Source organism: Platalea leucorodia, assembly GCF_965183815.1.
Source record: "Platalea leucorodia genome assembly, chromosome: 7".
Taxonomy (NCBI): domain Eukaryota; kingdom Metazoa; phylum Chordata; class Aves; order Pelecaniformes; family Threskiornithidae; genus Platalea; species Platalea leucorodia.
Genome location: NC_138829.1, coordinates 64,653,232 through 64,725,320, shown reverse-complemented (window position 1 = coordinate 64,725,320; position 72,089 = coordinate 64,653,232). Strand labels below are relative to the sequence as shown.

General features: G+C 47.0%; 1 protein-coding gene across 4 annotated transcripts; it reads right to left on the bottom strand.

Moving 5' to 3' along the window:
- Positions 1-20,673: 20,673 nt before the first annotated feature.
- Positions 20,674-57,353, bottom strand: WT1 (WT1 transcription factor; the record flags this gene model as incomplete). Of its 4 annotated transcripts, none has more annotated exons than XM_082316792.1 (9): positions 20,674-20,699; positions 25,550-25,642; positions 27,338-27,427; positions 35,326-35,476; positions 36,844-36,946; positions 46,295-46,372; positions 52,232-52,334; positions 52,589-52,711; positions 56,963-57,353. In XM_082316792.1, 9 exons carry the CDS (start codon positions 57,351-57,353, stop codon positions 20,674-20,676), a joined length of 1,158 nt encoding a protein of 385 aa, XP_082172918.1. The 4 variants fall into 4 exon arrangements, with proteins under 4 accessions (XP_082172918.1, XP_082172915.1, XP_082172916.1 ...); XM_082316789.1 differs by lacking the exon at positions 20,674-20,699 and adding an exon at positions 22,031-22,152; XM_082316790.1 differs by lacking the exon at positions 20,674-20,699 and adding an exon at positions 22,031-22,152 and having other exon boundaries at positions 25,559-25,642.
- Positions 57,354-72,089: the final 14,736 nt, after the last annotated feature.

The following is a 72,089-nucleotide window of genomic DNA, read 5'->3' as shown; positions in this document are numbered from 1 at the left end:
ACCTTTGAGCGTGCATTTTAAGGAAAAGGGCGGTCTTCTTAGGCCTTGCATTTGACCTCCTTACATCAGGAAAATGCTATAATCTGAAGGACTGCCCTTTTATTTGAAAGGATTTGTTCTAAATATATGCATCATCAGTATGATGGACTGATAGATAAACAAAATGAGTGTGTTCCAAACCATTCATAATACACTTTTATTACACAGTACCCTGTACATTATACTGCAACACTGGCCACTTGATGAATCCAGCTCATACAATGTTGCTGACAGCCCTGATGTGCCTACAAAGAAAAAAGACACTTGTTTTATCTAGTCTAGATGGTAAGAAGGCAGAGAGTCTCCATGCTATCACTCGATCCAAGACTAGTTTAGCCAACAGCACGAAGCAGATCTGTAGTACATGGTTGTCTGAGGTTTTCTTCTCTGTTAACTATGTTGTATCACAGTGAAGGATTTGTACAATCTAATGAGAAAGCAGAGAGTGTATCAGAGCAAACCTGGCTTTCATGGAAGTATTAGCCCTGGGCAGGTTATTAAAAGGGCCTCTGGAGTGTAGTCATAAAAAGAGGGACGAATTTCAAAGGTAACTCAGCACAACAGATAGCCGAGCAGGAACAACTTCATGTAACTGCCAAGAGGAATATGGCTGACGCTCAAAAATTCAAAAAAAGCAGAAACACGATAAGAATAGAAAGGATGTTCATTTTCAAGCAGAAGATAAGATATGGATTAAAGTTCATTCTCAGAATAGTGCAGAGAAAGATTTTACAGCTACACTAACCCCAAACCAGAAGATTCCTTACTGAGTTACTTAAGTAACAGGGTAAACTGAACCACAGTGCTTACTGCACACAACGTGTGCTGCTGTGGGATGTAAATCCTGGCACAGTTACACTGCTGAGGATTCTGGCAGCCTTTATTCTGGAGTTGTGGTAGAATTCAATTTTTATATTCTTTACATTTCCATCTCTGATTTTATCTACATGGACCTTAAATTTATTCATTCCTTTATGTTCTTTACCTCTATCATTCAGTATTTAGCTCTCCCTCAAGAAAAGCAAATAACCACAAAAAGGGTGGTAACCATGTAACTAATCTCTTATATACAAATGATGTTAACTTTCTCTCCTTTTTTCATTATATACATATAATTTCCACTCATCTACATTTTGGCCTAGTCAATATTAGTTGATAGGTTGGAGAAGGAGAGCTTGGGAAAGGAGAAGGGCTGGACAATACAGGGGTCAGCTCAAGGAAAGGATCCCTCACTTTCTGATCAGCAGGGCACACCCTGCAAAATTAACTGGAGAAGCAGCAAACAAGTGGTTTGACAAGACGTGTATCACCAGCAAAACAAGGCAAGGAAAAAGGACGGGGGGACAATATTAGTTAGGAAGGGACAGGAAAAGCTGTACGTGTTTTTTTTAAGTTAAGGAAAGAAAGCTGAAGTAGAATAAAAACTTACTAGAGAAATTTGTGAAACTATACTGTTTTTTATAGACCTGGCAATGGAGCAGTCTGCAAGTATACATTTGGCCTTCAAAAGTGATCTAGGACACTCGTAAAGTGTATAGTGTGAGTATATTGAGTCCATTATTCAAAACAGGAATGAATATGAATGATCTTTAGCTGTGAGGAAGCCAGTGCTGCAATTACAACTTGACAGAAGTATTGCAGGTTCACATACTAAGTCTCAGTTTCACCTCCATTTTAGCTTCCTTCATGTCCTTGGGCAAATCACTTAATCATGGCAGGTCTCTTTCTTCTGTAACACAAATCTGTTGGTAATATTTCCCTTTGTCCGTTCTTTGTCCAAGCAGACAACTAAACAAGGACAGCCGTTTGCATAAAAATGCCACAGTAATAAAAATATTGATTTCTGAGTTTTTTCGGACTCCAAATTACTGGTTTACTAAGGAGAAATATCGAGGTTTGAAAGACTTGATGACATTTTCTGAAATGTTATTAATTATTACCTATGGATATAAACCAGAATTCACCAGAAGTTCGTTAGTCACCTTTTCAGGCTATGAAGATGTATTTGGTTACTAATATGTGGAAAGGAACAGCAGACTTTTCCAGTGCCCCTCTTGTCCTACTGTTCCTTTCATATTTTTCTCCCACTGTCAGCTTCACTTCTTTTTCCATGTTGCCTCTTATAGTTTGAATAACTTCCCATCTGCCACATGCCAAATCTCCTTTAGATCCTTTCTTAAAACCTACTTCCTTCACATAGCCTACTTATGCTGATATTTTCACCAAGACATCTCCATTCATTCCCCATCTGAACTATTGTCCCATAAATCATATTTGTCTTGCTTAGATTGTCAGCACTAAACATAAAGCATGTCCCGGACATTCTAGCAGTCATTCCTAGTCTACTGCCACATGAATGATAGCGGGGTCTTGTATCAATTTCTGTACATTTCCCAGCAGGACAGAGGAGAAAAAATAATTCAAAGAACTCAAGGCTTGTCTGTATTACACAGCTGGGAACAAACATTGCTTCCTCCTGTGAACTACAACTCACAACATTATTAGTTAACCAAAGGTTAAATGTAAGTAACAAATGTTTGTTCCTATTACACCCGACAGTTCCTTATACATATACAGACATCTCAGTAGATATTTAAACGTGCTTTGCTTCTTGGTTCTGGAAATGAATGTTTCAAATGACACAGTAACTGAACCTGAATAGAAAGCATAACTATTAGTCCTTAAGAGTCAATAACAAGATATGAATTGCTTAATATTTGATGAGAAAGATCTGTGAACAGTTTTGAAAATGAATTTTGTCAGGTCATATTTAGTCAACAGCTCTCTATTTCAATTGTGAAGATTAATGTTTTTTCCATGAAACTAATGCCAAAACTTTGACTCACTGGAAATAAAACATTAGTTTAAAGAGCTACTCATTATCATTTGTTTTACAGTAAAAAATAAATTTCATGAATTAAGATATAAACCATTTTGTCACATAACAGTATGTTGGAGAAGACACGGAAGGTGACCTGTGTACAAATAGTTCATCCATCGTTGACAAGTTCCCAACTACCGTACCACTTGCACACTTCACATGGAAAGAGAGAAGTTTCACTTGCTCAGACCGTTGACTTAGGTTAGCTTTCCTCTGTAAAGTAGAAATTATAATGCATACCTTACAGGAGTATGGTGATGACTGACTGTCATTTTCATTACCCGTAGTGTGTGGAACCCTGCCCTGCATGTTAACGCCCACTGGCCTAATATCAGCACCAGCCTGGATGCACACTCAGTGAGATCTTCCGGGACATGACACCTTTATGCATGTGAGTAGAGATTTCTCGTATGCATAGAAGTTCTCAGAATAAATCCCGACACAGGGCAAAGAGGCTGTACAGGTTGTAACTACAAAGTAATGAGCATTTCTTGCAAGTACCTGTGTACCTTCAGCATGTATTGCTGCTTATGTGGAAGACACTGACAGTAGATCCCAAGGTCCCCTTCTTGCCTGCAAAGACTTTATTCCCACAAGAAAGCAGCAAAACTTGGGAGGTTCCAAGCACTTCTGGGAAATGATGAATAGAAATGGACGGTGTCTGGCATCTGCAGGGTAAATTCATGTTTGTTTGAAATCAGATTAAAATCTTACTTTAGCACTGAAAATCTATATTAAATATCTAAATGAGACAAGAAAAAGAAAAGATAGGAATGATTTTTTTTTTTTTTTTTAATATGTAGTGATATTAACTGTCAGTGCTGGAGTATCAAAAAATCATACCAGGAATTCTTGCAAATTTTGAAAATCCCTAACTTCAAATTCTCCTTTATTTCCCAGAAAATGCCATGGACAGCAGTTGTTATCCTGTCATACATTCAGTAGGATATATCTCATTTTATACTGCATTTAAGGTTTTAGTATTTTTTGTTGTTGTTTTTGACACAGTGTTTTGGTCAATTTTGCTCTCAGACCAGATTATTTTTTTAGGTGTTTTTTCTCTACAAAATATTTGGACTGATTTTTAACCTACTGAGATCTGGAACTGCTATTCTTGCCTTTAGGGAAGCTCTAAAATGACAAAGCTGGGAAAGCACTGGCAGATAGTGCCTTTGCAAGTGGGGACAGGCAGTCCCCATTAAACCCCTGTGGGTTTAATGCTCCTTGCTGTCTCTAAAATACCGATACTTTGATATGTGTCCCATTTCCTGGATTCACTACACTGTGAATTTTGGGATCTTTGCAGACCGTTAAGTTTTCACTTCTGAATATACATCCTAAATATTTAGAAATAATTTATTTTCTGAAGAAACTGCCAGTGAAAATGTTGTTAAAGTAAAGGTAGTTCAGAGCACATGTAAATAACCTAAAAAGTATTTCCTCTGTAAAAGCTGATTTCTTCAAATTTCCTAATACTGGTCATGATTTTGGGAACCTTGATTTTGGTTCTACAACATGAAATGATTTGAAAAGGTTGTGATTTTTCAGAGGACAGATGAGTAGTTTCAGAAAACAATATATATTCCTTTTAGAAAACAATACATCTTCAATGTGCCCCCACTTGGCTACTTAAAAATGGAAGCATTCAAAGTTTCTAGTTCCCACGGATAAGCTGGGCATACATAAACCACTGTGGATTCTTATGCTGACTGCCTCTTTTTGCATGTCCAAAAGTGCTCAGTTTGCAAATAGGAACCTCATCTTTCTCTACTCAAGATCATTTGGATCTTGGTATTTACAAGAGAGACTTTTCATGCTTTTCACATTATCGCAGATGAAAATTGTTCAGGTACATCTGTGACAGGTCACCACCTTCATTTCAGCCTCTCTGGTTCTAATTCAGGAATGCACTTCAGCAAATCCATCATTTCTAAGCAGTGTGTAGACTACACACATATTCAACAGTTTTCTGAATGGGAATGTTTTCTTCTAGATCGTACAGCTGGAACCTACTCATTGTCACGCAGCACAAGAACGAATTATATCCAGTCTTCCCAGGGTTAACTGTTCTAGGAATAAAAAAACAAAACAAACCAAAGCAAACCCCAAAGGAAATACATTGTTTAGAAATAAAGTTACTAGATACAACTGAAGGAACAGATTCCTTGAACAAGAAATTTTACATTGCCATTTTTGAAAATCAGACTGGACTTGAACAGTTGAGTAAAAAACAGTAGTTACCTGAATGCAGACATTAAAAAACTGGGAGTTAAGAATGAATTTTAAAGAGACTGCCTCAAGGAGACAGTAAGATTTTGTTAAATTACATTTGATGTTCTAATAGCCGGAGCAGTAGTGAGTGACAGTGTTAGGAAACCAGCAACTGCTGGACACAGTGTATGAGGGAGAGATCTAGTGCCTGGCCCATAGAGAGGGCAGTTACGATCAAGGAAGATACTGTTTACATTTCAGAAGCCTGCGTATTTTTACAAAAATAACCATCATCATCGTTTGATGTCAGCTCCACAGCATACGCAGTGATTCACCTCCAGCAAAGGTTTTTAGGATCCATACTTCCGTCACTTTAAAGAGTGCCAATATTCAAACTTCGGGAATGTCAAAGTATTGTGTGTGTGCAAGGGACATTTTACTGAGCATATTATTCATTTCTTAATTCAATAAAATCTCCTTTGTTGAAGCTACTCAACATTGCGACAGGATTTCCAGTCTACCAGTAGAATTCAGAGCTGTTATCCCAGCAGTCTGTTCTGGCTTGCTACATGACGTAGAAAATATTTCTTGTAACTGATTAGCAATAGGTTGTTTTTATAAGTGTGTTTCTGTATACATGCCCTCCTCCAATATCCCTTCCCTATTCCCAGGACAGGGACACCAACTCAGTAGTCACAGACTACTATATTACATCAGAGAGCCTCATTAAATCACTGTAGACACAATTATCTTTTGTATCCATCAAACCATGAAAGGTTACCTGAGTTACTAAAAAATTCCAGGCGTGTCTTCCTAATAAACAACAGTATAGTGATTAATTGCTAAAAGAATCTGGTGCTTTAGGAGTAGCTTTTATTTGGAAAGTTTAACATACTCATTCACCAGACAACTGAACTCTCCACTTCTCACTTTCTCAGGTCACCTGCAAGTACTAAAGATTTATGTGAGCAAGAAATATCGTTACTTTTTAACATGGCGATGTTTTTTTAAGCAACATATCTCAGATAGAGATTTAGCCCCATGATGCACACAAAGAAAGAGACTTTGCCTTGAGAGGATTTGGTATGAACTGGGTCACAAAGGCAATTAAAAGTCGTAAACCAGATGTATTATGTCTGTTCTATCCTTTTCATTTGTGTCAACGGGTGAAATCGTAGCATGGTACGCCCTGGTTCATTTTGTCATTCTAAAGCTAGAAATGATGTAAACAAAAAAGCAGCTCTCATTTTTTTAGTACTGTGAAAAAGAGTCATTTTATACCACTTAAATCAATGATAAATTCAAAGCTGAAAATGCATGTGTATTTATAAAGATTCCGATTCTATAAAGCACATTCCGTAATCTGGATTCGCTTTAGTTGTGCTTAATTTGTTTTCTTCTATATCCTGTAGTATCTATACATAGGATGAAACATATGTAAATAAATCACACCATTAACACTGTGTTTTCATTCACCTGTGGAATCCTTCATAAGAATCACTGCTTCATTTAAAGCACATACTTTAACTTTCACGTGACTGAGCTGGGCTGAATATGCTTTCTGCTTCCACGGAAGATCAGTTTAAACACAGTGAAATAAGTAAATCATGTATGTGGTTGCTCAGTAAGGAGTTACTCAAGTTAATTATATTTCTGTTGTTTTTGGCAAATAACTAATGCTACAATATTTACTTTAATAAGCTGAAGTAAGCTCTGAGCCTCTTTAAAATCACACTCTGCAGAGTGCAAAAACTGTAAACACTGCAGAATGAGGATTCCACTTGAAAATAGATTCATTACTTATTTGCCAAACTTCCTGCAAATGGGGGAGGATTTGCTGTTCTCAGTAAGGTATCTTTATAGGTAACTGCTGGGAAAACAGTTGCAATAACTTGGTGGCACTGAGCAGCTGGTGCTGTGGCATCATTCCTAAATAAACACCATCTTTGAGAACCCGCCCATTGGGGGACAGTAAAAGCCTCTTTGGCGTCTTTGCTACCTAATAGGGTGGTGATCAGTACCTAACCTAGTAAGTTCATAAAACAAACTAGCTTACATGTCCCCTTCTCTGCTCTAGTCCCAAAGAACCACTGTGTCTGCCTGCCCAGGAGATCTCCAGACATGTAGGATGCCGCGGCATAGAGGGGTCACCCCCATTCCTTCAGGTTTCCTATATTCCCCGTGATACCAGTCCCTGAGGCAGAGCCAATCAAAATGGATAGAGATTTCCACCTCAAAAAGTTCACCTTCATTAACCATAAGGTTCTTTCTTCAAATGCATTGTTTGGGTCATATTTGTGCTCTCATCCTCACCTGTGGGACTTTCAAACTCATGCCTGATACAGTTATCTGCATTTTTTGGGGGGAAAAAATGCCATTTGTCGTCCCTAAATAGCTTACTTTCCATAGCCAGACAGAAATGCGCCTGTAATTTGCTTTATACTGCCAATACTTTTTGTGAGAGGAAATTGTTGGGGCACTGGAAGTTATTTATTTTCCACTATATTTTATTAGGTTATTTCCTGTTTTTCTTCCTGTTCCTTTGCTCTGTCTAATTTGGCAGATTGATTTTCTTCTTGCACTTTCCTTCCTCTTAGTTTGTTCTCCCAGTCCTACTCACCATCTACTTGTCCAAATCTTCTGGGCATCAGTTGAATCTTAGAAAGCAGAGCTGGCCAAGGATTTCAACATTTAAAATGCGGATGAAGCTTTTCAGCTAATTTAAACCTTCAGGCTTGCCATAAGAGTTACGTCCAAATCTAGAAAACAGTTGTTTCCTCTGTGATTTTTTTTTTTTTGCATATTTACTTTTCCTTTTATTTTATTTTCCCCAAACTTATGCTAGCCCCTGCTTTATCTTGTTCCCGTTCCCACTAAAGTCAGAGTGAGACTGGCTCAATTCTACTTTCTATTTTAGGTATTAGCATGTTCCCAAAGACCCAGACACCTCAGTAGTTTTTCAGCCTTTAGACTGGGACTGGTAGAGGGCAAAAGAATTGGGAAGCAACACAATATTCCTGGTGCCACCTGATGAGTGCTGGGCAAAACGGGGCATTTGTTTGGGGTTACGTAAGCTTACCTGGCCTAAGACCCTTATTGCTGAACACATTCACCTTCCTTCTCTGTTAATCTCAGTAAAGTATAATTATGTTAAAAGCATTTACTCACTGGTGAGTACAATATTCAATTTTGGCTTCCAGCATATTTTATTGTTGTGTTAGGAAGAGAAAATTGCTCATTGCATGATGAAAATTAACCACATTTCTCTGAAGATGAATTTTCCAATCTACCAGCTCACAAGTTGCTAGTGAAATGCACTGTGCTTCAGAAAACAAGTCCCTCTAAAGTCATCTGCTCCTCTAGACTGAGATAAATTGAACAACATTAGATGCATCTATACCTCGGGAAAAGAGATCATTAAGTTCAACTCACAGAGAAATAGCCCCAAGGGATCTTGCGCTTATTCAGGCTAGCCAAAGGCCATAGCCAGCACAGCAAAAATTCCAAAATTTGACATATTTAAGCGATTCATTTGAATTGCCAAATACTCTTTAGACATATTGTTACAGAGCCCTGAAGTGGAATTGCTCAGCAGTTAATTTTACTCATCAGCTGCATCAACACATGTTCAAGGAAGGCAGGAGTGTTGTGTTATTCCCACAGGATTTTATGATTTCTCTCTTAAGAAAAAACAATTGGATTTGTATTTATTTTTAACAAAGGCATTACTTTTGTCATAACTCTTCAAAATAAACAAAACCATGACAGCACACTATTGATTCAGTTCAATAGCACATAAAACAATTGGAGAAAAGAGACTTACCAAAATGTTATCATTATGAAACCCAAATGAGGAAAACTCATTTATTTTAATTATATATTTAGTAGTAACTGTGCACAAGCCGTCAAAACTGGAGAGGGAAACTCCTAACATTGCTTTCCTAATCAGTTTCTAAAATGTTATCTAAGTTTCAGCATTTGTTAACCAAGCACAAATTTGATAGCATTGAGGGGAAGCAATACACTCAAAAGAGATTACAGAGACAAGAATATGCTGATACTAAAGGCAGTGAAAAAATATTTTTTATGCCAAGAAAGAAAAAAACTTGGGGTATGACCTGGAAATTTGAACACTTGAAGAACAAGGGTTCAGCATTTTTTATTTTTCATTTTTGGCACACTCTGCTCACTCCAATTTACTGTTCGTGCATTTGGACGCAGATTCAACTGTCTCCTGTATCCAAGGATAATGACCTACCACTCCAGTGATTTAGTAAACCTCAACTCTATGCAGCCACTCAATCAGTGATGGGCTAATCCCTTAATGGCCATTTGTGTCTTTCCAATGCATCCTAAAGAGTTCTGCAACACTCCGATTCTGCTGCACAGAATTATGTGCACTTCTTCCACCCTCGTTATCTTATCAGGTAGCTAATTCCCACAAATGATCACGCGTTTCAAGTTTAAGATGAAATTGCAATTGAATCATAAATTTGTCACTCTCCAGACAGCTGCTAAGTCAGTAAAATCTTGATCAAGTGGGGATTAGTCACTGGATTGAACAATTAAGACCTGTGAGTGCATCTGGCCCTCTGTCAGAGACATGTTTATTGATAAAAAAAATAGTTTATGTAGAGGTTTAAAATGTTATTAATTCTTAAGTGGGGCATAATCCTTTATCTAGTATATTGTGACACATAGCTAACTATCCCACTAATGTCTTGTTCTGCTCAATTGATTATTTAAACAGAATTAATCTTTTGAAATAATGATAACTGTGAGCCTGTATAAATTACCAGAGGACAGTGCAGTGAGAGATGTCATTTACAGAAATTGTTTGCTTCCGTGGCTTTTTTTCAGTCTGTAAAAGGGAAACAGCCCTTCAGATCATCACCTAGTTATCTTTTTATTAAAATGTTCATATACATTAAGCAATATATTTCCTGCACAAGAAAAATATGTTTCCTGCAGAGAACCGACATATACGCACATCTCTGAGCCCTATTTTGAAAAAATTAAGGCACAATGGGATACTGGAAGGCTATTTTGCACTGCTTGTTACATAATGGAAACAAATAAAGGAGATAAGCACTTCCCTCAAGTTAGTGACCCCTATCCAAAGTTTTCCTTAGTAGAGATTTTTCCCATTGTATCACGTATCCATGTTTTACCACGATCTATTTTTGTTAGTTTATTGTAGGAAACAGTAGATCTCGGAAATGTGAAACGTTACTGTTCCATGGCTGTACATTTTACACCTTTCATATTTTGAACATTGAGACAGTTTCTTAACTACAGGTATGGACGGACTGAGATTCTGGCCACTTCAATAACTCTTCAGTTACGGGGTTTCCATTGTGTTGACAACCAGCTGTGAAGAACTCAGCACAGAGTAAAAGCCTCATTTGAGGCATGCTACTAAGAGCAGCAATTTTTGTTCATCTTTGTTCTGACTAAGATTTCAACTAGTAAATTAAAATTAAGTGATTTAAGCTATAATTCACTAATGATACCATGAGTGTGTGCAATCTTGACAGATTCAGTGCCTGCAAGGTCTGTAGTAGGTAATGATTGACCAAGCTCTTCCAGTGCCACCAGTATCAGTTTTTCTGATTTATCTGGTGTAATAAAAAAAAAAAAACAGCATTCCTGTATCTGTAGATAAAAATGTGATTTGCTTGCCTGATGGAAATCTCCATGTTGTACTCGCTTGTTATGAAAATGATTCCCTGGAATTACACCAGACGAAGGAGAAGACTGAACTTGCATTTTCTGCAGCCCAAATGCTCTCATTCCATAGCGCTGAGCACAAGACTTCTTTTTTAAGCAGATCTGTACCCTTCAATCCCTTTGCTTTTCTCACAAGACACTGAAACAAAACATTCGGTTTGGGGTTTGAGAGAAATATTTTGTTTAACTTGACATAGCAGTTTTCAGCATTTCACTTCCACAAAAAAGATGCAAAAGATGATTAAATATAAATTCAGCCTAATGAAAATGAAATTTGGGACAGATACCGACATTTGGTTGCCCATCTGAAAAATCAATTCATATCCTTAATTAACTTAGCAGTGTGCTTTATACTGAAATGTTTCAGAGTTCAAAGCCACATCAATATAATAACAACGCGTTAACTCCACACAAAAAACTAAGATGAATTAATGTTATGGAGGAATTTAGTATCTCCTTATAGTAACACAGCAGTGATATTTTTCCTTGTACAGTTACACTAAGCAGCAGCAAGTGCAATATCATATGCAGTAAACAATCACCATAATGTTTAGCTATGTAAAGTGCTCACAGAGGTCAGCTGGAAATAAAGGTATATATAATTTCAGCAATGCATAATTACATTCTGTATCTTTAAAACACTGTTTATCCACCACTTGTTACTGGCTCCGTGTCTGGTGCAGAGTCTAAGTGTAGAAATGAAACCAAGTATGGTTGAAAAAGTTCTCAAGGGAACAGTTTAGTCAGGCAGGTACTTTTACTTGCGGTATAAACATTGGCTGGATTTAGCACTGGGATATGGCGGAAAACTTCCAGTCTAAATTAACCATCTCCTGGTTTTTGAGCAGAAAAGCTCAAGAGAGTCCCAGCCATTTCACGGGCATAACATTTCTGCAGCCCATCTCACACAAGGAGGCCTCAAACTCTGATTTCAACGGCTCGCTCATGCAAGCCAAAATGATGCTCTCAAAGATACCTTTTGCAGAATCCCTGAAGTGCTTAATTCACACCCCACTCCAGGCTACAGCACACAGGAGGGCGAGGGAAAGCTGTAGTTGCTGTTTAGTCAAAGGTAACAACAGCCATGGGCAGCAGTGTGCAGAGGTGGCCGAGTCCCTCGCCGCTGCTCCTCATTTGGGCCTTGCTCCGCGCAGGACCAGCACTGATGGCTGCTTAGGTGGGTACCTGGGGCTGGGCTGCGTACACCTGCTGAGGCTGGAATGTTTTAATTTGTATTCACTATGGCAAATCCTCCCTCAGTACCACACCCTATGCTCTTTGTCAAATCACAGCTGAAGGGCCTCTTGCTCAAGGAACGCAGCCCAAATTCTTCTGACAACCAGGCTGGATCAGGGTGATTCACTTCATGAATCAGACAGAACATGCCCTACGCTAGCCATTGCTTTTCCATGCTGCTCAGAAGCATAATTTTGTAAATACGCTAAAATCCTACTCGCATGGGTCACAGTCATTTCATTTTGCCCTTGCCTGTGGCTGATTAATGGAAATTAAATTTCATGCCAGTCAGCTCAAGCAATCTGCACAGTGTACAGAAATCCAGAGTTTCCACTAGAAGGCAAAATTGTTTTCACCAGTTACTAATGTTTGCAGAAAAGGTCAGAATTCTAAAGGCACTGATATCAAAGAGAGGAATTAAAAAGTTCAATCACAATAATCTTTGATTTAAAAGTACAATTGAAAAATCCAGCTGGGTTACTTATGATGTTTTTTCTGAGTTTAGTATATGTCTGAATAAAAACATTTAAAATGTAAAACAACAACCCTGCCTTTAAAGATGGATCTCTGTAAGAAGAGCCAGGAATGTACTAAGCAACTTCCAGCAAATGGCCAAGTTAAACAACCCAGTGACAAAATTTTCCCTAAAAGCAATGTTATACATTTCATGGCTATTCACTCCATTGCTCCTACAGTGAGTTCATGTTTTGGGCCAGTATTTCAACTGGGTCTCAAGATTAGCTCAACCCTATCTTCCAACATTAAATACTCATTCCAGGCAGAGACGGGAAGTTAAAAAAAAAAAAGAAAGCAAAAAAACTTGCCCTAAGGTTTTCTGTCACCTGAAATTTTGTTCTACTCAAATAATATACAAATCTTACAGTGTTACATGCAGAATCACGTACCAGAGGTGCTGGAATCCATCTGAACTACATGATATACAGATTATAATCCCAATACCTAGACCTTCCTGTAGTCTTGATGTCAATGTGAGAGAACATCCTCTAACTGTATACGCATGTGGAATAACTGGGATACTAAATTTGGAATAATCAGTGGAGTTTGAACCTCATCCAGCAATTTTGGGTCAGGTAGAAGCCTTACTCATATTAACTTCAGGAACGTGGGGCTTTTCTGAGTAAGAGTCTAAGACTGCAGATTCAGCAGAGGCTCATACTATTAGAAATGCATTACATTATATTACATTTATTAACAAGGGAGATTAATGTTTTAACTGGCTGGTCTCAAAATTCATAGTTAGTTGGGAAATTCAGAGACTTTAGTGTTTTTTGGTTCCCTATAGTACCCAGTTCCAATAAATATGCTAGTGCCATTAGAAATTACATTGCGTAAGTCTCTATTAAACTAAACATTTCAAGATGTAAACACTTAAAAAGAGCAGTATATGTTTTGCTGACGCCATCTCCCCAAAATAGGTTTGGGTCAATCCAATTTTTTTTTATTATTTTGGATATCTAGACTGTACAAAACTTTTTGGAATCTAATTACATGAAACAAAATAACACATCAAAGGCAAAAAGGTGAACTCTAGAGGCTCTTCAGTAAGAAAAAATCACTTTCTTTTTTTCTTTGATATTCTTTAATGAAGAATTTTAGCGCTCTCTGAAATGCTCAGGAAAGTTCTCTAGGCAAACGTCACCTGTCTATCTAGGAGGTTTTAAATGTCGTGGCTTTAAAGCAAGTATAGCTAAATAACATTACCAAGGTATCCGCTGCTTCACGTTTGTCATTGTGGATATGGAGCATTCTCCTGTCAGCTGACTGTCTTTAATTTAGCCCAAGCTCATAATAAAACGTTTGGCTGGATGATCAGCGCCTGACGGGAAGGCAGCCCGGGGACTTCAGCCCAGCTTCTAGGGGCTGCACTCTCCACGTGCCCAGCCGCAAAGCACGAAGGCCGAGGACTGGGAGGGCAGGAAGAGCAACCTCTTACCTCCCCGCGGGGTGCCAGTCTGGGACTCTCCAGTTTGGACCTGAAGTACAGTGGAAAAGGCCTGAAGTGAAAAATACACAGCTACTGCCTCGCCTCTCTGTGTTGTGTAGCTAAAAGCGAGGCTCTGTCACTCGGGGCAGGAATATTTCCCCATCAGTGCACTCATTTGGTTTTTGCCTTTAATAGTTAATGATTTGTTAAGGAGACAATGCAAATGTCTTCAGGGTTTGATTCAGCTTTAGGAAAAAAGGGAGATTCTGAAGGACTTATCTATTGGACCTGTGTGTGGTAGATGAGAACTAAAGGGTTAAAAAAAACAATCGTGGGCAGCCATCAAGCGGCAGAGAGTAGCAAACCCACGGGACACAAACAGGTGATAAAAGCCGATAAGAGAGATGACAAAATTAAGAAAATAAAGAACACCGTTATAAAGATTTATAGATCAGCTAAAGCAGAGCAAAATAAATGATAACAAACACTGATAAAAAAGAAATGGGGCATCAGCCATATAAACACGCAGGAAACTTCAATGCTTCTGTATAGTACTATGACACTGCTTTGTTTACACCAGCATTGACCTTTTGCTCCCAAAGAAGTTTATTAACCATCTTGGTCTTTCTTTGTGTTGCTTTACTCATCAAGAGAAAGTTGTACAGGGTTGATTCTGATGAATGGCTTTTTCAGAAAGTCAAGTTATCCTTGACTAGATGCAGATGGCCTAGTAAAAAATGAATGCTGCCAGCAGACATTGTCTTTATCAGTAGTAAAAGTTCAGCAGGGACTAGACTTCCTCATCTCTGGCCAGAGAAACCCAGCCTTCTGTTTCAGCACCGTATCACATATTGTCCTAATGAATTCTTGTAACACACTGCAGCCCAGATAAATATGCTTATATTAATGTTTTTTGGCAGTCTGGGGCATGGTACAGAATTGACACAAGTGTTTGGATTCTGCCTGCGGCAGACACTAGGAATTTATACAGCTTAGAAATATTAGACTGTTGTTAGGTCCTGTGCGATGACCTTCAGTATTGCGAACTGCAGCTCGTCCTCCCCAGACTGGCTTCGCAAGGGGAAGCCCGTAGCAAGCCGCGCCGAAGCCCTGCCGCCCGGAGCGGGGTGAGGAGGCAGCTCAGTCACCAGAGCGTTTCATTCATTCCACAACGGTGCAAAAACTAATTTGAGGTTTGTATTTCAGACAGTCCAGTGGACTTTCACCAGGGCAATATCTATTGTAAGCAATTCAAATCCTGCTGCCATGTGACCTTTCCTTTCTTTGATTCCCTATTAATTCTTCCTTCTAATAACAGAAATGTTCATCTCCACACTTCTGAGGCAATGCGCAGTGAGTGATTTACAGCACGCCTCTCGTCAGAGCACGAAGCACCGTCCTGGGCAGCCTCAAGGACAACAGGAGCTTGGCCTTTGTAGAAGGCCCCAGCAATCAGAGTTTTAAAAGTCTGTAATTCTCAATAGCTACCCAGATCCACTTGGATAAATGCTGTAATTACAATAACAGCACAATACCGTACGCAGACTACCGAGCTACATTTTGAGTTGTATTACAGGAGAGTCTTCGGCTCTGACTGCTGCTTTGTAAGTCCTGTAACCTTCTGTTGCAAGTTAGGAAATTCCTGCAGCTGCAGCGAGCGGCTTGGCTGCATCGCGTTCCCAGAAACGCAGCTGTCCTAAGAGCAAGCAAACCCTCTAGGCTGAGCCGTCTAGTGGCTGAGAGTGGGAAGGCTCTCCTGCTCTAAGGACAGGTCTTTGTTGGGCTGGCGTGCTTGCCACACGGTAGATAAAAACCTCTTTATTTGCCTTTACAGTGTACCTTTACTGTGCAGCTAGACTGATAACTTCATCTAAAAACCTCAGCGATACGGTTAAAAATGTCAGAGACCTTCCTGGGAGGAAACATTAAGCAGACGTGATTATTGTACGAGCGGAGCACGTGCACGAGGACACACCATTTCCCAAGAAACTCTGGGGCAGGATTTTTTCCGGGCAGTGAGGTTACTTTTTTTTTTGTCGCTATGTTTTTCAACATTTCATTCAAATGAATGGGAGTTCTGGGGCATGACTCAGATGAGAATGAGCCATAAAAAGAAACAGCCTGAGAATAAATACAGTTGTATTTCTCTCCTGCACCTCCATACTAAAGTGTCTCAGTGCCCTGTGTGTTTTTATAATCCCCTTGCACCAAAAAGGCTTTTTTGATGCTGGGGAAAGGCAACTAGTTTTATATTAGATTTATCTAGTTAATCAAGCCAGGATGATCAGCCAGGTCTTCCCATTACCGCTCAGCCTATTTTTGCAGATGAAGATTTTGGCTCTGCAAGAGTTCATCAGAAGACAACTAGCCTGTTTCACGTAAAAAACAGTGATGCTATTAAATTATATTTATACCTATGGGATAAGCATTTAGTCATCAGGAATACAAAAGCCCTGCCTGGGACTACACTTTCTCATTCAAGATTTTCAGTGCCTTTAAACACTTGTCTTTTAAAGCCTTACCTGTGGCTTGCAACCTCTTCAGGGCAGAGTCCTCCTGCTACTCCGTGTTCCTACAGCCCCTAGCACAAGATCTGTCCATGTCACGCGTGTCCTCTAGGAGAACATCACCTTTCAGACCATCCTCACTGCTCAGAGCCCTTCGAGGTCTCAAAGGTAACTTTTTTAGCAGCAGAAGCTGGCATTTGTGTTTGGATTGCAATCTATAAAGCAAGTGGTACTTTATTTATTTGATGCTCTGGCTTACTTCCAGTGGCTGTGCTGGTCTCGGTTCCCTCACCACCATCATTTAAGGACGCTACTGTGCCGGTGGAACCACATCTGCTCGTCAGTGCAGAGATGGCCAAACCAAGCACTTAAAACCAGGCTTCATCATGCTGCTATTTGAAGCCGCAGAAGTTCTGCCAGCTTTTTTTATGGGAATCGACACAGGCTGTGCTGACAACATGAAAGTATGCAAAGCTTCGTACCAGCAGAGAAGAACACAACCTTTTTATATTTTGTCTTTGCCTCATTCGAATCATATTCTAGCCAACCCTGTTCTTTCCTACATTACAAGTAGTCTTTCATGAAAAATAAAGTTTTTTCTTTCTGTTTTTCTTTTGGTGCCTCTTTCGGTGCTTTGCATTGGTAACTTGCAAGAAGACAAGCTGCTTGGGTAGAAGTTCCTCAAAAGCCTGCTCTTTAGCAAGCCTCTAAGCAAACCAGGGCATCTCACTGGTGAAACCAAGGGCAGCGCTTACGACCAGTGCATCCGGGAGCACTCCCGTTTCTGTCTGCCAGGCTCATCTCCCTTTCAAACCGTTCTGGCAGTTTCCCTTCATCCCTCACAGGACGCTGCCGACAGCCCTGGCAAGTCTCCCCCGAACACCAAGGGCCGCTCTGCTCCCCTCCTGAGCAGCTGGGGCTCAGGCACTCTGTGGCTATTGGCCCACCGTGCCTGTCCTCCGGGTTTATCTCAGCTCTACCCCCGGTTTTGTCACTGTATCCTTCAATCCCCTCTCTCCCCATAAAAGTGTCTAGCTGTCTCTTAAACTCACTTTACCATTTGCTTCTTTGACCTCGCTTGGCAACTTATCCTTGTGTTTATTATTTGAGGTGGAATAGTTCTGGCTACATTCCTGGTTTTACTCTTAATTGTCTAATTTTTAGAATGGTGTCAGCGGGGTTGGGATTTGGGGTTGGGTTCTTTTTTACCTCATCGCTCTTGTGACCAGGTCTTCTGTTTCATTAGGCTCCTTCGTGTCATCAGGACTTCCAATAACTAAAAGAATCCTAATGAATCTTTTATTGGATCTTCCCAAATATTGCAGCGGGGCTTTCTTGTCCATTAGTGCCATTCTGAACTGCACGCACTGTCTTTAATTGCTTTTTTGTTAATTGGAGGGGAGGGAGGGGGGAAGAGGATTTTCCCCAAGCACGGAAGAGTTCCCCAGCTGAAAAGCGGAGTGGTTCTCCCTGCCCGTGCCTGCCCCAGAGGGAAGGGACAAACAGGGCTCGAGCAGGACCGAGCAGCAGAACTTTTGCACGTCCTCCGGCGGCATGCCTCTGCCTGCCGGTTGCCTTTGCGCACCCACCTCACGCCAGGTCCGGGCCGCTCTGAGGTGTGGGGCTGCAGGCGCCTCCTCGGAGCCCCTCGATCCACTCCAGAGCCTTGTCGGGCTTCTGGACAAGGTGCTGGGAGCAGCTTGCTTACCATATCGGATTTGCCGTCAGGTCACGTCGATGAGGGAAAAGACCGCCCATGACAGGGCCTCAGTGCCTGTCTGGGAAAGGGAAGGAGGGAGAAACACTGGTTCAAGGCACCTACCTGCACCTTCAGGAACTGCTCCCAGTTGCTGTAAGGTTGGTTGCTGGAGCAGTGAAATGAATCCTACTGACGTCCTGAAACGGATAGGCGTGCTTGGAGTGGCTTCTAAAATGAACAACTCGCCTAACCCACCACGGAGAGAGAAGCAAGAGCTACTTCTTTGCAAGGCCCCTGCTTCCCGTAGAGGAATCGGCTCCGGTCTGAAGGACGGGTGCCTTCGGGCTGGCTGCCTACCTGCAGCAAGGAAACGTCTTTGTACCTCCTGTGCGGTCAGTACAGTCCGTGCCCTTAAAGAAAATGACATGCACCAAGAGCATGATCATGTGGCTACAGTTTAGGCACATTGGCTCTCAGGTTTTCCTAAAGTAGAAGGGGCACTTTGCTGGATTCACCTACCTTGAAAAAAATTGGTGCAAGTGAACCCTTGAAGCTCAGCTCACACCATCAGAGAGAGAAGACATCACGTTCCCTTTCCTACCCAACACATCTCACACATGATGAAGTGCCAAGAAAAAGAAGCAGTGTTACTATATAATTAGCTTTCTCCATTCTGGGGGGCTATGGAAGCCGCAGGACAGGAACAGTATGCCAATCACAGTAAGACATTCACCATCAGCCAAAATAACATCGCTCACTATTTTCAGTTTAAGAACAGAGGGCAGAGGCAAAAATGATTTCCTCAATTAATTGTGGGATTGAAAATTTTCCAGAGAGCTAAGGATACTTGTAAGATACAGTGGAGTGCCGCCCCCTCATCTTTCCTATGGAGGTCAAGCTCAGAGACTCGGCCTGCTGCGCGGTTTCTGTGTGCCACAAAATGAGGAATTGCATGCTGCAAGAACCAGCGTCTGGGGGCTGCTTCTGAGAAATTCGTGTGGTAAAGCACTTCAGTAAAGGTGGCTTACCTTGCTGACAGAACCTTGAAAACAGGGAAATGAAACAGAGAGACATAAAATGCCGCTCGTGACAAAGACTGTAAAATAACTAGGAAAAAAATTTTTAAAAAATCTTGTAAACATTTACCATCGTCTTCACTGTACTCGGCAGGTCGGGGACGTAATGACCATCGAACAACAGAGTAGCAATAAGTACTTTCATTGAAAAAGCGGCGGCAGCAAAACCAAAAGGACATGCTCTGTCCCTCATCAACCCGCGCTTCATTTTCTGTAGCCACCTACCCTTATTATCTGGCGCGCGATTCACTAAGCAGCCAGACCGTGGCTGCAGCTGTTTGCAGGTCACTGGAAGCCTGGCCTGTGCTGCAGTGGAGTTTTGGTTGTATTTCACAAAAGATAGTTTTATTTATGTTTGACTAACGCAGGCACAACTGGAGGCTGATTTTTCTTTTTTTGGCTTTTAGGATAAACACTCGTGGCAGCTCTCTATTTTGGGTGCAGACTGAAAAACAGATTGTTTTGTAGTTGCAGAAGAGTGCTGGGTAAATCAGAGGACGTTGTAATTGCGACTGAACTCTTCTCTCAAGAAAGCAGGAGGAGTTGCTTTATTTTTTAATTCTGTGCAGTTTTATGTACACCATTCGCTCCAAATATTTGATGTTTGCCACACTTGTTATGAGTTTCTCCAGAGAGATGCTGTCTTTTGGCAGCAAAAGATAAAGTTGACTGATACAAATGAGTCACAGTACCCCAACAGTAATTAACAGTGATGCAATACCCATGCGAAAAAGAGGACTTGAAGAATTAACTGTTGAGTTTTCTTGACGATGCAGCTGCACTTCAAGAGAGAAAGCTCAACCCATCATAGAACTCCATTGTGTACATTAGAGAAAAAAGCTTGGCAAGATACATTAAAGATTTTTGCTAAAGAGATACAAATATTTTGCAAGGTCAAAGGGCGCTGAGGCAGGCTGTACTTACTTCCAAAGAAAAGTAGGCAGTATGACAAAGAAACAGTAATATTTTTTTATCTTCGTTTTCACACTTCATCATCTTGGAAAGACTGTCTTTTTCAACCTGCTGAACTGATTTCAGCCACCCCAACTCTACGTTAACTTTCACTTAGAAGTCAGTCTACGACATCCTAATCTAAGATGTTATCTGTGCTTATGGTTTCAGCGCAGCTCTACAGAAGGCCGGTACTGCTATTTATAAGCTGGGGTTTACTATTCTGTAGAGTTCTTACACAAATCTCACAGGTCGAAAGAAAAGGAGTGGTTTGGTAAGAAGACGAACAATTGAAGCAACTGGTTTATGGCACGATATGAAACTTGACACTGTTTGCTGCTGCCAGTATGATTCCCAAGTGAGATGGATAAATTGTGGTCAAGACCTGGACAGGTTAACTAGTGGTCATCAGTGCTGGTGGTACCTTTATATACAAGGAAAAAAAATGGATACTATTGGACAGGGCATTTGAAATTTAATACCAGACATGAAACAAGACATCTGTTGGACTCTCATTTGTTTCTCTTTGAATGGGCTTTAATTGAAAGCTCAGTGAAAAATGCAGGTTACATTCTTAGTGTTATCAATAGTTTGTAACAGCAACAACATCAGAACAGTGATGCATCTAATATTTATACACTTTCTAATTTTAGATGTCTAAGAGCAATACATTATCAGATATATATATATACACACAATTTCAAGCAATTAAAAGTAAATAATAAACCCCTCCTCCCAAAACCCTGAAACAATATATTTCCTTACACTAATAATGTCTTTTTCACATATACTTGACAAAGAGTCTTTTTAAGTTACTTATCTTAAGAGTAATCTGTTAATGGAGATCCTGGACCAGCCCCATTAAAAGTTCAGTTTTAAGTTTATACAGCTTGCTAGCCACATAACCAGTGTGGCTTTACATTGTAAACAAATCCCAAATGTCTACAATGATTGGAATTAGTTTTGTGTAAAGGAGATCTATGCATCTCGTGATAGAATAAATTTAAACCAATACATTAAAAAGAGAGAGAGAAAGGGAGAGAGTTACTTGACAAACAAAACCGTTCTGGGGGATCAATTCTGTGATTATTTAAAAAACAAGTTAACTTAATGGTAAGATTCTTATTTTCTGTACAGGGAGGCTCTGGTTCATCTAGCTTTAGCTGCTCTAGAAACACGTCCGTTAAAAAGAGGTTTGATTTGTGAAATTCAAAAGCAGAGCTTCCAACTTTAAAAGCTTGCCCTTTGGCAGTACGAGTACAAGGTTTACCAGAAGTATCTCAGGTGATCGTTCCATCTCATTTTGTGAGGATAGCTGTACCAGCATTTGGAAACCTCGGCATACGCACAGATGCGGTAAGCGTAAAGCTTACCTCCGTCAGGGAGGAATCACCCTACCCACTGCAGGACTTAAAAAGGTACAGCATGTACCTAGAAAAGGTTTAGTGAAAATAAAACCAGAAAACTGGAGACAGACGTGGAAGGCAAGCACAGTTTACAGTAATCTTGAAACTGTGGCAATCTTGCTTGCTTTTTAACAAAATCACAAATAAAAAGCTCTTGAACTTATTGAATAGGAACTTGTGTAAGTCCAAACGGAAGACAAGGCTGAGCAGAATCCTACGGTTTAGTTAACTTGTGCCAAATGGGATGCGAAGACAGCTGCAGCTTTCTGACAGAGGTGATCGAAGATGGCTGATAAAGTTTGCAGTAGCTCATAATGTCCCATCTGGTTTATTCACTTGTTTGCACTGTCTAAAGGGCCAACTGCAGTTTAGTCATGTTCCTCTGGTGCATGTTGTGGTGACGAACTAATTCATCAGACCTGGCAAATTTTTTTTGACAGCTGGGCCACCGGCAACTGAAAGGCTTTTCACCTGTTAACAAAACACCCTGTTATTAAGGGGGTATACAGCTCGCCTGAGACACTGCTATTTGTGTTCTTGCTGCAGGGCTGTGAGGAGCCAGGCAGAGCCCCTGTCAGGAGGAACGGCAGCCCGGGCTGTCCTGAGAGGGTGTGGGAGTGCCCTCCGTTCCTGCTCGCATCAGCGCTCAGCGCTTTCTTACATCTCCCTCAGCTGATCTTTAACGCCAGCCTTTTCAGATGACGTAGACCATTTTGCAGTGGTTCGTTCCTGAAGGCAGGCCCTTACCGAACACCATCTTGCCGTGTCTACGCTACTCTCAGCTCTACGGCGTTCACACAAGCTTCAGCCGCACTGGGACTGTGGTGCAGACATACTGTTAGTCACTGAAAACCGTCAGTGACTAGAGCTTGACCTCAAGGCAAGGAGAGTTTTTCCAGCTAGTTCAATGAGTTTTGGCTGAAGGTCTTTGAAACTGGTGAGTGTAAGTGAATACGGTAGAAGCAACAGAGTTCAGCGTGAAGCCTGCAGAGTTTCCCGCTACTGTCTAAATAAAGTAGGTTCACATCTATGGGAGATGTTAAAGGCTCAAAATAGTCAGTATTTTTCTAACATGCCCATGAGCATAATATTCACTAGAAATGACCCCAAGCAAAGCACATTCAATTTTAACAAGAAATGCCATCACCTTTTTACAGTTTAATCTGGTCTCTCGATTTTCTACAATGTTTAAGTGGAATTTCAGGCCGTGTTTCTGATGCCGCAGGAATGCTGATGGAATGCTTTCATTAGCTCAGAGCAGTGCCCGGTGATTCATGTTTCTTTTAGAATTGCATTTTCTTTTTTTTTCCCCCCAAATAGATGCAATATTTTAAAGTAGGTTCAGCTCTGGGACTGGGCTCTTCAGTGCTGTCTAGACACCCCGTACTCTCCAACTCATGACACACTGGGGTGGTACGGGCTCACCCAGCCATCTTCTCCTCTTCTTTGCCTCACAATTTGTGCATTTCACAAACATCCAAATTCAGGGAAAAGGGGATCTGGGATTGGCATAAATGTGTATTTCTGTTTGCTAAATCCCATGCAATATATTGGGGGGGGTGTTTAAAATCTATTTTATCCACTGGCACAAGCATCAACTATCTATCTCACATGAGTGCATAAAACAGCATGGGACAAAACTGATCTGGTCAGAGCTACTGACAAAAATCACAGATTGTATAAAGCGGTCTTCCTCCATCTCAGCAGCATTAGCAAAACCATCCTGTGAACTGACGCGAGTTATCTGTCACTGGCCAGTTTTTCACTGAACTCCCACAGTAAAAGCAGCACAGTTTTGCTGTTTCACAAGCAATTCTGGTTGTCCTCTCGCAACAGGGGGCAGCAATCCCTATTAGTTCTGTGCTGGGCACAGATTACTTCGCACAGCTTCACTGTACAGATAACAGAAATCACATTTCCATTGATAAAAATGTATATAGATGTATGGAGTTTTCCTTTGATTCATTTTTTTGCTTTCTACAGCAAAGATTGCTGCCACAGTAAAATTGCTTGTGGAGACAAAAAACCCTGAATTTGTAGCTTAACAAATAGTTTGGCAGTTGACTTAAAATTAGGATGGAATTAGATGGAAGTCACCTGTGCTTTGCTTCATCAAGATTTAACATGCAGCAAGTTAACTAGAGCTGAGTGTTCTGTTGCAAAATTGAGGGGGTACAAGAACGGAAGAGGAATGAAGCTACAGGGCAAGATGGAGATGGAAAATCTCCACCCACCACTCATGCTCATTCCCTTCAGGATATGTGTACTTTGCAGTCAAAGGAGCCCGACACATCCAAAACCGCTGACAGGAGCATCATCACAGCAGCACGCAGCTGGGCTGCGGAGCTCGCGCAGAACCTGAGCCAGGGGCAGGCAGCAAGCCCACGCACAGGTCTGTGCTGTGAGGTTATCAGTGCTCAAGCGAGGCTGCTTTCAGCAGTGAGTGCAGTGTGGGCTTGGATCACACGGAACAAGGAAGAACTAGAACGGGCAGATGAGTTTCACTAGAAAAAAGAGAGCAAGCTCTTCACTGATTTAGCTAATCTGTGATAAAAAATTACTGGACTCATGAAAGCAATGAATTAGCAGACCAGTTAGCAATGAAACGTGATGGGGACTGTAGTTTATCCTGACTTGCTAGCACGTGACAACCGCTTGCCATTTGGCCTCCACCAGAACGTTACCTGTTGCTGATTAAGAAAAGATCTTTCTTCATGCAAATGCACACAGACCCAGGCCCTGCAGCTCAGCGTGAGACCCTGGGGAGAACCCAGGAACACAGCCATGCCCTTTACCATTTGCAGACTGCAAGTGTAGATATGGCCATTACTTGAAGCATTTATTTGGCCAGTGCCACAGAAAATGCCATTGTTCTCAGGTGAATCATTTCCTTTATTAAAATTTCTCTTTTACTTTTGAAAGTCTTAAATATGTGTTTTTATGGTCCAGAAGAGAAAAAAGAATCCTTAGCAGGGAGAAAAAGATTTTCAGGCTCCTTGTCCATCTGTACAGAGACTGAATTTGAAAGGTTAACGCCAGTATAGAAAACACTGTGACACCTAATAACATGTCAAAGTGCTCAGTAAACAATTACTTGGTAAAAATACTGCATACACAGTGGAAGGGAACAGAAAATGCCAGTTCATAGGAATAATTCTAAAGCTTAAAACTAAAATATAGAGGTTGCTGCAGTTGCTCCTTAATGGTGTTTACATTTATGTGAGGGCAGAGTAGACTAAAATGGCCTCCTATTTTTTTCCCTGTACTCATATGAAATACTATGGTTTCCACGAAAAGGTCCTCGAATATTTGAGTAAGCTTTTACTTTAGTGTCTGTCAGTGTGAGTCTGCAAAAGGCATTCCTTTTATCTTCTGGAGAGATTACAGTACAAGGAGCAACAGCAAGAGCTTTGCCGTGCTATCCTGCATTAGGCTCAGCTGACACTTCGGAGAAGCATGAGTAGGCATGAATACTTTAGATTGCAGACCTTCGGCTGAAGCTAGAATTAAAATTTCTATCTTGTAGGGGTTTTTTCAGTAAAGGCAGTAGATCAACTTGACATTTGTGGGCTGAGACCATGATGTTCATTTCACGATAGCTGACAAGATATATTTTGCCAAGCTGAAATTTCTCTAAACATAAAGGAAGAAAGCGTAGTTTCCAAAATCACCTAAAACCCTTTGTGAAAAGTGACTATGACACTTGGGGAATGTGGTCACACTGAAAAATCAGCACACTCTGAAATTCTTTCTGTTGTTCTGAATATTTAACTCCTGGTTAAGAGACTTTCTATTCATGTAATTTACAACAACATTGATTTAAAATTAAAAAATAATGAAATATAAATGTGAAGAAAAGTTTACGCACTTGTTTTACCTGTATGAGTCCTGGTATGAGTCTTCAGATGGTCAGATCTGGAGAACTTTCTCTGACAGGTTTTACACTGGAAGGGCTTCACACCTGAAGAGACAAAAAAAAAAATCTATTCTTATATCCCAACACCTTTTGGAAGGGTGAATGAAATTAGCTATTTTGAATTTTCAAAAGCCTGGATGTTTTTAATTAGTTACTGTAACTGCTCCTCCCAGCTTCATGCCTACACATTACCGAAAGTCATTAATCAGGCTACCATCCCTCTGGAACTTCCTCTTCCGATGGCTGGGTCTGAAGCATCCAAACAGCATCCAAACAGCACCATCATAAACAAACACCCACCTACGCTGTTGGACTGAGGAGGATCTGCAAACGCTGTCAATTCTGATCCTGTGGCTTGGCACTATTGGTGTCATGTATGAGCAAATACGACATAAAAAGAATAGAGGTGCAGAGGTATACTTTTATACGCTCCCAATAGGCTTAACCTACTTTACACTTCTACTACTTACTTTACACATTACACATAAGTCTTGGGGACTGCTTAACACAGATATGTTCTGGCATGCAGTTGCTAAAAATGTAAGATCCCAATAGAGTACTTTTACCACCAGCTTTCAGAGCCACTTCCTACATCTCTCAATAACACCGTTTACGTGGGATAGAACATCTTCAGCAAGAAAAGTAGTAGGCAGAAATCCACCACAGAACAGTGAGTAAACCAATTGCCAGGCCGCTCCCTGAGACAGAGGAGACCCAAATGGAATGTCTTGCTGTGATGCAGCCAGAGGAGTACTCTGAAGCCCTTTCTCATGCTCCATGCAGAGTGCCCTCACAGTCCCACTCCCAGCTAGGAGGCTGCAGTCATCACCATCTCCTTTTTTGTGACTTTGGGAAGGGCAGCTGTCTCCCCTGTCAATCTAATCCGGACCTCCAAGAACTCCTGAAATGCTGAAATGGGCTGTCTTGGTGTTTTCAGAAAATGGTGTATGCATAAAAAACAACTTGCTGAATTTGGACTGAAATCACAAGTAGTTTTGGCTGTCTCAGAACATTTCACCCAATAAATGACTGACTGAAAAAGATACCCAAGTCTAGCTAGGACCCAGACCTGTTCACGGCTGCTGCTGCCCTCTCCGCTCTATGTGACCGGTTTGTGCAACCCAACCAGCCAGATCTTTGACGTTTCTCTCCTTCTTGCTCCTAGAATCCTTCTTTAGTTGGCAGAATTCAAGAAGGGCTCAAATCTAAGCTTACGTGGTTTGCTGAATTAGGGTCTTAAGCATTATAGCTGGTGTGGCTTTTGCTTCTCTGCTTCTGCTTTCCACATATAAACGCACAGTACTTCCACCAGCCTGTCAGGTTATGCACAGGCAGCCTTCCCCTGTTAGCATTGCCACACAACCATCAGAATACCAACAGTAGCGTTCATCAGGTTACTCACTGGCAACTTTTTCTTGCAGAACTGTTTAGTTTTTAAAAATAATATATTCCCTATATTGTGGATACAGTATAGAGCAAACAGTTTCAGTAAGAAAGCTGTTTCAAAAAGATGGCGGCACGATTAAAGGATCACCTATATAACCATAGCAGTGCTGAAATGCCAACAAAAACACTCAGCTGCAGCCCTCTCCGACAGCTAACTTCAAGAATTTGGCACTACAGGTATCGTGTATGAGCAGACACAGCATCAGAAAAACAGAAGTTTACCAGTATACTTTTTGGATTGCAATTCACATATAAAGATGAGCTCTAATGAGTAGCGATGTGTTGCCAACAAACCTGTGTGTCGTCTTTGGTGCCGTTTGAGTTGGTCTGAACGAGAAAATCTTCGTTCACAGTCCTTAAAATCACACTGATAAGGTTTTTCACCTGTAATGGACAAAGAGTTTATCAGAAAATGTGGCCAAATGAGGGAACACGTCAGCTAGAATGAGAAGATGAAACGTGTTACGCTAAAAGACTTAGACTTCTCTCCTGTCTAAAGCAGCCTAGTGGTACACCAGGACTCATTTGCTATAAAACCACACAACTGTGTTGGAATCAGTGGGGAAAGGCTGGCATAACTCTACTGCATTGACACTGATATTGAATCTGCTCATTCTAAAAAAATAGCCCACTAGGTTAAAGCTACAAAAAATTTCAGGTTGCATGAAATTTTTGTTATTGTTTTCTGCTGGAAAAGAACAGAAATCCCTTGTTTTATATTTCTCTGAAAACCATATTAAGCCCTTTCCATGTGTCCTGGTTTCGGCTGGGCTAGAGCTGATTTTCTTCCTAGCAGCTGGTATAGTGCTGTGTTTTGGATTTAGGATGAGAATAATGTTGATAACACACTGATGGTTTAGTTGTTGCTAAGTAGTGTTTATACTACTCAAGGACTTTTCAGCTTCCCATGCTCTGCCAGGTGCACAAGCAGCTGGGAGGGGGCACAGCCAGGACAGCTGACCCAGACTGGCCCAAGGGCTATGCCATACCGTATGGCGTCATGCCCAGTATATAACTGGGGGGAGCTGGCTGGGAGGGAGAGATCACTGCTCGGGGACGGGCTGGGCATCGGTCCGCGGGTGGTGAGCAATTCTATCATGTAGTATCATGTAGTACTACTACTACAACTATTTTACTTTATTTTATTTCAATTATTAAACTGTTCTTATCTCAATCCACAGGTTTTTCTCACTTTTACTCTTCTGAATCTCTCTCCCATCCCACCACGGAGCGGGGAGTGAGAGAGCGGCTGTGTGGTGCTTAGTTGCTGGCTGGGGATAAACCACGACACCACCTGTTTCAGTAATACATAATTTGTACAAGGGAACAACTTGCATTTTGCTCTAAATTGGATTTAAAGCAAAACCTAAACAAATGTCATCCACGTAGGTGGCAATTTTAACCACACTAAATGAAGTAAAAGAAACTGAGCAAAATTCAACCACAGAAAAATACATATTCTTCCTCAAAACACAAATGATGTTTCTTCCATAAAGCACCATTAAACAGAATTTCTCATGTAGCTGCACACCTCCCGCAGGCACGCCTATGAACTATTGCAAAGCCTCACGTAAATATAAACTCTTCCTTCACCTCCCATACAGTTCAGCAGAGATCCTCAGGATGGGTTTTCTCTGGGACGAAAAGTGAGATTCTGACTCTTTAAAAAAGTGAAATCCCTACAAGCTAGTGTCTCAAATGAACGTGGTTTTCAATGCAAAGGACTTCACCAATCACATAAACAAGCAAAAAGAAATGCAGCGATCAAGGCGCTTGAGGAAAGAGGGGAACACTGCTGGCACGTAGCATACCACAGAGTTGGTGAAATCTGGCCAGCACAAAAAAAAAATACCCTTATGCTGTTACAGGAGGAGCTCTGTGATCTTTCAGATCTGATTCACATCTAGTCTAAGACCCCTTTGCACAACACTGGAATCCTGCGAAACCTCAGATACAGTTACATTTATACCTACATAAAGTCTGGTTACAGTGCCACAGCCCTGCACAGAGGCCTCGGCGCAAGAAGCCGGGAGGAGCCTGGGCTTTATCGGGAAGGTACGCACGAGACCAGCTGGGACCTGCTTTGTCTACGGTGGAAAGCTGAGATGTAAAACAAAGGTCCAGTAGGGAGGACCTAAAGAAAAACACCAGCTGAAGTGGGCAGTGGGTTTAATTTCTCTGGGTATATTTTAAAACACATCACTTTCATAAATCTTCATTGCAAGTGTCCGCATTTCTCATTTTGTTATGATGAGGAAATGTATTCTGGTTGCACTGGTATTCTGAGATACCCATGCCAACTAGTTTAGTTTAAAGCAGAAGCCTTTTGATCTAGGTGACACAGTATAAGTAGCACATTAAGGAGAGCATTCCAAATCCATACCGCTGTAGCTAAGATCAAAATTTTACAAAAGCAACTAAATCTGCAAGAACAAGCTAACTTCCCGTGACAGTCACCCAAAGGAGTTTACTGATTCTCAAACCTAGGTGTGGACAATTTCCATGTCTGCTGTGCTTAATTTATTAGCATAAGGGATTAAAGTTGCCACAGGTGTTTGAAATAGTTCCGTACACTTTGACCGCAAGGACTCCCTGGGGGGTGCCTGCTTTTCAGAAACCACTTACTTCCAAGGAATTCAGCCCTTTGGCAGATTTAAGAGGGGGAATGTCAGCAGAGCAGAATGCAGTGACAGGATGATTGTCTGCTAATTGCAATATAAACGCAGAAGATGGGTAAGGAGGTATTTGAATAAAACAGTATAGCGGGTCTGATGGCATGCACATTAAAGTATTTCTTTAACTATTTGAAATATAATCTTGATTAAATTAAGGACAAATTTAACCAATGCATATATTAAGGGAATCAATCCAAGATGCTTACATCGAGGTATGATGACACTGCATAGAAAACAAAAAGCAAACAAACAAAAAGAGGCACAACATTTGGACAGAAATCCTAATTTCCCTTTCCCTCTGCATCTTCCGCGTTAGCTAGCGCCAAGCAAAACGCCTGCCAAAGCCAGCCGTCACATACCTGTTACCTCCCGTAAGTTTCGTCAGAGCTGGACAACAGAAACGTCCCAGATTAGAAAAAGTCTGTTAGTACCTCATTAAATCACTGTACCGAGAGGGGTTAGAGCAGTGTCTAGTTTCCCCAGGCCTATTAAAGCCTCTCCAGTAAAAGGCTAAAGTCTCTTAATGTATGGAAAATACCCCATAATGCTGTCACCTTCCTATGTGACCACATACAATTTCAAAACAAAACAGGAGATGAAGATGAAGCTTCACCAGTCCTTCCACCTGCGCCTCAGAGGCTTCCACGATTACATTTCATTACTGAAAGAGGGCATGCAAAAGAAAGACTCACCTAGTGCATAATGAAATAGTCAAGATGAAAAAGGACAGAGGGAATAGCAGTTCTCTAATATTTAGGAAAATACTTAGAAAAAATAAAGCTCAGCAATCGCAGAAGAAGTATGAATCAGCCATTGCACGTATCGCAATAAACACTTCTAATAAAATAAACCTATTTGCTCCAAAGTACTTAACTTAAACTAGAGGAAGCATGCACGTTTTCTCTGGAGCAAATTCATTTGCCCAGACACATGGGAAAACAGAAATTCCTACTGCTGTAGCAGTTGCACAAAATATTAATAATCGTTGCATTTAATTAAGGAGTGCTGCAAGAGCAAAAGCCTGCTGCTGACAAGGAAACATGAGAGGAGGCTGATTTGGAAACCAGAGGCTGCAAGTCTGAATGAGAACCTGAAGGCTTGCCTATGCTCCTTTCACCAATCTGAACCCCTTTTCTTGTATACCCACTTAATCAAACGAGCACAACCCCATAATCACAACTTTACCTCACTAATATAATATTTTTCTATTCAGTATAATTTGCTTTAGCAAACTTAGATAAAACATACATTTCTTTATTTAGTAGGGAGCCTTTATAGGTAATGTTTTCTGTCACCTTCACACCGTAGTTCAGGTGTGAGATGTCATTACTATTTTGAAGCTCATCTTGTATTTTAAACACATAAGTACTCTTATTTTATGCCGTAGAAAGGAAAGCCTAAAAGCAGTCCGTGCTGGGTGAGGCCAAAGGTCCATCCAGCCCCGCGGTCTCCCCCCATGGCTCACTGAAGACGCCTGCAGGAGAGCAGAAGACAGCAAGGATTCAGCAGTGCTTTCCCCGGACACCCTCCTAGTATCCAGCAGTCCGTGAGTTAGCAACTTCCTACGCCCAAGGTGGCTTTCTATTTAACGCTCGTTAATGGGGTTTCTTTCCATTGATTTGTCCAGTTGCTTCTTGAACCCACGGAAGCTTTCAGCTTCCACAGCATTCTGCAGAATGGTATTCCGTGGCTTCAGTACGACGGGCAGTACTTCAAAGCAACGCTAATGAAAGAGCGCTATCCTAGAAGTTACCACGCCAGTCCCTTAAGAGGAGAGCCCGGGCAGTTCCCAGCTCAGGCACAGTTACACCCATTTATCAGTTTATCATCTCTGTATATGGAGGACATAGCTCTGTCTTTCAAAGGTGGTGTAATGATGAACTGAACTAATGACTGTAAAGCATTTCGCAGCACGGTGGCACATGCCATAGTAAAAGGATATTTGCTTTTGTCAAAGCAAAGAAATCATTGTTAGATGATTAGCATAAAAATCATTATTAGACTGCATTGCTTACACCCCCCAGTGCCTCAGAAATTCACTAGCGAGGCCTGAGTCCTCTACCACATAAAGGACAACCTTCCTGATTTACAGATTCTCATACTCCTCGTAGAAGCTCATACCTGCAGCTGAGCGTATTTACGCTGAAGAATATCCCTGGCAAGCAGGCAGAGGATATTTTCGCTGCAAAGATGCTCAGCTTTCCCTTAGAATAAATCCAGTTTTTCCAATGTGTGGCACTGAACCCAAAGGGTCTCTGGTATGAATGCTGATGTTTCCACCATAAATGAAATTTATGGAGGTCTAGACATCAATTTGTTTCTGCAAAGAAGTCTCTGGAGTCTGCCACAGGATGACAACTCACATTATTCGCTGTACTGCTGAAAAGTTATATGTATTTTTGCATTTCCTTTCAGAGGGTTATCTACTGCAGCAAAACACACCAAGATAAGAAAAAAGCTTTTTTGGCTGTACATGTTTCAATAAAGGCATTGTTAATAATGGACAAGCAGTCTTGGAGGGTACAAAATGTCAACATATTTTCAACTAAGGCTATGTTGAAACATTGGTAAAAACTGATTACAACTGATCCAACTTTGTGTTTCAGGGCCCTGCTTGATTTTGCAATACTGCAACCGGTGAAGAATGAAAGATCTGATGAGCCAGTCCTCTGTAAGCATCTATTATAGAAAGAAAAAAGATAATTAAGAGCCAACATCATTCTGCAAAGATACCTATTTGCTGGTTTAATATTAGGTATACATAGCAGCTTGTTTTCAAATCATGTGTTCATAATTAAAAAAATGACCTACCACTACACTAAGAGCGAGCTTCAAACCCATGACTGAATCCAGAACCACCTTACAGGAGGACTAGTAAAATTTTATGTTGGCTGTAGAGAGGTATACCAAACACAACCAAATTATCCTCCGCTTGAGTTGACGTCTGAGAGCCCTCCTGACTTTGGCTCGTCAGGATTCCTCCCCATCAAAACACTGAAGCAGAAGGGACACATCCCTTTGATTAGTAAGAATATTAGGTGTTACATTTGCTGGCTACTTTCTAATATGCTAATTCCACCAAGCCCAATTTCTGTACCCAGTAGAGAACTCCAGAATGGAGTTTTGGAGTTCATTGGGTTACAAACAGAAAGATGATCAGACAGCCTAAGAGACAGCCACATAATTATCAACATAAGCCAACAGCCTCACTCAAGGCATACTGGCCCCTTAAGATATCCCCTAACATGTAAAACAAGCAGGTGGAGAAAAGAGAGAAGGTGCAGAGAAGCGTGAACTGTAGCTACCATAACTGTTATCAACACGACACACACATTCTTCACAGTGATGACTGATCTGCCCTTGGCGAAAACTGGTTTCCAAATTTTGCTTTTGACAATCAGCTTTTCCACACGCAGGAGACACAAATCAGAGTCAGACGGACACAGACATGAAGTTACAAAGGAGACTGGAAATAGCTTTGCATCACAAGTCGGTTCAGCTGCCCAGGACTCCTGAAGTGCATGGGACTGAAAAAGATCGTTACGGCCACGAAGTCCAGACCCTCCACCACACCAAGCAGCCAAGAAAGTATGTTAACTGAGAAGTGTTCATAGACTGTCCACCTCAGATGCTCCCATATAGTATAGTTCACCAAGCAGTCCTAAAAACTGGGACTAACAGACCACAGGAGGAGACAAGAAATGACGAGCATCCCATTCTAAGCCTCTACAGCAGCTGGGAATTCGGTAAGTAAAATTTCCAGACAATAATCATAGGAAATGGCTAGTACCCACACAACAGGCTGAGGACAAAACCCTGCCAGCCTGAAAAAGGGGAGAACTCCCTTCTGATCCTAAATCTGAATGCCTCAGCCAGGCAAGTTACCCAAGCAATTCTCATAGCAGCAGTGCACCCTTGCTTCCTCTCTTTAGCTGCAACCAGCCGCAAAAGCTGACATGGTTTTATCAATGGCAATGTTTGTATCAGCAAATACAAGCCTTGGGAATCAAGGGAAGTAACTTGCAAAGGTTTGAGAAATAAATAAGTTTTGTTTTCAACACGTCAAAAAATAGTGGCAGAAAGATCTGGGCCCATCCGTACGGAAGAGATGTTTGAAGGGAAAAAAATGTTTTTGCTCTACACTGTTCCACTGCAGCATAAACCGAAGAAGGGGCACGTATGACCTCAAAGCCAACGGGAGAAGTCTCTCTAGGGATGATAGACTGCCATAGTCCTATCCCCTATGTCTTTTGGGGCTTTTGTGACTCTACGTGCCTAGATGTTATGTGGTATAATTCTGAAAATCTTCTCCAGTTAAGGAAAAAAATAAAGATGTAAGTTGAAGTCCTTGTGATGCATCCAGAAATAATATTGTGAAAGAAATAGTGTTTATGAGACAAATTCAGAACTGTTTAGGCATACTCTTCAAAAATACTGGAGTTAATGGACCCCAAAAGATCTCCAAATTTTCTTCTTTCCAATTTATTTACAGAAAATAGAATAGCATTCCTGTAGACCTTCATCTCTAAAGACTAAATTCCAGTTACAATCTAAATTATCTTGAATGTGTAATCTGAGCAACACTGAAGATATCTATCTGAATATTTTGTGACTTGCCCATTCAGAAATTAAAAATGCTTTGTAATGTTCATTTCTCACCTATAAGTATCTTACGCAATTAACTAATATCCCGTCATGGTCTCCCAAAGGAAAAGTTTGCAACTATTTTTTATGAAATGTTAGACAATCTGCTAGGTCACAGCAGTATGGACTGCCTTCCTCTTGTCCGTTTCATCCCTTTGACCTTCCGTCATATTCATGGCGAACTAAACATCCATATTTACAGAGTTTATCCACAGATTTCTAGACAGAAAGAACTGCCTAAATAAAAATATGATAGGCAATTAAAAAAATGCATAAGGAGCATATCTAAAGGTATATCATAATTTTACATTTCCAACAGCATAAATCTCCCAATAGGGGAAATAATTCTATTTACTCTTTGGCAAGGTGCAGCAGGGCATTTGATTTCCACATTTTGAGATACAACTTATATTGCCTGAACTCAGAGAGAATCCAGATCTCAGCCTACAAATGACTGGCTTCAGGCTCCAGGCTCAATTCTTCACGGAAAGATCCCACAGCAAGGAAGCTCATCTGCCAATCCTTGCCTCCACTCCCAACCAGAAAAGGCTTACACAGGAGGACAAGAGGATGCTAAATGTCCAGGTTCCTCTTGCAGAGGAAGCTTCTTAATAGTTAACAACAGTTAAGATTTGGAGCAAGCTTTGATGCTCCCAAATGAGGAGGGCGGGGAGGAAGAGGATTCCCAGCCTTGAGTGATGCCCTATAGCAGTAAGAGGGGGAGGCGGGTGATCTACTTGCTGTCAGCGCTGCTCTGTGTTTTTCTTCACTAGATTCAGAGTCTTTTGCATCCAAAAGAGGGATCGCCCAGATGACAGAGCACATACATACTCATCTGACAGATTCTTGCTGCCCCTGACCTGGCAGATCATTTCTTGCACCTTATGCTATTTTCAAATCACCCTACCCACTTTGCTGTCCGGTTCTGTAACGCGATTTATACCAAGCCATGCTGACACTTACCAGTGTGCTTTCTGCTGTGCATCTGTAAATGGGACAACTTAAAGTATCGCTTGTTACAGCCAGGGTACGCACACATGAAGGGACGTTTTTCGTTTGTCTCGCTTGCTGATCGGACAATAGTTGGAGCTACTCCTGGCACCCGTCGGACATCCTACAATGACAGAGACTTGCTAATGCAACGTGAATGTTCTCAAGCTTTTACTTAACATATTCAAAGACAAACAATCAGACGCATTTCTCCACGACAAAGAGATACTTAAATATATTATACCGCAAACAGGCAATTTTATTTTATTTTACATTAACGAAGTACAACCTTAGTATACCTTAATCAGTTCTTTGCAGAGTATTAAAATTATTTGAAGGTGAAATACAGTGAACTGTACTCATTAAATTCTCTCACTAATATTTACACGCAAGATTAAATGGGCCACATTCTGACCTCATGTGTAATCACACAATCCTGGAACACTCATTGGCATATGAAATAGTTTTAGGCTTATACCAGTGTAAGAGATAAGAGCATGAGCCAGAGTAGCATTATCCTCTTTATTTTAAATACTCATACGAAGTTAAGGGACAGGGAAATTAATTTATTGGGTTAATACAAATTGGTAAAAAACAAACCAAGAAAGACTGCCTAGGTGGAGCTGGTGAATAGTTCAGCCTTAATGCATTTTGGCCACTGTCACAATATTCCACCAAAGATGATCTTCTCCTTCTGGGGTAATTAACTTCCTTAAACAATGTCAACTGCTTACTTTTATTCACTCAGCACAAGCTGGCTCACAAGCCTATTTCTGAGAGCTTGCTACTGAATAATGACTTGTTCAACTCTACAGAAAAGGAAAAGGAGAAAAGATGCTATCTAAAAACATCCATGTATGCTGACAACACAGAAGAGACAAATAGTATGTAATGACTTTGCCACCAGTTTTAAGAAGGTACATCTTTTACAGTGGTATTTCTTGATGATATGACTGTTTCAGAAAGGGAGGAAATTAACTCCCATGAATGGTAAGTTCCTTCCAAATATTCACTAATTACTTAGTCATTAGGAAACAATCAATTATATTTTGTTTTAAGGAAATATGTTTGAATTAATAAAGTTTCAGAAATCCCTAAAAGCAAAATGTCATCTAACACTTCCATATATAGTTATCAGATGTAGTCCATTGTAACCACAGAAGCTTCACACAGCCAAAGTGACTGGAGCTAGAGGTTGGAAACTGGATCGTGTATTTTGGACCATCCTGAGAAGCTGGTGAGGAATATTGTCTCGCAGATATATTTTAGAAGAAGAAATAAACAATTTTAAACGACTGTGTCAGAAAGAAATCTTACGTCATACTTCAATGGCTTCAGTGAAGTCCAGACACTTATGTAAATAACATTTCTTGATAACGCAGGGAAACCGCAAATCAAGGATGGATTTATAAATACCAGTGAAGTAGTAAATGAACATTATAAACAGGCAGCAGTTTTACTTCCCTATGAAGAATGCCCTACTATACTCACTTGTATGCCTCTAAAAACTCCATGGGTGTGTATTCTGTATTGGGCCCCACAGCTGTATAACATGGGAGCACTGTGGTTCTCATTTTCATATCCTGCTGTATGGCTGTAAATAAAGAGGGGAATAATGGAGAAATGAAATATTTTTCAGTACTCAGCTCCACGTGAGAGGTTTCATTTCTTAAGTCGGTGATAACATACGCAGAGTTCGCTTTTATAGCCAGGATAGCCAAGTTCAAACGAAATTCACCAAAGGAAGCCTGCTCTGCCTTCGTATGGATCTGCTCCTGCTGGCACAATGCACTGACTCCATGCATACATCTATTAGTATCCATTAAGACAGTCCAGTAAAAAAAAAAAAAAAAAGGTCACGATCTGAACTCTGATGTATTTCCACAAAGATTTTAGGTAAGAGGAAAAAATCCACATAGCAGCATAACTGTGTCATGTGCACATGTACACATTATTTATCAGTTAAATGTGGGGCTGGCTATTGCTAATATCTTTTGGAATGAGCAAAATGCATCAAGTTTCACATTAAGTGCAGTGGATTTTTGTCAGCACTTCATGACTCAGATATTACCAGATCCTACCAAGAAAGTGATGACATTTATAAGAATAGCAGTCATGTACTCATAAACAGAGATTACAAATCAGTGTCCAAACTATTTATCCCACATATGAGCTTGCAGGATGCACTACAAATTAACCCTTTATAAAAATAAAATAAAAAACCCAAACCAGCCTATCCCTACTAGGTATAACTTTTCAAGATTCCTCATGCAGCAGCATCACAATAATTTTAAAAATTTGTTACCTTTGTTGTGTTTTGGGGGTGTCACAAATATATACGTTTTACCTAATTATTCTTCAAAATCCTATGTTCTCCTGTCCAGAATGTTAGCAACATTGCTGTGTTTCCTGTTTGCAACCTTCTTAATGTCAACATTATGCAAATAAATTTTAGTTTTTATTTTTAAATGAGTACGTTACATTAGTGTGTACACTGCCACATGTGTTAATATACATTGGCAACAGTAAGTGTTCATGTTTTACACTGCACTAGAAATTAGAAAGCCCAGAACAAAGCCCAGGGGCACACAGCTAGGGACAAAGATGGATACATAGGATGTTATCCCAGTCTTTGCTAAATGCTTGCAATAGCAATTTGAAGGGGTCCCTGAGGCCCAGACTCTCATTTCACTGGTCCTTCCTTTCTCTTCACTCAAAGTTCATGTGCAGAGTAGAATTACAAGGAAGTTTTAAACCTCTTAAGTGATTTGCAGAACAGCCAGTGGAACTGGAATGCGGGAGATGTCTAAACGGTTTGTGAACCTCGCTGAGCAGGAGGGGAGCGGTGTTTGGGAGCAGCTCTGGCCGCAGAGTGTGGGTCGCATTCCTCGCTATTCGTCCCCATAGCGGCTCGCAGGCTGCCACCTGGCAGATGCGTTCCTTTAGATCAAGTCCTTCGCTGCTTACAATAGTAGATTCAAATCCTGGCTCCACCTGGCTATTCAAATCAAAGGCTACACCTTTTAGGAACGTATGCTCTGTTTACTTCAATTTTAAGTGGCAAACAGGTGATCATAACAAAATAAGTTATAGAGTGGTGGCAAGAAAATATCTCTGATCTGTAGTATTATCTGTAACATTAGAGAAAGGAAGATGCCCTTATCTGATTTGAATGGATTAAACTCTTCTCTAGATATGTACCATGCCCAACTAAACAGAGTCTCCTCTCTGCTCAGGGCCCAGATGTGCCCTTTTGTTGCCTAATACAAGTAACAAATGACCGTTTGCTCAATTCAGGTTTCCCACCAGCATCAAATTTTCCTCTCTGTTGAGAGGCAGCAAGTCCATAGATGTTAAAAAAAAAAAAGTTGAGAAGCACCCAACCCATGGTGACAGCCATGTTAATCGCAAATTAAACAGTGCATTTTAAAACAGAAATGAAATGAGAACTACCATTTATAAGGAGGAGGTTCTGCAGTAGAAGCTATTGCTGATCTGCAACGTAGCAGCAAATCAAGGGTAAATAGGAACTTCAGCATTAGTCACCCTGAGAAACCATGAAACCTCTCATTCACGCCTGTGCTAGCAACCTTACACATTACAATAAACAAGAGACACAAAGTTAGATAAGAAGAATTCCCAGGACAGAAGCTTTAGAAGGAGGAACAGGAATATGCAGTAGAAGCTTATACCATAAAACACAGCCTAACTTTCCCTCCAAATTCACAGGGTTTTCATCTTTCAGTGATAACCGTTTTTGTAAAGACCAGTCAGTTCTGAAATAATTCCTCCCAGGAATAAGCAGCAGAACAAAGACCCTGTCTGTGCCCTAAGGAATGGCTCTATGAATGGGAGGGATCATCCAAATGATCTCCATCTCAATTTTTATTGCACAGTTGGGAAGCCTTCCTCAACATTCTGCCTTTTTCATATTTCCTCCCATTATTTCTAGTTATATGTCACTAAACCTGTACAGACAACTGCAAAGCCTTGAAGATTAAAACCTGTTTTCTGAGCCTCTTGACCCATAATACAATAAGTAATGAATAGCCATCTACTTAAGCAGCTCCCTAGGAGAGATGCTTTAATAATCAGGAACCCTAGATCCCATTTTACATTGGGCACATTTCCATCAGCATTGGCTGGTACCCAGCATGGTCATACGGATGATGACAGCAAAATGGATCATGTGAGATTTTTTGGTTAAAATACTATTTATTTACTATGAAGCACTATGGCATGATCTGACCTTCAGGGAGGTGGAAATTAACAGGTGAACGCTCTTTCCAGTCCGTGGAGAAACTGGAACACTGAAGGAGAAGCTTTCACAAACCGTCCCTACACCACTGCTCTCTTGAACTTCAACCTTCACGCTGCATCGATAGCAACCTCATTGCAAAATACAGTTCTTTTTCTTTCATCCCCTTTACTCAATGCATCCATGATGTATGCCACAAAATGTATACCACAGTTTGCACAGTTGGCTTGTTTCATACTGCTGCAATTTATACACTAAAATAAAAACATTGTTAGAAGAACTGATATAAAACTCCTAAATACATTACTGAAACTCAAACATCTGCTTTCTTGCACACAAGAGAGAATGATCAGATGCAATCCCACATACGTGAGCAATACAAGCAACTGATTAATTTATACCTGCAGTACGTTAAGTAAATGGAAATCTTAAGAGAACGGGAGATTCCTTAACCTTCCCCTTTTCTGGTCAGGCACTCTATGTTTAACTAGGCAAAGAGACAATGCCTCATACGCTTAGGCCACCAAATCTATAAGAATAATAATGAAAAATTGTCCCACTAGATTCTCAGGACTAGATAATAGCCTAGATCTCTGCCAAAGCACTGCAATGCGCACACTCTACACCCCAGATCCACTAACGATATATACATTATAAATTAAAAAGAAGACGCATTAGAGATTATAGTGCGCTGTTCAGATGAACAGTGATAGTCCAGGGTAAGTAAACACCAATACTCCAGGAGAGACAGGCTTCTGGGAGCAGGACCCACACGTTCACTCCCAGCAGGACGGGCTGCTCAGGCAACACCACAGCAGCCTGGAGGACTGCCAACGGAGCCGCTCGCTGCCCCGCTGCAAGTGTACTCAGAGCGCGGCTGAGAGCACGGCCAAACCTCCTACGCCGTGTCTTCCCCTGCCCCCAGGGGAAACTCAGCTAAGGCCAGGGGGATAACCAGGGGGCGAACAGTTGAATTGACCAAAGAAGAAGAAAAAAACAAAAAAAAATCCCCAGTAAGGCCCGGAGTTATAGTTAGGAGAAACACCAGACCTCCACAAGTCCTAAACGGAGTCAAAACTAAGCAAGCCCAGCCGCAGCCAAACTGGCCTGCCAGGATCCGACAGAAATTTTTGTTCGAGCAAGGACTGAAGGACTTGGCCTCACAGTCTAGTTCCGCCTTTACTTGTAAATAGACAACTCGCTTTAACTTCAATGGGAACAGCACGAAGGCAGAACGGGGCTATAAACGTTTAGAATTTGAGTTAGTTGGTGAAAAAAGGACGCAGTATATTTTGTTCTCTGGTTCTAGGCAGCCAGAAACAGACCTGGAAACATAGCCATAAAATGTAACTCTAGATAACGGGGAAACAAAGACTGATACTTACGCAACATAAAATGCTAAGCAAGCGCTATGTTTTGTAGAGTATTTAGAAGCACTTGCATTTACCATTAGCCCAGCAAATCCTCAACACTCGGAGAGTAGCTCTTTTAAAATGATTAATCTCAAAGTTGTACAGATTGTACAAAGATTAATAAAAATGAAGGTTTTACAGATGAGAATGTGTGATGAAAAACAGAGCAGCTTTAGAGAGTTGTATCAATCTAAGTGGTTATAAAAAAACTCATAAAAGATGACATTCTAATCTGAATATTTTAAAAAATAATCAAGCTGCAATTTCTCTCTCACACCATTTTTACTTTGTTAAACTGAAATTGTCTGTCTAATGTATAAAGCAGTTACAACTTAATCTGAAGAGTTAAGCTTTTTATTATTATTTCATAAACCAAAAAAGGGAAGCTTTAGGGCATACTGAGGAGAGTTAGAAAATTTCAGATGAAACGTGAATACACATTGATTCATGAGATTCAGACTTGGAAGAATATAAAAAGCCAGAAGGCAAGATTACATAAAACAGGCACCACATTAAGCCTCAATTTAATTGTGTTTCAATGCAGGAACAGGAATTTTAGGGTTTAGAAACAGAGCCAAAAATGAGGCAAAGTGAGGGTGTGGGCTAGTCGCGTTGATAACGGAACATAAAGGAAGAGAAGTAGAGTTAATTCCCTCTGCTAAAATATTTACCATCCTAGCACCCTGGGAAAAATATGTATGGAGACAGCAAAAAGATTCTGATTAGTTATATAGAAGATCATGTTTCTGCCTGTTTTTTGTCTAATACTATTACGGAGGGTAGAGTATAAAGCTGCGTTTTTATCTGTACTTTCCAAGGCAAAGGAATATTTAAAAATGTGATTTCACAGACTACAGCTCTTCTGCCATCTTCAATGAGAAAACCAGCTGGTTGATGAAAGGAAGGCACTGGATTTTCAGGGGACCCTGGTCTCTCTGACTTCAATCGTCTTTGTTTGGTTTGGGTTTTTTTACCATTGACCTGAGTGGAATCAGGATTTCACCCAACACTTACTTCCCTTCAAAATGAGACCCTCAGCTACCAGCGGGAAAGGGGAAATTCAGTGTTGGAGACAATAGGTCATTGTCCATTTCCAACTCAGGCTGATTGCAGAACTGAACCCAAGAAGGAAGTTTTGCACCTCCGAATTTTACTAATAATACCATCACAGCTAAACAAAAAAACCTTTACAATTCACTCCTAGACAAAATAAGTTTTCGCTGTCTTGTTTTAGATGCGGTTTTAATAGTGTTCTACAGAGATCATACCTAATTTTCCTTCCAGTGAGCCTGAGCAAACAGCAATATATACAAATGTCCATGGAACACGCTGGCTATTTAACACCTGAGCAAAACCAAAAGAAAAAAAAAAAAAAAAACACCACACACAAAATCTGCCTGGTTATATACTCAATTTCAGATGACTGTTGGAAATATGGATCAAAAATTTTCACTCGAGCAGCTGAAGAAACAACTATGCAATATTTCCATTAAGTCTTGCTGTTGGGTGCGTGGCTACACTTCTTGTGTACCATGCCATAGCATTTCCAGCTTGGTATAAATCATTTCTGATGCTCAGATCAGATTTTATAGTCCTGAGGTCTACCTCTACAACACTAGGAAGGGAAGCAGTATTTTCCACGTTGCACAAATAAGAAAGCAACACAAAAATATTAAGGTCATAAACTGAAGGGAAAGGTGTCCACTAATGTGGGACATCCCTTTTGAGATGTCTGGGACCTGAGTTCTCAGGGTTATAAGCAAAAGACCCGCTGACTTTCCTGCAACAGTATAAATCTGATCTCAGCTGCTCCAAACAGAAAACCACAAAATGAGGAACAAACCATCAGCAATCTGAAGAGATAAAATCCAGTCCCACAGTGATGTTCACTGCCTTAACCATGAAGTTTTCCTTTCAGATCCTTGAAGCTGCCAGCTTGCGTGACAGCTCTCGCAGACAACAAGCCAGCCCTCCCTCTTGTCTACCCAAAGTTCAGAAGGTGGCAGAGAAGTCCCTGGACAAACAGGCAACACATATTCAGCGCTCACAAGGCACCAAAGGTGGACTGTTCTTCCCTCAAATGAGTTATAAGCACAACTTGAACTCATTCTTTGGCATTCAGAACCTAAGTGAAAAGCTACAGATTCAAGCCACTTGGACTATAGGGGGTTGTCGTCTTCTTCCAGATACAACTCCTTGCAGAGAGAAGCTCATTTTGGGCCATCAGACCTCCTTTTGGTTTGCCAGCAAGTAGAAATGTCTAGAAGTCATTCAGGACTTACTCCATGTTTTGGAGTAGTCTGGCTGCAGCCTTTTCTATCTACTTCCTAATTTACACCTCTCTCCCCTTCCCCTGCCCGTCTACCACGCTGTTGTATTCTGCCAGAAGACATCATCTCTGTTCACCTTACGTGTCTCTCTCCACCACCTAGCAATGGCTGGCCAGGCACTCTATTCCATAACTTCTACTGCCCACTTCTGCTTGACGCTCAGGCCATGCGTTCTGCAGTTCCCTAATGCTTACACCTGCTGAAAGGACTCAAAGACCAAAACCCACCGAGACGAAGAAACTTCTTGCCCTCAGTTCCAATATCTGACATTAAAATACCCAGGGAAGAAAAAACATTCAAGAAAAAAAGTCTTCCAAGGCCTCGAAGCCATAGGCTGAAGCAGGCTCTGAGCAGATAAAATCATTCGATAGTTTAGATGCCAGGCCCTTGCTTCTGATCACACATGACCAGGACTGTTCATAAGCTTGCGGCTCAGCGGGAACGATTTTCACAATGACTGGAAAGGACGCAGCTTTGGCCACCTGACAGTATTCCTTGCCAAATTTCAAACTTTTAATCTGAAGTGAGGAGATTCTGGAGCTGACCAGTCAAATATTGGCAAGAATGTAAACAGCTAAAACCAGAATGCTCTCAGAGAAACCGCGAGACAACTTAAGCATAGAAGCTGCTAACTAACTCTACCTGAAATGCATGGCAACAGCTTCATTTCAGTATATTAAACTTACACTGAACATGAACCCAGAAAGCAAGCTACTGACCTAGTCTACTGTCACGTATAAAATGTATGACCTGTAAGTTTTATATAATGGTAGAGTTCTCCAACTATTTGCAGAACTTACTGGTAATGTTTTCTTCCTTCTTATAATGTGCAAAGGTCTAATCGAAGCCAGGAAGAAGTGCTGGGGAGAACTCAAGGCAAGGAGCTAAACAAGGACTGTCATCGTTGGACAGAATCTAGAAGCTCCATATTTCAACAGAAAGACTGATTCCAAAATTCTTAAATTACAACTACAAGATTGAGAAAAGCATCTGAAATACTAAACGCCTGGGAATCACTTATGAACAGTTCATATATTTTAAAGATGTAAATCTTGGGAAGAATACCTTATGTTCATGGCAACTGAGATTGGAGGTACTGTGTATTGTAACTCTCAGCCAGAAAAGACAGATAACTATTTTGGCTCATATTACCAGTGATGAGGCTATGTCTAGCACTGATTTTCCACAGAATCTACAATCTTGGCCTATACCAAAACTTTCAGCTTTGTTTTACCATAGATCATTCATCTTGATTTCTTTTCCCACCCCCTTTCATGCATCCTAGGTCACATACTTTACACTGCTAACAGTCTGACTCCTGGACAAGTAAGAAGCCATTTATTTTGTTCAGTACTCCTTTAATATTTCTATTGTGTCTTTTTTTTTTTTTTTTCACCGAGTTCCCCAAAGAATAACCTCTTCCTTGCTTTAATAACTTGGACCTCGGTCAAGGTTGATGTGTTTCTCCATTTTGCAGGATATTTTCTTCAGAAGAGACAAAACAGTGTCTAATATTGCAATGACTGATCTTTAAAGGGTACAGTCTAAAGAGGAAATAAAAAACACTTATGGAAAATAAAAGTAGGAAATAACCTTTAAAAAGAGAGGACTGGCAGCGAAGACACTGAAGTATACACAACTGCAGGATCTGGGGATCTTCTCTAACCACAAGAGAGCTCCTTGATGGATCTTTTCAGGCCCAATTCTCTTGTTCATTCCCATACAGATGGTTTACTATGCTACTATCTCATCCCTCTAACCTTCAAACGCCATTTGTGAATGAGCTAGCAGCAGACTCATAATATTTTTCCCTTTATCACGCCACAGCACTGTACACAAAGTCCATCTCGAACAAGGTTTTCACATTACGGACAACTACGTGAAAGCATAGATCCAGGGGGGCTTTTCCAGATTTCTCCTATCGTTCACTTAAGACTGTTAACAGATGGGGAACACCTCAAAGCAAGCTGGCGGCACCTGCCTTCGGTAGGGGCGTTTTCATAGCCTGTCATCTACTCGGAGCAGAGCAGGCCATCTTTGGCTCTACCTTGGCCAAGAAAGGCGGCTCTTTCGCTCAGGCTAGCGGCCGCAGATGAACCAAGGCCCAGCGTGCCAAGCCCGCGGTCCGGGCCCCGCCGCACGCTCCCCTGGCTGCGTCGGAGGACAGCAACGCGGAGCAGGCCTGCTGCGGGCGCCGGGCGCCGGCACCGACCGCCGACCGCCGCCTCGCCCGCCCCTTCCCCCCTTCCTCCCGCAGCCTCCCGCCCTCGCCCCCCGGGCCGGCCCCGGGGGAGCGGGAGGCCGGCTGCCGGCGGGGGAGGCCCGGCGGGGCGCAGGGCCGCCCAGGCCCCGGCGGGCGGGGGCCGGGAGCGCTGCCCCCCTCAGCGGCCGCCACCCCGGCGGGGCCCCGCGGCGCCTCGGGGCCTTCCTCCCCGCCCAGCGGCAGGAAGCCCCGCGGGGGAGGCGGGCCGGAGCCTCTTCCCGGCAGGTGGGAGGGCGACAATGGCCGGGAGGAAGGAAGCCGGGAGGCGGCAGGGCCGGGACACAGGACGCAGCGCCTGGCGAAGGGAGGGAAGGGGAAGAGGGATGGTGGGAAGGGGCGACAGCTCGAGGAGGAGAGCGCCGAGGGGCCGCAGCTGCCCCGCCGGGGCGCCCGAGCCGGAGCGGGGCCAGCCCTGCCCGGGAGCCCCGGCCCGGCCCCGGGGACCCCGGCCCGGAGAGCCTCGCCTCTCGGGCAGCGGCCAGCGCCCGGCACCTCGGGAGGTTATTGCAGGCGCTCCCAAAACCACGCCGCGCTGGAGCCAGGTGATGAGGCTCTGCCGGACTGGCCGGTGGTTTTTCGTGCTGGTGGCTGGGTTCAAGTCGTAGAACACAAGATAGAAGTCAGCTGGGTAATACAACTACACTAGGGCAAAAGATTAGAAAAGAATAAAGCACCTTACCCCTTCAGTGTGGATCCCAAGTTCATTTGGTTCCATGTCATGCATTCCAGCTGTGAGGTCATTTGGTATAAATTGTCACTGTTGTGGAAATACGTAGAATTAGAGCTGAAGTTACAGCGATCAAATTAAAACCGATACGTCAAGACAGCAACATTTTCTTTGTTACTCTTTTTAAATACATAACAGCAGAAAGTGAATTTATTTTATATAATCCCTTTTATCGATGTGTTATAAATTTAAAAAAAGAGAAAAGGAAATAAAAGAAAAGAATGGCTGTGGATTGAAAAGGCTCTTGGAACCTGCAAGCCCGTCAGTCTGTAAATAGCTGGAAGCGGAGACATGAAACTTTTTCCTTACAGAACAGTAATACCCGATAGTGACACATTGAAATTAATGAAACGAATACAGGCAGCCTTGCGGGCTAACGAAGCAGGTTATTTGTTTTAAAAAGGCAAATCTGTTAACTGCTTTAACCAGGAGTGCGGGAGACCACGTGGTTAACGGAGCGAAGCAGCTGTCGCGACTGATGATGGATGTCCCTGCATCGAGGGGCTTGACAAGCGGGAGAAAAATGGGGCGGCCGGGCGATGCGGGGCGCTGCCCGCCGGGACGGGCGGCTGCTGCGGGGCGCCGGGTCCCGGCCGCCGCCTCCCGCCGTGAAGCGGCAAACGCGGGCCCCTTACCGGCGGCGAACGATCGCGGAGCGGCTCTCCCGGCCGTGCCCCCCGCCCCGGGCCGAAGAGGGGCCGCCCCCCGCGGGCGCTGCCCCGCTCCGGGCTCCCCCAGAGCGCAGCTCCCCGGGCAGCGCCGGGGGAAGGAGGCGGCCGGGCCCTCGGACGGATGCCGGGGAGCAGCCGCTCACAATAAACGCGAGTCTCCCCGTTGATTAATTACACCTAAATTCGCTGGACTTACGCGGCGAAGTTATATCATTCTGTTATTAGAAAAGGGCATTTTCTTTTCTTATTTTTTTTCTTCGTGGCAGGTAGAAGCGACCTAAAAAAGTCAGATTCCAGTGGGAAGCTTTTGCATATAAAAACAAATTAAGTGACTTCAATCTCGAAGTATGCGTAATATCATTTGTCAGTATCACTGGACACTATTATTCATCAGTGTGTCTGAAGTGCTATTATGCTACTACAATGTCCCGCATATCAGCTCAGGAATTGTTAAACTCTCCTGCAGTTTCCCCATTTGCAACAGCAGTCCGTGCTGGTCTGTGCCAACTACGTTTTGCAATTCCACGAATTCTTCCTGTAATGCTGCTGTAATTAATTCCTCCAGGACCCTGATTTTTATTAGAAGTGCCCGCCCGATGCATTTACAGCAGGAGATTTCCCTTTAACTTTCTTTCGCTTGACAGTTCATTTATAAGAGCCTCCCCCACAATATCCACTTTTCCCCCTCCTTTGCTTTTTCATAAAGCAATACACTTATTCATCTTGTCACTAGCTCGCAGCCACTGTATTGCATGCCGCCTGCGGGTGACAGTGTCCCAAGCAAACCGCTCGCCAAACGGCGCGGTGTCCGGCGGGGGGCGGCCGCCGCTCGCCCCCTGCCCCTCCCCGGCTGAGGCTCCCTCCTGCCCGCCCCGGCCGCTTCGCTCCTGGCTTTGCAGCTCCCACCGCGGCTGAACGGCGGGGCCCGAGCGGCCCTCGCCCTCGGGAGGGAGCCCGGAGCGGCCTTCGGGCGGGCTGGGCGTCGTGCAAAGCTCGGAGAGGGCGGGCGAGCGAACCCCGCTCTCCCTGCGGAACCCCGCGCCGCCGCGGCCGGTGCCTCGGGCCGGGGGCGGCCCCAGGAGAGACCCGCAGCCCTCGCCCCCCGCTTGCCCTCCCGCTGCAGCTGCGGTGGGGCGGGAGCCGGGGGAATGAGTGCCGGGGGCAGGGGGCCCGGGCTCCGACCCCACGCCTGCCGGGCTCGCACCCCACGCCAGCCCAGCTCTGCACCCCACGCCAGCCCAGCTCTGCACCCCACGCCTGCCGGGCTCGCACCCCACGCCAGCCCAGCTCTGCACCCCACGCCAGCCGGGCTCACACCCCACGCCTGCCGGGCTCGCACCCCACGCCAGCCGGGCTCGCACCCCACGCCTGCCCTGGCCGCCCCCCGGCGCGGGAGCCGAGCGGGGACGCGTTTCACTGCGCGACCTGGGGAGGAGAGGTTGGCTGGAGGCCGTGGGAGCGGATTCCCGCGGGATGCGCGGCCGTCTCGGCACGCCCCGGGTGGGCTATGCCCCGGCAGCGGGGTGCCCACGGAGGGGCACCCCCACACCTCACACCGGCTGCAGAGGGCTCTGTGTGATCTCTGCCGCCGGCAGCGGCCAGGGGGAGAAATTTCCCTCCTGCGGAGATGCTGAGCCCACGACCCCGCGAGGTTTTACATCTCGAAACACCCGGGATCGCCCGGGCTTTGGCCCAATCGCACGGAGGCGGCCCCGGGGCCGGGGGCACGGCCGGGCTCCGGGCTCCGTGCCCCGGCAAGCCCGGGGGCAGGAATGGCCGCGCAGGCCGCCGTTTGCCCGGGGGCCACCGGGCATCGACACAGGATTAAACATCTCGCATCTGAGATGTGACAGAGAACAGGACATCCCTAACCCCGGGTACGCCCCGCCATGGTTTATCACGGACAGTGCCGTGAGATGGTCGCACGGAATTAACAGCTCCTCTCAAAATCTCGGATGGGGTTTGCATGATGAGAAGGAAAGCGGGGTCTCCGGGGACACGCCTGCACTGATTCCAATCTGAATCCTTGGCCCTCCAAACGGCCACAAAGACGACACTAAAAATAACTTATTTTCATTACAGAGATGCTTTTAAAGAGAGGCGAGAGGAAGGGGGGGAACATTTCTACAACGGGGATTAATGTAAGTTGGAGTGGAATAAAAGGAAGTCAACGCTGAGCAAAAAGGGAACTTAAAAGGAAACCAGTAGTAGATCATATAGAGTTTGTTTTGGCCTGCATTGCAGTATTACCGAGTTCTTGACCTCTGCACAGAAAGAGCTATAATCTGAACCGAGACTCCTCCACTTTTAAAGTCTTTGTAAGTGTGACTCACAGTAAATTTTCAACATCGAGCATGTTTACTACATTAAACAGCGCGAGGTAGAAAAGTTCACATCACCATTTTAATGGACCCACAAACGCTAGTCATCCAAAGCACACTTGCAGCCTGTGCGGGTTTGTCATCCATGTCCAGCTATCAGCAACCGCCGCAGTATTCCTCGGCAGAGGGGCGGGCTGCGCTATAAACAGAGAGCAAGTAGTCGCCGAGGCGAGAGATTTCAGAGATACTTTTGCTTCCAGTATAGGAATTACGATCTTTTAACCATTTCCTTCAAGCCGTCGCCTTCTCGTGGCACGGGAGGGAGGGGGACGCCCCCCAGCCCCGGCCCGCCCGGCACAGCCAGGCCCGCGGCGCTCCCGGCCGCAGGGCCCCGCCGCCCACGCCCGTTCGCGGAGAGCGGGGAAGCCGAGAGCGGCTGCGTGGCGGCCTCCTGCACCCGGCCGGTGGGGTGGCGGGGAGGGGGAAGAGAGGAAGAGCGAGCATCAGGTGGAGGTGGTTCGCTCCTGCATCTCCCGGCGGCTGCTTTCCCGCTCCGCCCCGGCTCGGGGAAGAATTGCCCCTTGCGCCTGGTTCGGCGCGGCAGGGACCCGGGACGGGGGCTGCCGGGGGGATGGAGCCGGCGGGACCCAGCGAGCGGGGGCAAGGCCGAGCGGGCCCCAGGCCTGGGCCGGGGGGTGGGCGAGGGTAACCCCACACGGCCCCCGTGCCCCACTCGAGCGTGGGCAGGCGCAGAGGAGCGGCGGTGCGGGGCAAGCACCGGCCCCGCCGGCCCGCCGGGGAGAGAGGCAACACCTCCCGTTCCCCAGCTCCTTGCCTCCCGCCGCACCGCTCCCGACCGCCTGCTGTCCTCAGCCAGCGCGAGGAGCGACAGACGGACAGACGGACAGAGGCCGGGCAGGGGCACGGCCGCGGGCAGCCTGACCGCCCCGGCCCTGCCGGCTCAGGCGCGGCAGCCGAGCCCTCCGCTGTCAAAGCAGAGCTGGCAAGCTTGACCTGAACGGCGAAAAGCAAAATAAGTCTTCGCAAAGGAGCTACGCAATAAACACGGTCTTAAAAAAATAGTAACAAGGATTCCACCAGATCAATACGAATACTGACTGAGACAGTGCGGTGGGTTTTCAGGCCGTTGGAATGTGGCTAACGAGTCCCGCCCGTTTCTGCACGGCAAGCAGCCACCCCCTTCCCTGACACCGCTTCCCAGGGAGAACGCTTGCCGAGCAGGAAAGCCGTTTTTCCCCGGAGGCCGCAGGGCGCTCGGCCCCTGCTCGGGCTCAGGTGCCGGCTCTGCACAGCCGCGGCTGCCCTCGACGTGCAACAAGCTCTGCCCTGCCTTACAGCCCCACGCAGCAGCATTGGCTCGCGTGGCTTAAGGGCTGAAATCCCTTACAGGATCCTTACCCTGCCGAAGTAAGCAGCAAACCTCCCGGGGAGCAGAGCGGGATCAAGGCTAAGGCTCTGCGGCCGCCTTAGGGCGATGCCAGGCTGCGCTCACCCCCTCCCCGACGCTTCCTCGGTAGAGGCGCATGGAGGAGAGAGCTCTGGGCACAAGCAGCGGTCTGCTACCGGGCTCGCCCCTCCCGGGGCCGGGCTCGCCGCTCCCGGGGCCGGGCTCGCCCCACGAAACCTACACGCCAGCACACACGGCGGCGGGGGCAGCGCCCGCCGTGCCGCCGGGGCCCGGGCGCGGGAGGACGAGCCCCGAGGCGCGGCGGGGCCGGGGAGAGCGGCGGCTGCCCGGGGCTGCCCTCCCCGAGCCTCCCCACAAACCGTATTTATAGATTTCCCTGCGAGGCGAGCAATCTCTGTCACTTCAGCGCAGGAGTTCGCCCCGCCAATTATTCTGCAAGCTAATCTCTCTGGATAGGCTTCTTTCCTTCCTTCATTACCTCATTCCCTCCTTCCCTTGACGTCAACTCACGTTCATTAGCGAAGTGGCTTTTGGAAGTGACAGAATTTTGTTGTCCCACGTCCAGTGTTGATTAATCGGAGATGATAGCACCGGCCTACGAGAGGAGCCGCTCGCGGCTTCCTTCGCGGAGGCACGTTGTTTTGTGTGCGGGAGTTCCTTAGCAACTCCGAGGTGCGGGACTGGCTCCAAGTTCACAAAAAGTTGAAGAATAAATTGGGGGGAACTTCTTTGCTCACTAACCACGTTGTAAAACTGCAAGGGACGCGCCCAGCCCCCATGCCAGACCGAAGACAACGGGAAGCCGCGCTTGCAATGGACCCCTCCGTTGGCAAAGAGAGTTCGTGCCTGCAGCAGAGCTCCAGATGCACCTTTCTCCCAGCAAGGAGGTCCGACAGGTTCCTTGCCCCGTTCACAACAAATAACCGCCCCGCAGGCCATCCCCGGCGCTCCTGGGAGCCGTCGGAAGGGCTCCTGGTCTGCAAGCGAGGGGATGCTCCGGAGCAGGGCTTGGCCCGGGCTGCCCCGGGCACTCCCGCCCGGCGCGGATGAGCGCACCTGGGGGCAAATCCCAAACCCTTCGCAGCAGCGGGCTCCCTCCGGGACCGGCGTGGCCCAGGGAGGCCGGGCAGCTCGGCTCCCGCGTCCCAGGGGCGGCCGGCACCTGCCGCCGGAGAGCTGCCCCGAGCCCCGCAGCCCCGGCCCGGCGGCCCGGGAAAGCTGCGGGACACGGCGGGGCCGGGGCAGAGGGAGCGCCGTCTTTTGGGGGTTTATGTTGTTGGGTTTTGTTTGGGTTGTTTGTTTGTTTGTTTTAAACTTGTGCATCTTTTTTTTCTTTTGAGAAAGGAAAAACTAAACCCGTTTCCTTGCATCAAAGCGAAAGCCGTTCGGACGACAGGCGGGGGAGAGACGGCGTCCGCGCACCGCCCCGCGCAGGCGGGGCAGGGCCCAGCTCCCCCGGCGGCCGTACCTGTTGTAGGGGGTCCGGAGGAGCAGGGCCTGACTGCCCGTGCAGCTGTCGGTGGGGGTGTGGCAGCCGTACACCGGGGGAGGCACCGAGTACTGCTGGTCCCCTGCGGAGAGAGCGGCCAAGAGTTAACCCCTGCGGCGCCCGGCCGCCCCCCCCCGCCCCGCGCTGCAGAGGGGGCTACGGGGCCCCGTCCCCAGCGTTTGGGCAGCTCTAGGCCTGTGCCGGGCCTGCGGGGAGGAGCGGGGGGCAGCGGCGCGACGCCGGAGCCACTCCGGATTGCCAGCCGGCCGCCAGCGCCCTTGGAGACGGGCCCCCGCCGCCGGGAGCGCCGTCCGCACCCGCGGAGGCTGACGTTACCTAGCGAGGGCTGCTGGCTGATGGGGTCCTCGTGTTTGAAGGAGTGGTTTGTGAACTGGGCGGCGTGGTGAGACGGCGTGTGGCCATAGCTGGGGGTCCCGTCAAACGCCACCGTGCTGTAACCTGCCGAAGAGACCACAGCGGGGTTAGGAGGGGCCTTCGGCCCGCCCGGCCGCCAGCTCCCTCCGCGGCCTCTCCGGGCAGGCGTCGAGCGAGAGGAGCCCACGCCCGGCCGCGGGCTGCCCCCGCCACGCACCCAGGGCACCGCCGCGGGCTGCCCCCGCCACGCACCCACGGCACCGCCGCGGGCTGCCGAAGCGCTTCGCGGGCGTTGCGCCGAGTTGCTCTTCCCCCGGTGGGCAAAAAGAGCGAGCACGGCCGCGCCCCTCCCTTCGCCCTCCCCAGCACACGCACGACGCGGGGCCGCGGGTGGGACCCCCGCCCCGGGGAGAGGCGAGCCGGGCAGCCCGCTCCCCGCGGCGGGGAGTCGGAAGCCTCGGCCGTGTTTAAAGAGAACAGATCGGCTTCGGCAATAAAAAGGATGTTTTCATTAATTGTTGCTCATATTAAAGAGGAAGGTTCCCATCTGCTCAGTGTACTCCTCTGCCGCTTCCAATTTAGAAGTTACCCTTTAATCTCTCTCTTTTTTTTTTTTTTAAGAGCAGCTTTCTGCAATAAAGAGGCGGAATGTTACATGCAAAAATAAAACTCCTCCTTTCAGCGAAAATTGCTCTCCAAAATAATAAACAGCCTATTTTGTTTCCTACACCGAGCAGATTCGGATGGAAAGAGACCATCTCTGCTGACCCCGGGCCGACACGGAATCGTAAATCAGGTGCTTGGACACCAACTTTCATTAATGACTTGGAGCTGGCTAAACAACTTCAGCTAAAAAAGTAATTACAAAGTAATATTATCTCAGAGGCTTCTCGGCTCATCAGCATTTACCCCGCGAACCAAGCTCCTCCGAGAGTCACTCTTCCAAAAAACAAAACAAAACAAAACAAAACAAAACAAAACAAGACAAGACAAAACGTCCGACGCGGGCTGGGAAAAGAAACCAGCCCGGGGAGGAGCGCTGCCCCCTCGCCCCCCTCTCCCCTCACCCGCGCCCCCAGCCCCGCTGGATGCGGCCGCGGGCGCCGTGACTCCGGTGCCGAGGGGGGGCACCGGGGCGGCCTGGGGGCGCCTCCCTCCGCCCCCTCGGTGCCGAGGGGGGGCACCGGGGCGGCCTGGGGGCGCCTCCCTCCGCCCCCTCGGTGCCGAGCGCTCGGCGCTGCGCCGGTCTCTGCTTCACCACCGCCGGTACCGATAACCGCGGGGGGTTCGGGGAGAAGAAAACGGAGAGGCAACACAGGGATGCGGTTGTTGCTGCTGCTCCATTTTCTCGTCTCTGCAGACAGCCTGGATCCAGCGACATTACAGGGCTTAATTAACCTGCGGGGTTGCGCGGGAGAAATGAAGGGAGCAATGGGGAGGGGAAAAAAAAAACCAAACCAAACCCAGAAGGCTTTGAAGCCTTCACCTTCGCGACGATTTGAAGGCGGCCCTGAGACTGCGGAGCTGGGAGAGGAGCGGGCCCGCTCTCTGACAGCCCTGGCCCGGGCCGCAGGGCCCTGCCGCGGCGCTGACAGCCCGGGACCCGACCGGCTCCCACCCCACAGCGGGCTCTCCCCCCCGATCTCCCCCCTGAGCCCCCGGGGTAGAGGCTCAACCTTCAACTCCCTTTTCCCCATTTCCCTCTGCCTCTTTTTTAACTTTCAGAAAACACCGACACTTTCTACGTTACTTTTGGCCCGGCACAGACTTTCGGTGACCTTCAAAACTCAGCTCGGAGCAGAACGAGGTTTTGGCCGCATTTTCCGGTGTTGCCTGACCCAAAGCTTCAGGAATGTGATAAGAAAGTTGAGTTCTGAACCGAGCTGCCGATAGTGAGGTCTCTTTAATTAGGGCGTTATCAGAGCCAGGCCTGATTAAAATGTGCTGAAAATAATTGAAAGTTGTACATCTGCTGGAGAACGGGGCCCGCTGGAGGCATCCAGTTGTTGGAGGAGCCCAGCTGGATGAAAGAGACAGGCGAAGGAGAAGAGGAAAACTGGGCAGAGGTTTCAAAGCCTCAGTTCCTAACCCCCACCCCATCCCAGACTTGGCAGTAATGTCATCGCAGAGCCAAGGTAGCCTCTTTCCCACGGTCGGAGGAACCCGCTAAAAAAAAAATAGGAGTTCAACCTTGAGGAGAGCCAAAGCAAGAACATTTTATCCATCCACGAAAAAAAAAAAAAAGAAAGAAAGCAAACACCCTTTGCCGAATTCCTCCTAGCCGAAGGAGCTCGCTGAGTGTCACCGAAAATAGCTGTGGCTAAGCCGCAGGCCTGCCCGTGCGGGGAGGCAGCCCCGAGCTGGAGGGACCCCCCCCGGGGCAGGGAGCGGCCCCGCGGCGAGGCCGCCGGGCCCGGGCAGCACGGGAGGGAGCCGGGACGGGGCCCCCGCTCCCCGGGACGGCCCTGCCTCCAGGCTCCCGCAGGGCCTCGATCCACCCGGCCGGGGCCGGGGAGGTGCAGGGCCGCTGGCCCCGGCTCTGCGGGCACGCACAGGCTGTGCGGGGCTTGCGGTGCCGCGGACCGAGCTCTGGAGGGCGAGTAAAGCCCGGCACGGGGCCCGCGTTTCGGTGCGTTAAAGGCTCCGTTTCTCTCCGGGGTGGCTACGCTCAGGCGGCTGGACGGGGCCGCGGCTCTTCTGTCCCTCGCCCACCCGCCCAGGGCCGAGTTTATTTCCCTCACCTTCCTCTCCGCCTTCTCGTCGCTATTTCGGCCCAGCGATTACAAATCCTCTCCGATGTCTAAAATCCTTTCAGATGTCTTAAAAGTACCCCCGGCAGCGCTCCCTGGCCCGGCGGGCTCTGTGCCGGGGCGATCGCAGGCCGCTCCCCGCCGGCTCCCGCCGCTCGCAGCGGCTCCGGGGCCTCGCCGCCAGCGCGGCCCGGCGCGGCCGAGCCTCTCCCCGAGCCCCAGGGATGCCGCCCGCCTTTCCCAGCCGGGCTCGGCGGCACGGCCCCGGCCCCCCGACGTTAGAGCCCGGCGCCGAGCGGACAGCGGGGGCAGGGGCCGGGGGACGAGGGCAGCAAGACCGGTGGCAGCGGGACTGCGACCCGGCGCTGCCCGGGGGAGGCCCCCGCTGCTGAACAACCGCCTCCCCTCCGCCGCCACCGCCTCTCCTCACCGCAAACGTCGCCCCGGGCCGCCTCGCCGGCCCCGGGCCGCCCCTCGGCGGCCAGCGCAGAGCGCGGCCCCCGGCCCTGCCGCCCCTCGGCAGCCGGCAGCCAGCCGCGCACAGCCGAGCCGCCCGCGGCGGTCGGCCCCAGCCCCTCTCCGTGGGGACGCGGTTGCCCCCGCGGCGCGCAGCAAGCCCGAGCTGCGGGGCTGGGCGCGGACGACCCCGCTCCGAGAGCGGCGAGACCCCGGCGAGGCGGCCCGCTCCGCCGCTCGCCCGTCCCCCGAGTCTCGGGGCCGCGGCGGCCCGAGCCCCCCTCGGCCAGGCTCCCCCGGGGCCCGGGAGTGCGGGCAGGGGCTCGGCTACCCGCGCCTCGGGGGCCGGCTGAAGGAGGGAAGGGGACCCGAGAGGGCTCGGGCGAGCTCTCCGCACGCTCGCCCCCTCTCCCCGTCTTCCTCGCGTTTGCACCAGCAGATGTTTATACTGCAGCCACTGGAAGAAAAACGATTAGATGGTGATCCCGGTGCCACAGGCGGGGGATGACCCACCGCCCGGCCCTACAGCCCCCGGGAATTTCCCAGGGCGGTGCAAAGAGCAGCCTGTCCTGGCCGCGGAGATGCTGGAAAGAAACGACGAGGCGCCCCCGTTTGTGCGCCCCGGCCCGGGGGCATCCCGCGCTCCCGAGGTTAATTCGACAAGCGGCCTGAAACCACCACCGTGCGGACAGCGGTTTCGGGTTCAGGAGGAGGTCCGGAGGTAAACACCCCCCACCCCCCGAGACTGTAGAGGGAATTGTCTCGGGGCAGCGGCCCCATCTCCGTTCCAGGACTTGCGCCCGAACAAACCTGCGAGGCGAGGGGCTGCTCCAGCCCGGGGAGGAGGCGGGGGGGTTCCAGCCCGCCGGGCAGAGCCGCCCGCTGCAGCCCGCTGCCCCACGGGAGGCGCGGGGGCAAGCAACTCGTGGCCTCTCGAAGTCCCCGGGGCGAGGCGGCTGCCGCCCGGGGGGGAAGGAGGCAGGGAAGGGCTGGCTCGCCTCACCCTGCCCGGCCGCGGCGGGGCGAAAGGCTGGGCTCGGCGCTCGCAGCAAGCGCGGCCCGGCAAGGCTGAGCGGGGGCCCGCGGGGCCGCCCCCCGAGCCCGGGGCGCCCGGCAGCGCTGCCCTTACCCTGGTTGCGGATGGCTTGCTGGCTCTCCAAGCAGTTGGGCAGGTAGGGCGCGTTGGGGAACATCCGAGCCTGGCCGGAGGGCGGCTGGCTGGGCGGCGGGGCGCCGAAGGGCCCGTAGCGGCAAGCCCCGGCCGTGCCCGTGAACTGGCCGGAGAAGTGGACGGTGAAGGCGCTGAGGTATTGCTCCTCGTGTGGGTCCGACCCGTTCCAGCTCGGCTCCTGCTTGATGAAGGAGTGCGGCCCCAGCGAGCCGTAGGAGGCCCCCGGGGGGAAGTCCAGGACGGGAGCCCACTGCGCCGCGCTGCTCACCGGCATGGTGCAGTTGCTGTTGCCCGGCAGGGAGGGCACGGAGGGCAGCAGCGCGTTGAGGTCTCGGACATCGGAGCCCATCTGCTCGCAGACCTTCTGCCTGCCGCCGGGCAGCCAGTCTCCCCCCGGGCCGCACTTGTTCCAGGATACCTGGCCCCTGCCCGCCAAGCCGGAGGCCGGCTCCGGCTGCAGGCACCAGGCCGGCGAGCTCAGCCCTTTGGGGGAGGTTTGCTCCGCCACGCAGCTCCCCGGGTCCAGCCCTGCGGGAGCCGGCAACAGCGACAGGGAAAGGTTGTTCTCCAGGATCGCCTCCGGGGTTGCGCCCGCTCGCAGCGCAGGGCAGGGCGGGGTGTGCGTGTGTCTGTGTGTCCGCGTGTGCCTGCCTGTCTGTCTGTGCCTGTGTCCGTGCTAGGGGGGCACGGCCGCCTCGCACGCCTCACCTCGGATGCTTGCTCGCCCTCAACTTTGCAAAGCTCAAATAGAGGCGCTTGCAGGGGAGGAGGAGTCAGCCACGCCGATCCTCCATTCACACAACCTCCGCCGAGGGGCTGCCCACAGCCCGCTCTGCTGAACCCCGCCGGACCAGAGACGCGGGGGGGAGAGGGGGGGGCGAGGAGAGCCGGGGACTGAGGGGGAGAGGTTACTGTGGGAGAATATATCTCTCCTACACATCACTCCCACCCTCCTGCTGGTGCAAGCGCCACTAAATCTCACCCTAACGTCCCTTCGCTTTAGGAGAGACTTGCGAGGCTGTTAGAGGGATCCAGGTGGCCAGTAAGTACGTGCTGGGTGACTTCCCCCGCCAGCTCCGTGCGTGTCCGTGGGGACTCCCGAGGGCGGCGGGGCCGCAGGCCCTGGGGACGGCGCGGAGAAGCCCCCGCCCTTGCAGGAGCCAGGGGAAGCGACCCAGCCCGGGGCGGGCGGCCCCGTCCCTGCGAGGGAAAAGTGTCTTTCCAGGTGCCTCTGCCGCTGCGGGGGGAACCCGCGGCTCCCCGAGCCGCTGCGGGGTGCGGGCTGCCTGCCCGGGCCCCGGGCCCCCGCCCCGCACGCCCCGGCCCCTCGGGGGGCGGCGGGCCGCGCAGAGCCGGCCGTGCCAGGGTACCGGGGGCTCCGCCGGCCAGGGGAGGGGAGGGGAGGGCGCCCGTTGCCAGGGGACCGGGGCGGGCGTGGGCCCGGTCCCAGCCCCGTCCCTCCGGTCCGCCCGTGGGTGAGAGGGAAGGAAGCGGCTGGGCAGGCGGGGGGGCATCGCAGCGCTGTAAGTAACCTGCTCTGGGGAGATTCACCTGGCTCCTGGGAAGCCCCGGCCTCTCGCTTCCCTCCCCAGGCTCCTGGCCAGCAGCCCCTCAGCACGCATCCCGGGGGCGGCGGCGGGAGAGCCCCCGATGGCATCTTACACGTTGTCCCTGGACGGTCCTTCCAGGCGACACGGCGGGTTTCGGGTCGGCCCCGGCAGCGAGGGATGCCATGGTTTCGGCGGTGCGGGACCGCCAGGGAGCCCCGGGGCGGGCGGCAGAGCCCAGCGGGACCCGGCGGTACCCGCCGCGGCCAGGCGCCTGCCGGGACCCGGGGCAGAGGCGAGCCCGCAGCCTCCCCCAGGGGAGGGCAGGGGAATCCTGCCGTCTTCCTTCAAAACTACGAATTAATAATCTCCCGGGGCGGGGGGTTGCTTCTACGAGCACGGCGACCCGCGGGCCCTGTCCCTTGCGCAGCTCCACCGGCCGGGGCCGGGGCCGGGGCTCGGCGCGCCGCCAGCAGCCGCCTCCCCCGGCCGCCTCCCGCTCCCGGCGCAGCTGAATAACACGCGGAACGCCGTGAACGTTTACCTGCCGCCGGAAAGACCGAGCCCGTTGTCTTCCCGCTGACAATTTACACTCCGGTATTTCCTTCCCCCCGCGGCGTTAAACATCACGGCAAGCGTCGTCAATCTTGAAACGGTGTTTTAAAATTCAAAGGGTCGATGCTACAACAAAAGACATTGAAATAGCTCGTTATTAGAGTAGCCAAGTATAATTTCATTTTCTCTTTAAACTCTTTAACCAAAACCGTCGGGTTTTGCTCTTAGTGAAGTGACTTTAATATTCACAAACTATCTTCAGAGAATTCCCTTTTAAAACGTCTCTTTTGATGCGTAAAACTATTTATTACGGAAATCTACGTGTCACGTAAGAGCGAAAGATTCGTTGATTATCTTTGCCGATATTAAAGATCGCCCGCGTGTACAGGAGCTGCCGCTTCTCGGGAGCGCACGCAAAACCAACCGGCTCTGGGGCGGCACTCGCAAGGCAGCCGCTGCCCCGGGGTGCGCAGCCCCCGCCCCGGGGTGCGCAGCTCCTGCCCCCGGTGCGCTGCCCCTGCCCCGGGGTGCGCAGCTCCTGCCCCCGGTGCGCAGCCCCCGCCCCGGGGTGCGCAGCTCCTGCCCCCGGTGCGCAGCCCCTGCCCCGGGGTGCGCAGCTCCTGCCCCCGGTGCGCTGCCCCTGCCCCGGGGTGCGCAGCCCCCGCCCCGGGGTGCGCAGCTCCTGCCCCCGGTGCGCAGCCCCTGCCCCGGGGTGCGCAGCCCCCGCCCCGGGGTGCGCAGCTCCTGCCCCCGGTGCGCAGCCCCCGCCTCGGGGTGCGCAGCTCCTGCCCCCGGTGCGCTGCCCCTGCCCCGGGGTGCGCAGCCCCCGCCGGCCCCGCCGCTCCGCGCCGCTCCCCCGCACGCCCACGCCACCCCGCACCGCGGGGCCCTGGCGGGGAGGTGCAGAACCGGGAGCCGGACTCGCTCCTTCCTGTGATGGACCGGCACCTGAAGTTGGTCCCGGTCATCCCCGGCTCTAAAATCGACAACGTACGTATCGAACCAGAAGCCTTTGGCCAGCCTAAGCGGAGAATTTGATTTCCCGTGAAAACCAGACCTCTCTTGGTACAAACAGAAAAAGCCTCTCCCGCAGCAGACTATTTTCCGAACTAGCGCGGGTTTTTTTCTTTTCTTGAAATAACCTAGCTTGATAAATCTTCTTGAAAGGGAAAGATGTTTTCTTGATCGTTTAGGTCTGCGTTATTCCCCCTGGGAGGAAGAACTGCCGAAGTCCTTCCAAATCTTCGCCTCTCTCGCACTTCCCAGCGCTGAAACAAGAAGACCCCTTGGCCATCGGCGCACCCCCCCTCCCCGCGGCTGCCGGCAGCGCCTGCAGCCCGGCTGGGGAGCGCGGTGCTCGGCCGGGGGCTCCGGGGCTGCCCGCTCAGCCCTGCGCCGCGCCCGGCACCGGCCCCTGCGCCCTCCCGGGCCACCTCCGCCGTGCGGGGCACCGAGGGACCTCCCGGGAGAAACCCTCGGCGGTGCGGCCGAGGAGGAGGAGGGGAGCCCGGACCCTTCTACCCCGGGACGGGCTGGCGACTTTTGGGAGACGGCCAGCGCCACTTTCCGCGGCCGTTCCCTCCTAGCCAGCACCAGCGGGAGAGAAACATCTGCCGCCCCGCCGCAGAGCGGGGGCACTTTCCTAGCCCAGGCCCGGAGCGCTGGCAGCAGGTCCCCTCGGGAGCGCCCCGGCCTGCCGAGAGGAGCCTCCCCTGCCTCCGTGCAGGGGACATTTGCTCGCCTCTTCCCCGGAGATCCCGGCTCCAGTCGCACTCCGGCGTCGATCACCCCGCGCCCCGCAGAGCGGCCGCCGCGTCCGGGCCTCGGCGCCCGGCTGGAGGCAAAGGCCGGAGGGGCGGCAGCTCGGGGACAGCATCTCCTTTGCCGGTGCCCAGACCCAGGCGGTCCGGAACTTTTTGTCTTCTCCCCTCCAAACACGGCCTGACCCAAATCTCTACCAGGCAGCAGTCAGGCTTTATTGTTTTGCCCGCTATTCCATAGCTATGGTAATGCCTGATAATGCTCTCAATCCTCGCTTGTGCTCTCAGGCACACTCTACACGATTAAACAACAGATATTTCCCGGGCGAGGATTGTTCTACCGAGAGTCCCACTCCATCCCGGGCAAAACGGGCTCGGGAACCTGCTCCAACCTGAGCAGCCCTGAAGCACCTCCCCAGCCGGCATTTTCCCGTTCCGCTTTCTCCCCTGCCCTGCTAACCAATTAAGGGACCGGTAATTCTTACTGCACTTTACTAAACTCATAAACGATCCCCTCGCGGCTCCGAGGTGGGGGAGACTGGCTTTAACAGAGATAAATCCCCGGCCCTTCCAACGCTGCTCACGCCACTCAGCACGCAGGGGATCTGTCTCCTTTCACTCGGGGAGCTGATCAGAGTTTGATTATTTAAGTGCCAAGAGCAGCAGAAACAAAGCTGCGAAGCATCTCCAGGAACTCATCACGGCGGGCCCAGTCCCGCATTCCTCGCCGCCTCCCCGCCGAGCGCTGCGGGCACCGCGGAGCCGGGAGCCCCCGGCACGGCGGGACCGGCCTTCCCCGCCCGGGCTGACGGGGGCACTGGCACGCTTTTGAGCCGCGGAGAGGACACTTTGTTCATCCTTCGAGGGGAAAAAAAGCCTTTTTGGATGGCATAGGGAGGGAAAGGTGCGCGCCCTCTCCCCGGCGGAGAGGAGCCGGGCACAGGCGGGGCGGGAGCTCCGGGCACAGCCGCCTCGGGGCTGCGCGGTGGGCAGCCCCCGGCGCCCGGGCACCTGCGCATCTCCCTGCGGCCCGGCTCCCTCCCCGGCCCCGCCACCCGGGGCAGCGCGGCCCGGGGCTCAGCCCCCTGAAGGCTCCCCCGGCCCCCGGGCCGCCTCCCCAGCGCCTCGACCGCCGTGGGGCGGCGGAGCGCGGCGGGCCGGGCCCGGCCGGTGGGGCTCAGGCCATTATTTTACCGTAAATCTTTGAAGCGCTGGAACTAATTACGGAGAGGATATGTCTCAATTTGTTCCGCATTAGTGCCGCGCCGGGACGCAGGCACCGAGCGCGGCAAATTGATGAGCCCAGCCCAGCCCATCCCCGCCGCCTCCGGCCGGGACCGCCGCCCTGACCCCGCGTTCGGCGGCCCCTCCGCCCGCCGCACCTGCGGGGCCGGGGCGCTGCGAGCGGGGGCTCGGCGGGGCCCGAGGCGCGGCCGGGGCTCCGCTGAGCCGCTGAGCACCCCGCGCAGGATCCGGCCCGTAACGCAGCCCTCCCCGCCCCGCCCTGCCCTCGGCGGCGCGCCGGGGCAGAGCAGCTCGCAGAAAGCCGGGCACCGGCAACGTCTTTCCGATCTGGCCTATGCGGCATTTTAAAAGTCTTAGGTATGCAATGGGACATACTCATCCGGCAGCTAAAACTGTTATATAGAATTTTTATAGGTATTTGGTACTTACATACAAAAGAAATTGGGGAGGAAAAAAGCGCTCGTAGGTAATATGCTCAGTTCTTGGCATTATCCCTAATCGTTTTAAAAGTAATAAAATTATTATTTTGGGAGGGGAAAATAAAAAAAAAATATTCTAAAACTTAGCACATTATAAATGGATGCATGGTAACTGAGATCTAAGGAATTCATTTCTCCCTGGTTGTACAATGCAGATCCCACTATAAAGGCGTACTGAATGCTAAATGTAATAATATAGAAACAAATCAGTAACAGTACCTGCCGTGGACATAAATGCGAAGAGCCCTTTGAGCCACCTGGAGCACCATCTCTGAATACGGGTACACGTCAGAAACGCAAACCCAGCGTTCCTACATGCAGAAGTGTTAGGAACACGCCAGCTGCAGCGGACCTGCTGTCCCCAACCACACACTGCAGCGGCTCTGGTACCTCGCAGGTAAGGAACGGCGGTTTGCAGCTGATGCCACCAGCAGCCTCAGGTCTCACAAACCGTTGGGTATTACAGGACAGGGACAGAAGATGAATTGTCCTTTCCTCCAGTAGACTGGCCATGAACAGGTTTTCCTACACACTAGCCATCCATGCCTTTATCTTTCAACTTCATTCTTGAACAAACACACTTTAACAATGCAAGCAAAGTCCAAATCTCACTTTGCTCTTGCAAAGCCCTTTTGCAGCCCTGTGCACAGAGACCCTCTTGACCAGCCCTCCTCAGAGGCAAACTAGCGGCGCTCCAGTGAGGCTGAGGGGATCCTCAGCTGAGGATCTAAACCCCTTTTCACAGGATTTTGTTCTCATTCTATACCCTTCAGATGAATTCTTGTATGTAAGCACCCAACTAATGGTGCTTTAGCGCAAGAGTGGTCCCAGCGAAATCAGTGCTTAAGGACCTCAGCCCACCAGGGTCTAACGCCTCGTACCACACAGCTGGGAAAGCCAAGCAGATCCTCTTTGCCTGCGGGTATCAGTGAGTGCAGAAGACGAGCAGAGAAGACAGTGTGCCTAGTGCCTAAAGCGGACGAGGAACAAAAGCTCCTGGGTTCTGTTCAATGCCCTCTGCACGCTCCAGAGAAATGGAAAAGGTGACAACAGTTTTGCCAGAACACAGGGGGACTCCAGCAGTATTCGCGCAGTGCTTGGAGAGCTTGGGTAAGCAAAGCAACGCAGATGGCTGTTGCGTTATGCAGCACAGCTCCGTGTGATCTGCCAGCGATGTGACCTGTGAGGGGGTGGCAGGGCTGGAGCTGGAGAGCTATTGCAACACGGCGAGTCCCTGCTCCCAGCCCCGTTAGCACAGCATATGCCAACGGCTCCTTCACAGCCTGGGGAGAGACTCCACTGCCCTCAGCCCCCCGGCACAGCCCTTCAGCTTTGTTAGTAACTGAGCATACCCAGTCCTTTACTTAACTGCAGCTCCATAAAGGTACGTGTCTCTTTTCTCTCTCTGGACTATATGTTCTGATACGTGTGGATTGCAGCAATACACAAAAGGCAAACAAGGTCATTTTTCTCATCTAGTTGGCTGGAAGCAACAGGCAGCAAAAATGTAGCTCCAACCAAAACAAGAGCTTTCCCAGTTCTTTATTCTGGGGCTTCCCACTCAATGCATTTTTTTCTTCAAAACCAAAGCTTTACAGCCAGCCTCTCCCTTGTGTAGGTATCACATGCTGCTGCATGGGATATCTGGTCTGGCCACGAGGGTGAACGGTCATCCGAAAACTCCACGGCTTCAGGGCCTCAGCCCAAGAGAGAAGTGCTGCAAGCAGGGACAGAAGCCCTGCTGCCCTCCACAGAACCGAGTACGACCTAACTGGGCTGTGCAGGTGCCTGCGTGGTTCTCGTCAGCATGGCACTGCAGGACTCGGCTGCTTTCACATTTGTGGCTGTCACTGTTCGGCAGCAGCCTCTGCTGACCCCACTGCCACCAACAGACCTGTCTCACAAAGCTCCTGCTGAGAGCCAGCTATGCAGGGCAGTGAGAGATGAAGCTTGCACGGAGGGGGGGAAGAAGGCAGAAGAGGGAGGGAGCCCATGTGTTGAACTTGCCTTAGAAGTCAAATTTCATCTTCATGAGACACAGGTGATTCCTTCCCCTTCAGATTTTATGTATGTTTGATTCCGCTAAATTCATCCGAGTACTGCTATGACAAAGGAATTAAAAACACCGAGAGTTTACTGTAGCCATTGAGTCATGGACTCAGACTGATCAAATCTACCACTTGTTTTTCCTTCCTATTACACAAAAGCAGGGTTCAATAAAGTTCAGATCAGAACTAAGACCCACCTTTGTGATGTCTTGACAAACCTTTCTTGAAATACTTAACATGTTAGTTGAAAAGAAAGAAGCACAAAGAAACCCTGTCAACTTGTTATTTATGGTTTTTTAAATGAAGCAATGAAAGAAACAACTAAGTAAGTGTGATCCCTTTCTCTAGATTGCACTATCATAGATTAATAGCTCTATGAACAGATTTGCAAGTAGCACCATCATGCTAATCAAGATATTAAGAAAGTTTATGAGCAGTTGCTTAGAAAAAACAAGATAAAGCCTATGGAAATCTGATACTGGTCAATGGTGCATTTATTCAAAACATAATACTCACTTCAAGTCTCCATAAATCCTTTGCAAACGAAACTTCCATTGTGATCACTGTTCCAGATCTAAATGATTTATTTTTTTTCTTTGGTAGACATTAGATATATCTCAGAATGTACAAGTTATGTACCTATTCACACAGAGTTAATCATGCCCCCATGAGATAATAAATAATAAATTCAAATAAGAAGATAATTCAAAGAAGGAGTATCTTTGTAAGAAGATTTTTTTGATTTATTAGTGGATTAACTTACATGAAAAACTCACATTTCTGTGTGATCTGTTTCAAAATTCAGGGCTTCCACGGTTCCAACCATTTAGCTCTTGGGAGCAGCACAGACGTTGGATTGTGTGCAGTTTCAAAACTGAGATCTTAGCAATGTTTATCTCATGGCTTCACCCTGAGCAGCAGCAGCCTTTGCAATTTCTGTGTGCATTTGAGGAAATGGGTTCTCCTGCTTTGAGCGGCTGCTAGAAAAGAAGGAATATACTGAAAGGCCAAGCAGAAGAGACCCACCAGGAAAACAGCCTGTCAGCCCATTTTCCTAACTCCATGTTCTGAGCTTCCCAATTTGCAGAAGCCTTGTGGTCTTCACTGCCTCTGGGTTTTTGCATGCTTCTCTCCTAATTGTCCAAATCCAAATGGATTCTCAGTTATCAGTTTACTCTCAGAACCTCTAGGCAGAAAGTCAAAATAAGTTCAGCAAATTGGTTGGATATCAGCTAAAAACACACTTAATTTTTCATCAGATAAACTTCTCTCAGAGGAACTACTAGAGTCAGCTTTAGCCAGACACCAGATGTATAATGAAATAATTCTACATATGGGTAACATGAACACCTTGTAACAGCTACATATGCTTTATCATGGAATGAAAGTTCTTGAGTAAGTTGAATAAGTCCTTGAATAATTTTCCTTAGTTTACTAGTCTCTGTTTAAGCATAAAAACCCTCTCCAGCCAAATAAGGACTTCAGAGTATTTCACACTTGCAATATGCTCAACTCCAACACCATCTATCGATAATATCCATCCAGACATTGCAAAGGTTTGGCCCCAGATTTATGAGGACGTACGCAATTGCCACCTAATGCATCTTCAGAGATCGTGTCCCTTCGGATAGATGAATCCAACCTTCCAGTCACCTGCACTTAGCATCAAAGCAACAGGATCAATCCCATAACCACAGTAAACATATTTGCATGCGCAAGCTCAGAGGAGGTAGGTTTTCGTCAAGAACTGTACTATTATTTAGTAATCCTAACCAAAAGAGAAGCCATAGGCCAGCCAGCACACAAGGGATGCTCTGGGCTGCCCAGCAAATGCAAGGAATCCAAAGAACCTCAAACACAGTTAAAAGATGGGAAGCACTACCCACTCCTGGATGCCAAGTTATTAGGTGACTACAGAGCTATGCTTTGTGGAGCACTGCGAGGCTCTGCATAGTCTTGTACAACTTTTCCCAAATCACAGAAGTCCCCTGGGAAACTTCAGTAATCAAACAAGATCTCGCGGTCAGGAAGCTTTTCTTCATCCAGCCAATTTTATTTCCCCTTCATCATTTCATCTATTACTCATTACATCCTCCCGCCAAACTCGACATAATTCTTCTCTCTCTCTCATGCTCACATGTTTCAGTTACATATAGACCCATATGTCCTTTCATCCCAGCTTTTCCTACCCCTTATTCAGGCTGCACGTATTTAGTCCTTTTCATTTTTCCTGCTGTCCTCCTCTGAGCTCCCTCCAATAGCATCTCTCCAGAATAGAAGTACTCCGAGTTGAACTAAATATTCTGCAAACAATTCCATTTGGCAGTCTCTAAATGTAAGGACGCACAAACCAATGACTAAATCACCTTGAACAACTGCGTGAGAGTTCAAAGCCATAAAATTGTCAAATCAGGATAGGGAACTTTGGATGACACTGCAAGATCAACTTCACAGGAAGCCCTCAAGTAACGATGTCTTCAAAAAATTCCCTGGTCTGCTTTATGGTCCTTGTCTCAAGGAATGTGTCATTAAGTACATATTTGCAGTGATTTTTATGTACAAAATATTTTATAAGCATTCTGCCACTGCGATATTAGGAAGATACTGATAAGTGCATATTATCCTTGCAATCTTATAATATATTCTTATACACAACTTAATTATTGTTCCAAGATACTGAAGTTCATGCAAAGGCGACTTTTTACCCAATTAAATCACTTATTGTTGAACAACTCAGGCTTAAAACATTAGAACATCACTGCGTTACACAGTTACAATAGTTTGCTTCTATCATCATATCCTGCTTCAAAGAAACAGCTTCCACAGCCTTTCACTGCTAGAAGCGTGTGTTTCTTATCCATAAACAAGGCAAGGTCATCCCACAAACCAGAGCATATTACAAATTATACTTCATCTACACAACTTACAGTTTTATAAGCTCAGGTTGAAAGACTTCAAGTTTAGTCATCTGAAGGTGGTGAACATGGTAGTTTATCTCTTCAAAACCTGGGAGCACTATATATTTGAAACTGGGTTTACATCCAGTTAGGAAAAACAGTTATTTAGATACCCATTTTTGCTAAACTTTATCAGCTTTACAACTAGACAACGATAATGGCAGATGTTTGTGTAAGGTGCCAAAACTGACACAGAGCTACATTATCACTCCCTGAACTCAGAGTCTGATTCTCGTTTTAGAGCAGAAGAGACAGTAATGTCACTGGAAATTCAGAGCACACATCAGCTCCGACGGAAGAGACGAGACGCATACGGGCACTGCAACATGCAACGCAGCATGTTAAATGAGCTGTGTGCAACACACAGATAAGCAGTAACTTCTTTTTTAATTCGTGGAAGGTTTCAGGGTTAGAGTGAGGCCTGATGCTTTCTGGGCCCTTGCCCAAAGCATATGCTAGGACTGCTCAAAGAGCACAGTCCTTTTGGGGTCACTGAAACTTTCAGCACGCCTGGGAGGAGGGCGATGGCTGCAGAATTAAGACAATTACTATGTGACCTGCCGGAGCTCTCAGTGCCTGAGCAGGAAACATCTGGGCATCTTTCAAAATGGAAAGGTCAACTGGCAGATTTAAAGGATCATGAATACATGACAGGAAGGAGACATCTCAGTGAAGCACCTGCATCTACCTGCTAAGCCTGCCCCTCCGTGAAGCAGAAATGGCACATAAGGTGTACGTCCCAAGCCAAGCCCAAATATTTGTACTAGAACTACATTTTTACAGGATGGCTTCTGTCTTTCTGCAAAGCTACTCTTTCCCTCTCCCCCCAACTTCTGTGCTTGTTCTCCTCCCCCTGAATTTATTCTTGTTATAAAGAGAAGGATGCACTCCATTTCAGCCTTTCCTAGGTAACTGAAAGGAGCTACACAACACAGGACATTTGCAGATAATTTTCATGCCAGACACAAAGGTGCTGCGATCACCTGGCATGCACTTACCGGGGGAAAGGGAGTGAAAGGAGTCTTAGCCCTCTTCCCCTCTCCCCTGCCTTTACCGCTGGCTGCCGCAGCACGTGGCTCTGCCTCACCTCGTGCAGTCCTGGGCTCTCGACTGCTCTCTGACTTTTCTCACTGTGAACTGGGGTCACGTTCTTTCTTGATTATGGCCAGAAAAAATAGGTGGCACAAGGTATGCAAGGTATCAGGCCCTATGACCGCTGACAGATCTCTAAGTACTTATGTGGATTATGTTGGAAGCATATTCCTAGAGATACTGTTCGTGTTTATAAAGTCTTTTGGGGTGAATATTGCTCAATGGAAAAGCAGCATAGAAATTTAACAAAAGCCACGCTGCAAAATGTAAAAAAGTAATTCTCCCACAGGAACTGAAAGGCATTTCATACATGTCCAATGAGACATTAAAAATAATTATGTGGAAGAGTAATAGCTCCCTTGGTTGTTTTAATATATTTTTGTCTACAAACAAGAAACGTTCTCTAAACTGCTGCCTTGGCTTGGCTTGAAAGGTCTCTCAAACAAAAGCCCTTCAAGTGACCCTTAGATTATTAAAGCTCAGTAACAATGAATGTGGATCTCAGTTCAAACAAAGACTGTAAAAATAAAAAGACAGCAGTTTCGGTCTTGGAAATGACTATGCCTCAATAAACTGGAAACACACAGAATGTATTCTTGATCAATAGTCATAGCTTCTCTGAACAAACCCAAAAACTTTTGTCTAAAGTTTTCAACATTGTTTTTCTCTCAAACAATAACTGCAAATAGCCTCACTTCTAGTACAAATGGAAAGGTTGTCTGCTGTGTCTGAATTTAAACTTCCCAGAGTTCATTCAGAGAGCACTTCGGATCACCAAGGGTTTTTTTGATTCTATTCTTAATGATTTTTCCTCCAAAACTTGCTAAATGTCATTAGTATCATCGGAAAAGTTTGTGGTGAACAAAAAATGCCAGCAATGCCAAAACACAAACTTAAACACTCTGATCTGTGTCTCCCATGAGAAATACACAAAGGTTGAGATGTTCAATGACAGACATTAATGTCAGATGCCAAAGCAGGAAAAGAAAACATAGGAGTGGGGAGAGATATGTAGACCCCATAGAATATCTTGTTTTGAAAGTCATATGTCATTTAAATGGCCTTTATAACTGAAGAAGTTAATGAAGAATATATTTTTGTGTAGTTTGCAGGCAGAACATACACTGCTGCCAGTTGACAGAGTCAGTTTTGCACTCGTGAGCTGGAGGCACAACTTTTTGGTATCTGCTTCATTGCTGTGAGCACCAACAGCCGTGCACAGCACTCCCTCTAGGCATAGGCCACAAAGGACATCACCAAACCAAGTGGACCATACAAAACGTCAAAATGATCACAGTTCCATCTCTTTGTGTCTACCAGACTTGCTCTTGCAGCCAGTGGAAGAACTGGAGAAGTAGGGACTGCAGCTATAGCTGGGAGAGGGGGACAATCTCCCTAAAGGACAGTGGCCCTCTGTGCTTTCCACCTAGCTCACCAGGCAGCTCGCCAGCCCCTCACCAGTTGCTCTGGCTTTCCATGTGTGCCCTAGTCTTTCTTTTCCCTCCCACTCTCCTTCCTTTAGAAGGAGCAGCCCAGCTCTCCCATCTCTGCGACACCTACATCAAATCTGTATCATGAGCTCCATGTGCTATTATCAATATAGTGGCATCAAGCAGACACAAGTGTTTAGCCATTTCTTAGCTGGGTAGACCATGTCGTACTAAAAATCTCTCTGATGTTTTCATTATGGAAGTTCACCACCACTGGGAGTACTGGTAGAACTGAACAGGTGGATAAAAATGCAACACATTTTCCCAAAAGAGACACCCTCTATACATTAACAAAGGCAGACAACACGTGTAGAAATTATTCCTTCCATTTGCCATGGCCAACCAACCTTGTCTCTCCTTTGTCAAATTTCTGAACAGAAAGCTCAAATGGGCTTGATATTTGTAATAGAGAAAGTACAGCCAAAACTGGGCATTTGCTTTAACAGCTTGGAAGCCGTAACATCACTTCTCTACACGGGGATGCTTAATGACTGGAACTGGATTAGTATCCTTGCTGACCAAAGCTTTCTATTCAACCTATGTCTATTCAGAGCAGTAAATTAGCTACCTTTGTGTTGTGCCTGATTCCTGCCCAGGGGGTTAGGGAGATGTTCGTTCTTCATAACCATGGCAACAAAGCTGGCAATTAGCATCAAGTTTGGGTATTCCTGTGAACAGGAGTTACCCTGTGAACTCCATTTACCAGACACCAAGCAGCCAGCAGTGTGACAAGCATGCATTTAATACTGTCAAGACTGGATTTGAATACAGTAATAATAAAAGACACTATAACCTAGCAATCTACCGCTTTTTCACTCTCTCCCATGTTTCCAGGCATTTGTATTTTCTCTTAGATTTAGTGAGCATCTCTCTTTCCTGCCTTAACAATCATCTCTGCTCTCGCATTGCAAAGACTAATGCACCAAAGCTCACCTGTAGCATGGAGTGATCGCCCCGTTCCCTGAAAGTATAGCTTCTCTTAGTACATTTTACACAATGCATTAAATGAAATACAGGACAAAAATTAATAAGTATATGCAGGAAGAAAATGTTTCTGAATGAGATCCAGAAATTAAGACAGATGAAAAGACAACATATAATTTACTGAACAGATTAATAGCTGATAATGTTGTTACTGATGTTCTTCAAAGCACTGATTTACTTTCTATGAGAATGCACGACCCTTAAACACAGGAATCTCCTCTCTCTTCTGTGTTTGTACAGTGCTTAGAACAGTATGGCACTGGTCTGCCACCAGGGTTGCTAGGTGCTTCAGCGGTACAAATAAAAAATAGCAGCAGATGAAAACTGAGTATTAGAAAATTTTAATTCTTAACAGCTTAGCTTAACATCTGGTACTAAGGAACTAGGGCCTGGATTTCGACACAATTCTTCTCAGAGTTACTGATTGCTTTTTCCAGTTGCATCAATTTTATAGTTCATACAACTCTTCTTACTCTGAAGTTAGATAGATGATGATAGCATTGATGGCCTCCTGTAGTTATCTTTTTATTATTGTTCTTTCTATATAACAGTAGAATAATAGTAATTAGCTCCTTGGTCAGAAAAGAAACCCTAATCACCTTGTGTCTCTGCAAACACATCACATAATGACCTGCAGTGCATTACAAAATGCTGGTCATAATTGTAGAATGAGTTAGGAAAAGGAAGATGAATTTGAGAGAAACTGGGTCTAGTGAATGAGATATTTATGAATCTAAGAGAGTCATGTCTTTTTTTCATGAGGATGGACAATCAATTCATGTTGATGGCTGCTATGCTCACAAAGAGGAAAACAAAATACCTTTATCATTAAATATGACATGGTAATACGTGCCAGAAGACTCCATCCTGGTATTCATTTCTATCTGTCAACAAAAAAGCTCAAACAGAAGCATGATGTGTGTTCAAG